The sequence below is a fragment of the Capra hircus genome (genome assembly GCF_001704415.2).
Source record: "Capra hircus breed San Clemente chromosome X unlocalized genomic scaffold, ASM170441v1, whole genome shotgun sequence".
NCBI lineage: Eukaryota > Metazoa > Chordata > Mammalia > Artiodactyla > Bovidae > Capra > Capra hircus.
Genome location: NW_017189517.1, coordinates 18,255,459 through 18,327,547, shown reverse-complemented (window position 1 = coordinate 18,327,547; position 72,089 = coordinate 18,255,459).

The following is a 72,089-nucleotide window of genomic DNA, read 5'->3' as shown; positions in this document are numbered from 1 at the left end:
GTACATCACCAAGTTTATGGGCTATTTGTAAGTTACCTTTTCACTTCCTGCATATCATTACTTCCCCACACATATGTCCTATTTTCTCAAACTAGATGACCAGCTCCTTAAGGGCAGAAATTGCATGGTAAACGTTTGTTTTTAATCCAGAGCCTAGTAAATTGTCATTAAGTGCATGCTATTTCATTGATCACCTTCTCAGAATATTATAAGGCACAAATGGACATGCTATGAGCATCTAACTGGTCTAAACCCATTCCTAAAACTGGGTGAGTGACTAAACCATAATTCACGCAAACTGGCAACCCTCAAGTTGAGTCTAATTTGCATCTAATAATTGTCACTAAATTTTTTAAAGAAACAACTTCAATAGTCTCACATCCACACCTTTCTGACATTTGCTATCTGCCTATCATGTCAGTCACTAATGCCATCCTCTTCATGAAAATTTCTAGAGATAAAGAATTTAAATATATAAATCATCAGCCAGATGATCAAGAAAGTTTGCTCAGTAACCAACTGAAACTTCCCCACTCATAATTTTTTTTCTTTTTCCATGTCATAGTAATCAGACACTAGACAAAAACCTTTCACACTATAAATCTTATATGGGAAAACTGGTGACCAAGTCATCCCTTAGCCATCCATTCTCCAGAAGTATGCTTAATTCACTTCACTAATCTCCATAAATCTATTTTCTGTATCTTTCATTCTATCTCCCTGCCTCTAATCTTGCCCTTTTTAATCCCTACCACCACCAATGATTTGAACTAAATGTAAATAGAATCATGTTCATTCTCTACCTTAAACCCTTGCCCGGTTCCCCACTGACACTGAGAATCCAACTTCTATCAAATTCTTTCACATAAACTCTAGCTACTTCCTTTTTTTACGTTCTATTCTCCAGTAACTCTATTCTTGTGTTTTCCCACTGTTCAAGATGTCCTCCCTACATATAATATCCTCCCAAGCTGTTTCCACTACTTTCTTATTCATCCTTTAAGGTTCCAGGTTTCCACTGTTATTTTCATTCTCTGTTGATTTCCACAGTGAGGTGTGCATACTTGAGGGAGTACAAAAGATGATGCTTTGGAGTATGGAAAATATTAGAATGCTCAGTATTAGGATACACGTATATATTCTTAACTCATCTTTCTAATATTGACATTTTGGTGGTATCTGTAATAAATGTATTTATAAAATATACACATATACAGCTAAACTGATATACCCATATATTCCATGATACACATGCATAGAAGCCAAACTTTTATTGATGAAATACATTGCCAATAAAATTTGGAATGTATTGTTTTTCTCTTTTCACTTTTCATGATTTCTCTAAATGGTAGTATTCACTTCTGTAGCATCAGTTAACATATAAATACAGATGACTCTAAATTTTGAGCCCAAACTACCGTCCTGAACTTCCCATTTAAAGTTCCAACCAGTTTGTTCTGGAGTTATCTCAAAGGCTATCTAAGTTTGAACCAATTCTTTGTTCCTATTTATTTCTAATGCTGAAGCTGAAACTCCAGTATTTTGGCCACCTAATTCAAAGAGCCAACTCATCAGAAAAGACCCTGATGCTGGGAAAGATTGAGGGCAAGAGGAGGAGAAGGGGGCAACAGAGGATGAAATGGTTGGATGGCATCACCCACTCAATGGATATGAGTTTGAGCAAACTCCAAGGGATAAGTGAAGGACAGGGAAGCCTGGCGTGCTGCATTCCAAGGGGTTATAGTCAGACACGACTTAGCGACTGAATAGCAATTTCCTCAAACTGTTTTTCCACATAGGTTTCCTACTTTTGTTAAATACAGTTTTCTAAAATAGAATGCCGTCTATTTCCTAGAAGCCTTTTTCACGCTTTATTTCTTCCAAATGCATTTCTTATTCTATATTCCTATAGCCATGTCTTTATTTGAAGCCCTCAGATGATTACAACTGAAATGTTGCAAATCTCCTAATAATAGTTTCCCTACCTCCTTTTTCATTTCCCTTCAATTCTTTCTTCAGTCTACTGTCTGTCAAAGGATTCATATAAATTGCAAATGAGACTATGTCACTTTTCTGGGCTTCCCAGGTGGTCTGGTGGTTAAGACTCTACACTTCCCCTGCAGGGGGTATGGGTGCCCTCCCTGATCACAGAAGTAAGATCACGTATGGTATATGGATGGTAAAAAAAAAAAAAAAAAAAAAAGAAAAGAAAAGAAAAAGAAAGAGATTGTGTCACTTTTCCTTTTTAAAACTTTGTCAGTCTCACTACCAATGTCAGGATATAATGCATGATCTCTTAGCATAGCCTGGTAGACACAGAAGGGCCTTAATGTTGTCCAGAGTCATTTTCTGAACCTCCCACAAAATACAGGCAGTGACTTGCTGTTTTCCAAGTGCACCATGCTCTTATTGCTCAGTGCTCTGGCAAGACTCATTTCCAATGGTCAATTCAATTCAAATCCAAATTCCTCCTCTAGGCATCCTTCGCCGATAACAATTTGTTCCAAGATTGATTATGTCCATCTGTTGTTCACAAAAAAATAGCTATTTAATCCTTAATTAACAGTTAATCTTGTTGATCTCAAAGAGTAAATAATCTGCCTGTTCTGGTTCGATCCCTGGGTTGGGAAGATCCCCTGGAGGAGGAAATGGCAACCCACTCCAGTATTCGTGCCTGGAGAATCCCATGGACAGAAGAATTTGTCAGGCTACAATCCATGGGGTTGCAAAGAGTCGGACAAGTGAACAATTAACACTTTCACTTTCTTGTTAATCTTGTTGATCTTCTTAGGTGCTTCCAAACTTCAAATGCACAGTTTTACTGTGTGTAGAGTGAGTTTTTCTTGTTGTTCAGTCACTAAGGTGTCTCTGACTCTTTGCAACTCCATGGACTGTATCGTGCCAGGCTTCCCCGTCCTTCGCTATCTCCTGAAGTTTGCTCAAACTCATGTCCATTATGTGGGTGATGCCATCCAACCATCTCATCCTCTGTCATCCCCTTCTCCTCCTGCATTCAATCTCTCCCAGCATCAGGTTCTTTTCCAATGAGTCAGCTCTTTGCATCAGGTGGCCAAAGTATTGGAGCATCAGCTTTAGCATCAGTCTTTCCAATGAATATTCAGGGTTGATTTCCTTCAGGATCGACTGGTTTGATCTCCTTGAAGTCCAAGGGACTCTCTAGAGTCTTCTCTAGCACCACTCCAGTTGAAAAATATCAGCTGTTTGGCGCTCACCCTTTTTTATGGACCAACTTTCACATCCATACATGGCTACTGGAAAAACCATAGCTTTGACTAGGACCTTTGTCAGCAAAGTGATGTCTCCACTTTTTAACCCACTATCTAGGTTTGTCATAGCCTTCCTTCCAAAGAACAAGTGTCTTTTAATTTCATGGCTGCAGTCACTGTCCACAGTAATTTTGGAGTCCAAGAAAATAAAATCTGTCACTGTTTCTACTTCCTCCCCACCTATTTGCCATGAAGTGATATTTTTGAATAAGTGAATGGTCTCAAGCTATTTTCTGAAAAATCTCCAAGTTATCCATGTATCATTAGACATTCAAAGGAAAAAGTTTATAAGATCTGAACCAGTTCAGAAAAATGATGGAAAGATTATTTACTTCCTTTTGTGTAAATAGATTTTGTGAGATTTAGAGCTATAAGGAAACAAAGCAATCTATTAGACTCATTTTAATTGTACTGGTTCGGGATACTAAGGCTCTGTATTTATATACTTGTCTAAGGTATGTAGGTAATAAGCAGCAGAGCTGGAAATGAAAACAACTACTTCTGTCTCTCTTTTCAGTGTGTTTTTTCTCCCAACAAGAGAAGTTCTTAACCCTTTTTGTGCCATAGTCCTCTTTGACAATCTGGTGAAGTTTATGAGCCTCCTCTCGAAATAATACTTTTAAATAAATGAAATGCATAGGATCACAAAGAAACTAAATATACTGAAATAAAACTATCAAACTATTTAAAAATTTCTATATAGTAAAATAAATGTTCATTAAAGCATTGTAAGTAACAAGATCTATTGGCAGGTTTAATAGCTTTCCTAACTGTGAAGTCATGATAAACATGAGTGATATTTTGAGATAGCTACAGAAACCATTGATGAAAAAGTCACATGCACAGCTAATATGATTTTTTTTAACCTATGTTGATAATTGAAGAAAATTTTAGATTTAAGTAACACAGTAGTGGAAATAAAGAAATAATAATTTCCCCATAAAAATTCATGAACACCAGATACTTTAACCTACACAGGTAATAAAATTTGTATAAAAGTAGACACGTACACTCACACATGCATGCACATGCACATGACTATAAGACTGAGGAAATCTGAATAAGGTCAGTAGATTGTATAAATGTTAGTATCCTGGCTATGATATTATCCAATAGCTTTGTAAGATATTTTCATTGGGAGAAATTGGATAAAGGGTACACAGGACCTCTCTATATCTTAAAATTGCATGTGAATCTATACCTTAATAAAAATTCCAGTTAAAAAATCTATACTCCAGGTTAAGAATCTATGAGGGAGCAAAATTTGCCACCTAAGAATACTTGGCATATTAATTATTTTAAGCTGGTTATTTTCTATGAAAAAGCAGACAAAGGAAAAGCTCTGAAAACCAAGTAGGAGTTACCTTTTTGTAAGAAATATTTACATTTATAAGGGTAAGGGAAACCTCCATTTGTAAGAGTGTCTCCCTCCCTGTACCAGGAAGAGAAGGATAAATAAATCTCTAGAAACTCATCAATGAAGTAAAGGCAATGACTTAGATCTGTTAACAACTTTACCCTTATTTTCTGTGATGATCCTAGTAACCTCTCATAATCGACTCTCACCATCCTCAATATCCTCTTTTTCTTTAGCTAAATATGGTATTTAAGTGAGGGCTTAAGTCATTTTGCACTCAGTTTTCCTGGGTCTCTCTCATGTATACATGTTATTAAACATTTTTTTGAAGATATATCTTTATTTTTTTAATATAAATTTATTTATTTTAATTGGAGGTTAATTACTTTAACAAACACATGAAAAGATGCTCAACATCACTCATTATCAGAGAAATGTTATTAAACTTTTGTTTGTTAATCCGTCTGATGTCAATTTAATTCTTAGACCAGTCATAAGAACCTAGAAGGATAAAGGAAAATTTCTTCCTCCCCAACAAACATTCCTAATATCAAAATCTTGATGTAGTGTTTTCCAAAGTGTTCTTGAAGATGTGTTCCAAAGCATTTGAAAGGTACTGAGAAGTCAGAAATATTTTTTTAAAAAGCTCTAACTCAGACTTGTCCAAGACTACTTGCCCCACAAAGCCTTATTTTTGTGGACTACTTACTAGTGTCTCAAACAGACTTGCATTCCGGACTTCACTTTGAAAGTGCTGCCTTGTTCATCGCAGGATCATGTCAGCTTTTATCACAAGAGCCTGAGAAAAGCATTCAAGAAAGCATTTGAATAAGGATATTGCATCAGACTGTTACTGCTTTCCTTTCATCACTGTTTTTGAGCAACACAGTTTGCTTTGGGGTGGTGTCTGTTTAGAACGATAAGGCAACCAGGTGGAAGGGCTATGTGGGTGTACTGTAATACTTTCACACTCATTATTTTCCTTTGCAATTCAGTGAGCTGTTCTGAATTGAAAATAAATCTGTCAACAACCAAAGCAAAAGAAAAACTAAAAATGTTCTGAGGAAAAGAAGAATCAATTTAAGGGAACATAGCGTGCTATATATATATATTTATTTATTTATTTATTTATAGAGAGAGAGATACACTCACAATGGTCACCATGAGATATGTACAGAAAACTCTTCACAAATTTATGCACATAAACTCACATTTAAAGAAATTTAGGTGTTTACCTGCTCTTTTTAATATTCTCAGAGAAGGAACTTCTAGGCTGAGTTTTGTTCAGCATATCAGCCCTTTTGAATCTTTTATTTTCAAGATTTCTGAGGCAATACTACTGATTGTAAGTTGCATTCAACTTACTGTACTACAGTGTGGTGAAAAGAGCTTGGAAACATGTAAGGGGGATTCCAATCACAACTATGCTACTCATTATGTGACCATAAACAAGTCATTTTACCTCCCTTGGACTTCTATATGTGGTTTGTTGCTTATATTTATACTGAAAGAGAGTAAAGTTTAGGCCAACTGCTCTCAAAGGAATCTTAGATATACACAATTGTATAACTAAAGGAATTGTTATCCTTGAGCTGCTCAAATTGAAAGTATAACTGCTAGCATTTAATAAAATTTTTGTGTGTTTTACTTATGTTATTTATTTGGATCTTCACTAAAGCCCTAAGGGTAACTATTACTATTATCCATGATTTATAGATGAAAAAAACTGAGGCACAAAGAGGCCAAGTAACTTAACTTGCCCAGTTATACAGCTAATGAATGGAAAAGCAGGGATTTGAACCTAGGTAGTCTGACCTCAGAAACTCTGAGAGTAACCGAGGTGTTGAAGTGGGGCAGAATTTGCCACCCTCAAAAATACCTCTTTGGTATAACGGGTATTTGACACAAAGGGAAATCTCCATTTGTAAGTGTGTCTCCCTCTCTGTAATAGGATGAGTGAAGTGAAAGTGAAGTGAAGTCGCTCAGTCGTGTCTGACTCTTTGCGACCCTTGGACTGTAGCCCACCAAGCTCCTCCGTCCATGGGATTCTCCAGGCAAGAATACTGGAATGGGTTGCCATTTCCTTCTCCATACAGGATGAGAGGGATGACTAAATCTCTAGAAACTCTTATCGATGGAGAAGACAAAGACCTAAATCTGCATAAAAATGATACCCTTGTTACTGTGCTTTTCCTGATAGCCTCCCGTAACTGGTTCCCCTACATTCAACATCTTCTTTTGTCTTTAGCTGGAATTGATATTTAAGCGACTTGGGTCATTTTGGAGTTACTCAGTTTTCCTAGGTATTTCCCATGTGTACAGGAAGTTTACATGCTAATAAACTTAGGTTTATTTTTCTCCTGTTAATCTGTTTTTACAGAGGTAAGGGTGGGAGTATGAGCCAAGAACATAGAAGGGTAGAAGAAAAAAAAAATTTTTCTCTCCTACAGTATAAAAGAAACTGAAGAAATAAATACTCCTGCAAAGAGAGAAGATGGAAACCAAAAAAAAAAAAAAAAGAAAAGAAAACAGAACACTCTAACGGATCAATTTCAGTAGCTGCATATTCCATATGTATGTCAAGAACCTGAGTGGTATTACACAGAACAATATGAAGCACTTAGGAAGCTGTTTTGCTGTTTGAAAGCTATCCAGTGAAAGAAAGACACTAGTAAAGAATAAAGCTTCAGTGGCCTTAAATACTTTTTCCCTGGCCTGCACTTAAGAAAATAAATCAATGTGTTGTTGCAACAGCTTATGGATAAAATGTTTTTCTTTTTATGTATTATATTTGGAACATATATAAAGTGTGTGTTCTCCATAGATAAGCAATGCCAGCCTGTATGTACATAAAAAATCTTCAGTTCAGTTCAGTCGCTCAGTCATGTCCGACTCTTTGCGACCCCATTAATCGCAGCACGCCAGGCCTCCCTGTCCATCACCAACTCCCGGAGTTCACTCAGACTCATGTCCATCGAGTTTGTGATGCCATCCAGCCATCTCATCCTCTGTCATCCCCTTTTCCTCCTGCCCCCAATCCCTCCCAGTATCAGAGTCTTTTCCAATGAGTCAACTCTTCACATGAGGTGGCCAAAGTACTGGAGTTTCAGCTTTAGCATCATTCCTTCCAAATCCCAGGGCTGATCTCCTTCAGAATGGACTGGTTGGATCTCCTTGCAGTCCAAAGGACTCTCAAGAGTCTTCTCCAACACCACGCTTCAAAAGCATCAATTCTTCGGTGCTCAGCCTTCTTCAGAGTCCAACTCTCACATCCATACATGACCACTGGAAAAACCATAGCCTTGACTAGACGGACCTTAGTCGGCAAAGTAATGTCTCTGCTTTTGAATATACTATCTAGGTTGGTCATAACTTTTCTTCCAAGGAGTAAGCATCTTTTAACTTCATGGCTGCAGTCACCATCTGCAGTGATTTTGGAGCACCAAAATATAAAGTCTGACACTGTTTCCACTGTTTCCCCATCTATTTCCCATGAAGTGATGGGACCAGATGCCATGATCTTTGTTTTCTGAATGTTGAGCTTTAAGCCAAGCTTTTCACTCTCCTCTTTCACTTTCATCAAGAGGCTTTTTAGTTCCTCTTCACTTTCTGCCATAAGGGTGGTGTTATCTGCATATCTGAGGTTATTGATATTTCTCCCAGCAGTCTTGATTCCAGCTTGTGTTTCTTCCAGTCCAGCATTTCTCATGATGTACTTTGCATATAAGTTAAATAAGCAGGGTGACTATATACAACCTTGACATACTCCTTTTCTTATTTGGAACCAGTCTGTTTTTCCATGTCCAGTTCTAACTGTTGCTTCCTGACCTGCATACAGATTTCTCATGAGGCAGGTCAGGTGGTCTGGTATTCCCATCTCTTGAAGAATTTTCCACAGTTGATTGTGATCCACACAGTCAAAGGCTTTGGCATAGTCAATAAAGCAGAAATAGATGTTTTTCTGGAACTCTCTTGGTTTTTCCATAATCCAGTGGATGTTGGCAATTTGATCTCTGGTTCCTCTGCCTTTAGTTTCCAATTTATCAATGAACAGTTGTATTAACAAAGAGTTTGGTTGGCCTTGGTCCTCAGTTCCTAGGAAATAACTTCTAAATTCTTAGAATTTCCTGAGTGATGAAAGTTTCTTTGCTACTCATGGTAGGTGCTGATAGTTTATGCTAATGAGGAGATACTTGGGTTTCTATATAAGCTAGCTAAAATGACTTAGGGTAGGAAAGCTGGCCATTCCAGAAAGACCAACTATATGATTAGATATTTAAGGCTTTAAGCCATGTGACCTTCAAGGAGGAGAGAGGAGCTAGAGATTAAGTTCCATCACATGGCTAGAGAGTCAATCAATCACATCTATTTAATGAAACTCTTTTAAAATATCTAGACACTGAGGCTCAGGTGAATTTCCCGGGTTAACAATGCTCTGTGCATATTGCTACACATTGATGTGCCAGGAAGATGACACATCCTGACTCAACGGGAAAAGTCACTGGAAGTCTCCACTTGATACCCTCCTGGATCTTGCCACATACATCTTTTCCTTTGACTGATCTTTTAAAGATTTTTTTGTTTGTTGTTTTGTTTTTTGGTGTGGACCATTTTTAAAGTCTTTATTTAACTTTTTAACAAATATTGCTTCTGTTGTCCGTGTTCTGGCTTTTTTGGCCACGAGGCACATGGGATTACAGCTCCATGACCAGGGATTGAACCCACATCCCCTGCATTGGAAGGCAAAGTCTTAACCACTGGACTTCAAGGGAAGTCCCCTGATTAATATTGATTTCTATTCTTTTTACTATTATAAAACTGTAATCCTAAGAATAGCACTTTCCTGAGTTTTATGAGTCATTCTAGTGAATTATTGAACCTAATGGGGTAGTGGGAAATCTTGATTTTATAGCCAGTAGATCAGAAATGTGCATGGTTTGAGACCACTCTTCATCAAGGCTGGTGGCTGATGTCTGAAGTAAGGACAGTCTAGGGAGGACTGTGCCTTTAACCTGTGAAGTTTGGTCTAGATCCAATGGCTTTCCAGTAATCCAGTAAGAATGAAACAGAAATGAAGGGAGCAGGGCAAAGTCTTTAAAAGAATGACATAGCCATAGAACACGTCATAAACTGATTAGAAACAAGTCCAGGATGGCAGATAAGTTGACTTCCTCTAGAACTTGAGCTCATTGTAACACATCAGCAAGCTAAATGACACATCCACAGGTGCCATGACAGTTTCAAAGCCTACCATAAAGGTCAAAGTGGGTAGTGGCCCAATTCCTGGAAATGCCCACCCCTTCCCCAAAATAGTTATAATACTCCTCCCACTCATTAGCCTATGAAATTACCCACCCCTATAGAAACTGACAACCCCATACCCTGGTGTTCTCTTGCTTTTTGAGATGGCCCACACTCTGTGGAGTGTGTTTCTGTCTAAATAAATCCACTTCTTACCTAACACTTTGTCCATCACTGAATTCTTTCTGCAACGAGATATCAAGAACCTGAGCTTCATTAAGTCCTGAAATCAGATGTGATCTCAGTTAAAAGACTGAGTTCAAGTCCTAATCTGAGATAGACAGTGTCAAGAACTGGCTTAAAGTATAATAACAGAAATATTTAATAGAATTGACCACTTCAGATTTCCATAATATATCAGGCTTATACAAACAACTTTTCAAATACATTTTGATAAATTTTTTCAATACCAGAAATCATAATAGAGTTGCCAAAATTACTTTTCTAGTCAGTCATTAAACCAAACTAATCATGTATGGAATCATATATTTCAATGTATAAAACTGAATTTCCTGGTGTAAAACAAAACATTCAGTTTCTTTTTTTTTTCACTAAAAATAAAGCTTTTTTACCAAGATAGTCTGCATCACACTAAATAGACTAATATATTCATTAGTTTTATGTCAGCACTAGAAAGGTAACTTTCAAACAAAACTTTCTTCCTCACTGAGTCCAAACTTTAATCTTATATCTGTGTTCTTCAAATTGAGCTTATAGTGACATCAACATGGTTGGGAAAAACTTAACATGTAATATGCAGATAATAGTGTTGACTTTTCAGTAACACGACAGTTCTACAACTATGTCCAGTGAGACTGAAACTTGTTTTCAGAACAAAAGAAAGCCATTTTCTTTGCCAGCTGTATTAGATTTCCTATATCAAGTTTAAAGAAAACACATGCCATTAAGTAGAGGAAGGCTAGGGTTAAATAAGGAACCTCGTAAATAAGGAATTAATTAAATTCACCCCCAACATTTAGAGGGTGGGTCGATTTGTTTAATGTTTCTGAAGAAAGCTGAGAGTATCCAATATGATTTTTTAACAAAGTAAAGGACTATTGACCATGAGTGCTTATGATAAAGAGCAGTTTCAGATCCAGTGCTTCATTCATCTTTCCAATACATTTTTATGGTTATCCCCCACTTTTCAAAAGTTCATTTCATGCCACTTCTCTTTTCACTAACATTTGTTTTCACTAACAGAAAGAAATTTTATAGGATTTTTACTTTTATGGGAAAAAAAAGCAAAAATAGGATGTTGGTGTTTGTTTTGCAGTGAATCCTTACAGAAGCAGTGAGCACCCCAAACAGTGAGAACAGAAGCTCTTTTCCCACGAACTAAACTCAGCATTTCACCATCAAGCCACCATAGCTTTGAAATGGATCTGTGGGTATCTGTGCTTGATCTCAATTTATTTTGTGCATCTGTTAGCAAGATGTGTCTTAAGGTAATTCCTTCTTCACTTTTTGCCATTTTGACTTATGAAAGATTTCATAGGAATGTTCTAGACATCACTTTGCTGACAAAGATCTGTATAGTCAACGCTATGGTTTTTCTAATAGTCATGTATGGATATGAGAGTTGGACAATAAAGAAGGCTAAGCACTGAAGAATCGATGCTTTTGAATTGAGATGATAGAGAAGACTCTTAAGAATCCCTTGCACAGCAGGGAGATCAAACCAGGCATTCCTAAAGGAAATCAACCTTGAGTATTCACTGGAAGAAGCTAAACTCCAATACTTTGGCCACCTGATGTGAATAGCTAACTCATTGGAAAAGATCCTGATACTGGGAAAGACTGAGGGCAGGGAGAGAAGGGGGCAACGGAGGAGGAGATGGTTGGATGGTATCACCAACTCAATGGGCATGAGTTGACTCCAGGAGATAGTGAAGGACAGGGAAGTTTGGCATGCTGCAGTCCATGGGATCGCAAAGAGTCAGACACAGTTTAGTGACTGAACAACAGCAACTTTCGGATAGAGGATGAAACATGTATTGATTATTTTTTATGTGAGACACCAGCACTATGTTAGGCACCAAAAAAAAAAAAAAAAAAAAACAGAGATGAGAAAAACTCACTTCCTGTCCTAAGGAACTCTTGTCTAATGGGAGAAACAACAAAGGAAGCAACGTGATAAATCCTATAAAAGTGATATCCAGTGTTCTGTGAGAGAAGAGACAAAAGAGCACTTACCTCAACCAGGAAGTATCAGAAAATTTCATGGAGGAGATGGACTCCTTAGGTCAAGCCTTCAAGCTGTTGTTTGAAAACAAGTCAAGGCAAAGACAGACAGTTGTAGGTGTAGAATAAAGACATGGAGAATGACCACTCATCCTGTTTTTCCCAGAACTGAGGAGGTTCCTGAGACATAGGACTTATAATGCTAGAAGGAAAGTCCCAGGCAAACCAGGATAATTTTGTCAAATTTCAAGGAAATTGTATGCGTTTAGTGAGTCAGGACGAGCATTTTTAAAAAGAATGCATCTCACATAGTAAGATTCATTATATTTTTATAACATTTTTGTTTCAGAAATGAGATGTGAGTGGGTGGATGTGCATGTGTATAAGTAAAATCCTAGAAGACAACTTTTTTCATGTCTTTTTTTCTTAAGTACTTTTGCGCAACTACCTATTCAGAGAATAAACAGGGCCCTTGTTTTCTCAAGTGAGCACATCTTGTAAGACAGGCTTTACGTGGAAAACTAGCCCTGATTTCATAATGAGTCCCACATTTGATTTAATGTTCTACTATTACCATCATGAAATCCTTAATAGTTTTGCCTTTGAACTTGTGTTTTGTAAATCACATCCAAAGGTACAATGGTGTATGGGCATGGACAGAGGAAATATGCATGGCACCAGCGTACATACCAAAAGCTAAGGCTCAGGAGAACAATGAGCACTGTACTTGGTTGTCTGAAACCTACTTGCTACCTTAGGGCAGTCTAGGGCTTTGCGAACCCTAAGGAATGATTGGGGCCAAGATTCAGACCCATATATGCAACTACAATGATGGCAGCAGCAGTAGAATTAGCTGCTGTGGTAGCAGTGGCTGTGGCCTGGGGTAAAGGAAGGATTCCTCATGTGGGCAATGTTGAGAACTGCAGTCAGTGGAGGGTCAGTTTGCCTGTCCATCCTGGCTTCCCACCCCAGCATCTCCACAAATATTAACTGTCTGAGCAGGAACTTCCATATCTCAGGAACAGGCAGTAAATGTTTTCCAATAACTTTTACAAAGTAAAAGCATATACATGGACATTGCTATAAAACAGATCAAAGAATTATTAGAATTCTTTTAAGAATTTAGAATTTGTGGATTTGAAAATTGCTGCAACATTAAAAAGCAAATATCTATGGGCATAGAAATTAACACTATTTTCCTTTTTTTAAAAAATTTAATCCATTTATGTTTGGCTTGCTGGGTCTTTGTTGCTGTGCGAGCTTTCTCTGGTTCTGACGAATAGGAGCTACTCTCTAGTCGTGGTGTGTGGACTTCTTACTGCAGTGTTTTTTTCTTGTGGAACATGGGCTCTAGGGCACACAGGCTTCAGTAGTTGTGGCTCCTGGGCTCTAGAGCACAGACTCAGTAGTTGTGGTACACGAGCTTAGTTGCTCTGAGATATGTGAGACCTTCCTGGATCAGGGATGGAACCCATGTCTCCTGCATTGACAGGTGGATTCTTTACCACTGAGCCACCTTAAGAACATTCATTTCATTTTTATTAGAGTTTCACATGAATTAATTACCAGAGAATAAAATTTTTAAATTAATTTTCCTTATAATTGAAGATAAAGTAATAGAATGTATAAGCAGGTATTTTGAGTTATGAACATACTTTCAGTTTCTTCTACAAGTTTAACTTGCCTGGAAAATCCTATGGACAGAGGACCCTGGCTGGCTACTCCCATGGAGTCGAAAGAGTTGGACAAAACTTAGTAACTAAACCATCACCACTACAACCTTAACAAGTTACAGAAGATATCTAAGGACATATTAAAATGCCATTACATGAATTCACATTTAAAATTAAATTCAGACTTACATGAAACTGATTTGTATGAAAAGTTAAGTCTTTTTAGAAACATTGTTCTGAAAAAACATCAGCTTTAGATGCACTCAATTTTTTAAAATTTATTTTAATTGGAAGTTAATTACTTTACAATATTATATTGGTTTTGCCGTACATCAACATGAATCCACTAATTTCTCAGAAATAATCTCAATGTTGTCATGGCCTCTAAAATACTCTTAACAGGTTCATCACCAGAAAGATCTTTATCAAACAAAAATTATCAATAATTATTTACAATCTTGCGTTTACCAAGAGCAACTGATGTTACTTTCAGTTCAAGCAATTGAAAATGAAATGGCTAAGAAACAGAGAACCAGTTAGTCATCACCATAGGGGAGAGGAGTAGGAGGAAGGGCAAAATATGTGAAAGGGATTTGTACTAAGTATAAAATAAATAAGTTACAAACTGGTAATATACAAAACAGGGAACACAGTTAATATTTTATAAAAACAAAGGTATGAGGCATATTATATAAAAATAGAAAATTGCTGTTATCACCTGAAACTAATAAGTTCATTGTACCTCAATTTTTTAAAAAAGGAAAAGAAAATAAAGTGGCTAAAAGTACACACTTTTTAAATTTTATTTTTATTTAGAAGATAGTTACTTTACAATATTGTAATGGTTTCTGCCATACACAGCATGAATCGACCATAGGTATACATATGTCCCCACCCTCTTGAACACCCCTCCCACCTCCCTCCCCATCCCACCCTTTTAGGTTGTCACAGAGCACCGGGTTTGTGCTCCCTGCATGATACAGCAAACTCCCACAGATAGTACTGATAATCTTACTCGCAGGGAAGCAAAGGAGACGCAGACATAGAGAACAGACATTTGGACACAGTGGGGGAAGGAGAGGGTAGGATGATTTGAGAGACCAGCATGAAACATATACATTACCATATGTAAAAAGTACACATTTTTATGGCCTAATAAATTAATTTACAGAACACTGAGCCAGGAAAAGCCTTTGATGGATCAAGATATCACATTACTAAAGTATTATCATTTGTTTGAAAAAGCCTTCCTCAGCAATCAATGCAAAGAAATAGAGGAAAACAATAGAATGGGAAAGGCTAGAGATCTCTTCAAGAAAATTAGAGATACCAAGGGAACATTTCATGCAGAGATGGGCTCAATAAAGGACAGAAATGGTATGCACCTAACAGAAGTAGAAGATATTAAGAAGAGGTGGCTAGAATACACAGAAGAACTATACAAAAAAGATCTTCATGATCACGATGGTGTGATCACTCACCTACAGCTGAACATCCTGGACTGCAAAGTCAATTGGACCTTAGGAACCATGACTATGAACAAAGCTAGTGGAGGTGATGGAATTCCAGTTGAGCTATTTCAAATCCTTAAAGCTGATACTATTAAAGGGCTGCACTCAACATGCCAGCACATTTGGGAAATTCAGCAGTGGCCACAGGACTGGACAAGGTCAGTTTTCATTCCAGTCCCAATGAAAGGTGATGCTCAAGAATATTCAAACTACCATACAATTGCATTCATTTCACATGTTAGCAAGGTTATACTCAAAATCCTTCAAACTTGGCTTCAGCAGGACATGAACTGAGAACTTTCAGATGTACAAGCTGGGTTTAGAAAGGGCAGAGGAACCAGAGATTGAATTGCCAAAATTTGTTGGATAATGGAGAAAGCAAGGGAATTTCAGAAAAAACATCTACTTCTGCTTCATTGACTATGCTAATTGCTTCATTGACTAGCCTTTGACTGTGTGGATCACAACAAACTAGAAAATTCTTAAAGAGATGGGAATATCAGACCATCTTACCTGCCTCCTGAGAAATCTGTATGCAGGTCAGGAAGCAACAGTTAGAACACTGTGTGGAACAACTGACTGGTTCAAAATTGGGCAAGGAGTATGACAAGGTTGTATATTGTCACTCTGCTTATTTAACTTATATGCAGAGTACATCATGTGAAATGCCAAGCTGGATGAACTACAAGCTGCGATCAGGGTTGCTGGGAGAAATATCAACAACCTCAGATACGCAGATGATACCACTCTAGTGGCAGAAAGTGAAGAGGAACTAAAAAGCCTCTTGATGAGGGTAAAAGAGGAGAGTGAAAAAGCTGTCTTGAAAGTCAACATTCAAAAAGCTAAGATCGTGTTATCTGGCCCCATCACTTCATGGAAAATAGAAGAGGAAGAAGTGTAAGTGGTGGCAGATTTTATTTTCTTGGGCTCCAAAATCACTATGGATGGTGGCTACAGCCACGAAATTAAAAGGCACTTCTCCTTGGAAGAAAAATTATGACAAACCTAGACAGTGTATTAAAGAGCAAAAACATCATTTTGCCGACAAAGGTCTGTATAGTCAAAGTTATGGTTTTTTCAGTAGTCACGTATGTATGTGATAGTTGAACCATAAAGAAGGCTGGGTGTAGACAAATTGATGCTATCAAATTATAATGCTGGAGAAGACTCTTGAATGTCCCTTGGACTGCAAGGAGATCAAATCAGTCAATCCTGAATATTCATTGGAAGGACTGATGCCGAAGCTAATGCTCCAATACTTTCACCACCTGATGTGAAAAGCCGACTCACTGGAAAAGCCCCTGATGCTGGGAAAGATTGAGGGCAGGAGGAGAAAGGGGTGACAGAGGATGAGATGGTTGGAGGGCATCACTAAGTCAATGGACATGAGTTTGAGCAGACTGTAGGAGATAGTGAAGGTCAGAGGAGCCTGCCGTGCTGCTGTCCATGGGGTTGCAAAGAGTCAGACAAGATTGAGCAACTGAATAACAACAAGAGAAATAGAGAGAATCTAAGATATTCTTCACCCTTATGGCAGAAAGGGAAGAGGAACTAAAAAGCCTCTTGATGAAAGTGAAAGAGGAGAGTGAAAAGGTTGGCTTAAAGCTCAACATTCAGAAAACAAAGATCATGGCATCTGGTCCCATCACTTCATGGGAAATAGATGGGGAAACAGTGGAAACAGTATCAGACTTTATTTTGGGGGGCTCCAAAATCACTGCAGATGGTGACTGCAGCCATGAAATTAAAAGATGCTTACTCCTTGGAAGGAAAGTTCTGACCAAACTAGATAGCATGTGCAAAAGCAGAGACATTACTTTGCCAACAAAGGTCCATCTAGTCAAGGCTATGGTTTTTCCAGTGGTCATGTATGGATGTGAGAGTTGGACTGTGAAGAAGGCTGAGCACCGAAGAACTGATGCTTTTGAAGTGTGGTGTTGGAGAAGACTCTTGACAGTCCCTTGGACTGCAAGGAGATCCAACCAGTCCATTCTGAAGGAGATCAGCCCTGGCATTTCTTTGGAAGGAATGATGCTAAAGCTGAAACTCCAGTACTTTGGCCACCTCATGTGAAGAGTTGACTCATTGGAAAAGACTCTGATGCTGGGAGGGATTAGGGGCAGGAGAAGAAGGGGATGACAGAGGATGAGATGGCTGGATGGCATCACTGACTTGATGGATGTGAGTCTGAGTGAACTCTGGGAGTTGGTGATGGACAGGGAGGCCTGGTGGGCTGCGATTCATGGGGTCGCAAAGAGTTTGACACGACTAAGTGACTGAACTGAAGACATTCTACATGGGTTTCTGTTTTTTTGTTTTTTTTTTTAATCTAAGTTCTGCAACCGGGGTCAAACCTGAGTCATGGCAGTGAAAGCCTGAATTCTAACCACTAGGTCACAAGGGAACTCCCTTGTATTTTTGGTAGATAAGGCATTAAGCAAATATTGTAGTAATTATTATCTTTGCTCAGGATATTTTTCCTAGCTCCATTTTTTAATAAAAATGAATGAATATGTGACCCAGGCTGAGACCATCATAGAAACCCAGTTGTATGACCTTGGTGATTAGCAATGGGAAGAGTATGCCATCCTTGCAAGCAATCAGAGTCCTTCTTCAGGAGTTTCAGGATTTTTCAGAAGTGTGTATCCTAACTCTAGTAAGGATATCAAAGAACTATAGAGATATGATTCTAGGATACAATTATAAGGATATGACTCTATGGGTAACATAGGCTATTTTTTCCACTAAGTGGAGAAGCCTGAGAAGAAGAAGCTAATGCAATGGTCCCCCCTCCCTTATCTGTGGTTATGCCTTCTGCAGTTTCAGTTACCCAAGGTCAAGCATGGTCCAAAAATATTAAATAGAAAATTTCAGAAATAAACCATTCATAAGTTTTAAATTGTGCACAATTCTGAGTAGCATGTTCAAATCTCACACTATCCTGTTCCATTCCACTTGGGACATGAATCATCCCCTTGTCCAGCATATCACACTCATATCATGCCCAGCTACACTCAGTAGCAGTCTTGGTTATCAGATCAACTGTCCAGGTATCTCAGTTCTTATGTTCAAGTGATCCTTATTTTACTTAACAGTGGCCCCAATATATAAGAGTAGTGATGCTGGCATTTGGAATATTCTCTGTGCTTAGTTTATAAATTAAACTTTATCAGATATGCACGTATAGAAAAAAAAAAACAGTATATGTAGGGTGTGGTACTTTTTGTGGTGGAGGCATCCACTGAGGAGTCTTAGAACCCTCATGGATAAAGGGGGACTACTCTACTCTCCAGATGGAGAGAGAAGCAGGAGAAAAAAAAAACTGATAGAAAAAGAAATTCATGGCACCGAGACCTTAATTGACATACCTGAGATTCCTAGAGTTACCCTGCCCTTGCAGTTTATTTTTTCTTTCTTCTTTCTTGATTCAGAGTGCTACGCTACCCTATGCACTTTCAATACATTCATTTTTCCCCCTTAGGTCAGTTGGAGTTGAATTTCTATCTCTCACAACCAAAATAAATCAGACTATTAGACAGATGACAGCAACTTTATATGATCAAATTCAAATGCTAACTTTTGTATAGTTGACCCTTGAACAATGCTAGTTGGAATTGCACAGATCCACTTATACATGAATTTTTTTCAATAGTAACTCCTACAGTACTATACAATCAGAGGTTTACTTGAATCTAGGGAAATATATATATATATATATGGTCAACTATAAATTATACACAGATTTTTTACTTCCTGAAGGGTCAGTACCCCTAAACTTGACATTGTTCAAGGGTCAATTGTATTTTATAATGTGTAAAATATATACAGTATCTCATTTGACCTTCACATCAATTCTGTGAACAAGGTATGAGTATGAGTGGTAGTTGCTCAGTTGTGTCCAACTCTTTGTAAGTCCATGGCCTATAGCCTGCCAGGCTCCTTTGGATATGTCAGATGTCCCATGAAGGGTGGAGGGTTATCCAGGAAATTATTTTATCATTTGATAAAAAATTAAAATATGATGAAATATATGCACTTTGAGACCCTTATATAAGGATAGTTAATAAAAACCTACCACCAGACCAGTGATTTCAACAGGATGGAATGGGATATATCAGAATACAGGAGTGTATCTTTGTGAACCATTGCACTAGACTCTGAATTCTTTGAGAGCATCTTGTTTACCTTTGTATCTCCAATGCCAAACACAAAGCCTATCATAAAATACAAAATATAGAATATAAAGGGGAACCAGTTTCTGAAAGAAAGGCCTATAACACTTTCTATGAATTTACTACTAAATATCTCTACCTTTTCTTTGACATTACTTTTGATACCACAACCACATTATTTGCAAGCATCTAGTTTATGAAACTTGCATGGTTCATAGACTATCAAAGTTAAAATACATTTCAAAGTAAGTTGTTAGTTGTCTAGTTGAGCTTGACAAGACACAGCCATTGCAATCTCCTTTTTCCCTCATTTACTTCCCTTTTGAGGAGAGTACTATCTAAACTTCTTTTGGGTACTAATATTAAGTCTGAATGTGAATTTATATGTATTCAAGAGATTAATTTAACTATCTTGTTAATTTGTAGTAATTATCTTACCTTTTTTCTAGTCTAATTTTCAAGAGATTTAAAAAGCAAAGTAGCATGCACCGATTAAAATTCTAAATTGACAAAGGCTATTAATTTGGGAAGCATGAATTTTATGCAAAATATGGTATCACACAAAGACTTATTTATTTCAGTGTAGGATGACCCAGTATGGCTATTAAGACACATGCAGATCAGATACCAGCATCATCCATATGATAGTTTTCTTTGGGGAGAAATAAAGAGCTGCCTTCAGATGCTGCAGTTTTAGGCTCTCTTAAAAAACACTTTGAATAGTTGCTCCATTCTGGTGAATCTATTTAATGTCAACAAAACAATTTCTTTTGTTCTATAACATTTCCTTAGTATAAATCAGGGGTCTACAAACTGCAGAGATGGGCCAAATGCAGCCTGCAATCCAATTTTGTAAATAGAGGTTTTTGGAACACATCCACCCAGGCCCAGTTGGTTATGTCTTGGCTGCTTCCCTGGCTTTACCATGACAGAGCTGTCAAAGAGACAAGAGTGTCGCTTGCAGAAAAGTTTTGCCGCTCTCTCATCTAAATTATGGTTTCTCTGATGGCTCAGTGGGTAAAGGATGTGCCTGGAATGCAGGAGACACAGGAGACACAGGTTTGATCCCTGGATCAGGAAAAGCCCCTGCAGAAGGAAATGGCAACCCATTCCAGTATTCTTGCCTGGAGAATTCCATGGACAGAGGAGCCTGACAGGCTAGAGTCCATGGGGTAGCAAAGAGTTCAACATGGCTGAGGGATTAAGCAAGCAATTCTAAATTATTCAAACCTTTACATCATTTCTCTATTATCTTGAATCTGCCCCCAATTCACCAGAAACTTCACCAAGTCAAATTTGTGAACAGTGATAATATATTTTCACTTTTTCTCAAATTTCTTCAGAGTTTGAGTAGATCTGTTGGTCACATCTAATAATCATATATCCACTCTGTGCCTAACTGCTGAGTGTTCTTAAACTTCCTATAAACAATTTTAGCAGTTTCCTTTTGATCCTTATTATTCTAAACCTTTGATACATGACACTTATGACTCCCCCCACCAAGATAGAAGCCCTCTCTCATTTCTTGGCTCTGATATATGATAAAATCCGTTTCTCCTAACTTTTCTATAGTTGTCTCTAGTTCATCTTCTTCTTATGCTGTCTGTGAATGTTGTCCCTGGACATATTCCAGTTTCATGCTGTGTATATTTATTAAAAACTTATTTATTCTCATTACTTTAACTCTCACATCTATGACTGCTGACTTCAAAAAAGACCACCAACAAAAATTTGTTGATCAAATGTTACTAAATAGAAGTTTGTGTGCCTAATGCAGATTGAGGCCAAACAAACTGAAATCTCAGAGTTTGGAGCAGAGAAAGGTGTACTGCAGAGCCAAGCAAGGAGAACAGATGGCTTACACTCAAAAACTCAAAACACTCCAATGGTTTTCAGGGAGTAAAGGCTACAAGGTGTGTGATTTTTCTTCTGATGGGTTGGTAGTAAGGTAACAGGGCTGTGCTCCAGGAATTTCTTACTCAGCCTGAAGTTACCATCCTCCACCTGGGTGGGGGGGTCTTTGTTCCTGCAGAAGAACTCAAAGATATGGTTATGTATATCTCTTCCATTTCTTATTTGCAGGAAGAATGCTTCAGCCACCAAGACCTTCATGAATACCAAAGTGCAGATTCAAACAGCTGCTAATCAGGGAAGCTAGGGAATGCAGAAAACAAAGGAGTAGCAGTCAAGAAACAATAGTGCAGCAAGGGGCAGGGTCATGGCATCCTGTACCATCACTTCAAGGCAAATAGATGGGGAAACAATGGAAACAGTAACACACTTTATTTTGTTGGGCTCCAAAATCACTGCAGATGGTGACTGCAGCCATGAAATTAAAAGACGCTTGCTCCTTGCAAGAAAAGCTATAACCAACCCAGGAAGCATATTAAAAAGCAGAGACATTCCTTTGCCAACAAAGGTCCATCTAGTCAAGTCTATGGTTTTTCCAGCAGTCATGTATGGATGTGAGAGTTGAACCATTAAGAAAAGGCTGAGTGCCAAAGAATTGATGCTTTTGAACTGTGGTGTTGGAGAAGACTCTTGACAGTCCCTTGGACAGCAAGGAGATCCAACCAGTCCATCCTAAAGGAAATCAGTCCTGAATGTTCATTGGAAGGACTGATGCTGAAGCTGAAGCTCCAATACTTTGGCCACCTGATGCAAAGAAATTATTCAGTGGAAAAGACCCTGATGATGGGAAAGATTGAAGGTGGAAGGAGAAGGGGACAACAGAGGATGAGATGGTTGGATGGCATCATCGACCAACCACATGAGTCTGAGCAAGCTTCAGGAGTTGGTGATGGACATAGAAGCCTGGCGTGCAGCAGTCCATGGGATTGCAAAAAGTCAGACAAGAAAGACTGAGTGACTGGACTGAACTGTACTGAACTGATATCCCTTCCAAAAGAACCAGGATCCTGCCCCTTGCTGCACTATTGTTTCTTGATTGCTCCTCCTTTGTTTTCTGCATTCCCTAGCTTCCCAGTTTGAATCTGCACTTTGGTATTCAGGAAGCTCTTGGAAGCTGAAGCATTTTTCCTGCAAATAAGAAATGGAGGACACAGAAAGGCTTTTGTGCCCAGGAGGGCCCCATGGGGTCCTGCTTGGTTTCACAAACAAGGCTTAATGTATTACTTGTTTTAGTTAGGAAAGATATCAACTTAATAGTGTATTAGAAGGGGAAAATCAAAGGGATATATTTATAAAGTTTAGGTGTTTGGTTTAAGGAACCTCTTTCAATGTAGGGGTCTGATTGGAATGGGACAACATTTTTGATATAAATTCTTAGATTGGGGAATATAGCAAGGCAAGAGTTTTGAAGCATGTCTTGTTGAGTAATCATTTGATGAGTGAGCAATTTGTCCATCTGAGAATGGCGATATTTATTCTGACTCGTAACCACTTGCTTTGAGAAGGGCAGCTAATTAAACCAGCTTATTATTCTAATAAATAACTTTTCAGAAAATTCCTGAAACAAACAATAAAGTTACTTACAACTTTATTTTCCTAGGCAAAAATTTGCTAGAATACTAATGTTAATATTGACAACTTTAGTTCTTGATCTTATTAAGTAGATGCTTATAGGAAACTTGTTCTCACTTCTTTTTAAATTTATTTATAAAAGTTATTTATATATTTTTAAATGAAATATCTAGGACTTTATTAGATGACTTTAGATACTGTTCTAAGATTTCCACATGAGTTTTTTTACAGTTCTACCGTTTTCATGATCCCCTGGAGAAGGAAATGGCAACCCACTCCAGTATTTCTGCCTGGAAAATTCCATGGACAGAGGAGCCTGGTGGGGTACAGTCCATGGGGCTACAAAGAGTTGCATATGATTGAGTGACTTCACTTCAGAGTTTTCATGTATCTCTTCATATTCTCTTTTATTATTTTATTTTAAACTTTTTGTTTTGTATTGGGTTACAGCTGATTAACAATGTTGTGTTTCAGGTAAACAGTGAAAGGACTCAGTCACACATACACATGTATCCATTCTTCCCCAAACTCCCCTCCCATCCAGGCTGCCACATAACATTGAGCAGAGTTCCATGTGCTATACAGTAAATCCTCATGGTTATCTATTTTAAAAAGCAGTATGCACATACCTATTCCAAACTCCCTAAGTATCCCTGCCTCCCATTTTTCTCCACCGCAAACCTTTTGTAAGGAACATTTATATTTGTAAAGGAAATCTCCAGCTCTGCAATAGGAAGAGGAACATGACTAAATCTTTAGAAACTCCTGGAGAAGGGAATGACCTAAATTTGCATAACAACCATATCCTCCTTTACTATGCTTTTCCTGGTCACCTCCCATAACTGCAAACTAAAATGGACTGGAATGGGTGAATTTAACTCAGATAACCATTATATCTACTACTGTGGGCAAGAATCCCATAAAAGAAATGGATTAGCCATCATAGTCAACAAAAGAGTCCGAAATGCAGTACTTGGATGCAATCTCAAAAACAACAGAATGATCTCTGTTCATTTCCAAGGCAAACCATTCAGTATCAAAGTAATCCAAGTCTATGCCACAACCAGTAATGCTGAAGAAGCCCAAGTTGAACAGTTCTATGAAAACCTACAAGACTTTCTAGAACTAACACCCCCAAAAGATGCCTTTTTCATTATAGGTGACTGGAAAGCAAAAGGAGTAAGTCAAGAAATCTGGAGTAACAGGCAAATTAGGCCTTGGAGTACAGAATGAAGCAGGGCTAAGTCTAATAGAGTCTGGTCCAGAGAACACACTAGTCATGGCAAACACCCTCTTCCAACAACATAAGAGAAGACTCTACACATGGACATCACCAGATGGTCAATACTAAAATCAGATTGATTATATTTTTTGTAGCCAAAGATGAAGAAACCTTATAGATTCAGCAAAACCTTATAGATTCAGCAAATCCAAGACCAGGAGCTGACTGTGGCTCAGATCATGAGCATCTTATTGCAAAATTTAGAGTTAAACTGAAGAAAGTAGGGGAAACCACTAGATCATTCAGGTATGACTTAAATCATATCACTTACAATTATATAGTGGAAGTGACAAATAGATTCAAGGGATTAGATATGATAGACAGAGTGCCTGAAGAACCAAGGACAAAGGTTCGTGAAATTGTACAGGAGGCAGTGATCAAGACCATCCCAGAGAAAAAGAACTGCAAAAAGGCAAAATGGTTGTCTGAGGAGGCCTTGCAAATAGCTAAGAAAAGAAGGGAAGCGAAATGCAAAGGAGAAAACGAAAGATATACCCATTTGAATGCAGAGTTCCAAAGAATAGCAAGGAGAGATAAGAAAGCCTTCCCCAGTGATCAGTGCAAAGAAATAGAGGAAAACAATGGAATGGGAAAGACTAGAAATCTCTTCAAGGAAATTAGAGACACCAAGGGAACATTTCATGCAAAGATGGGCACAATAAAGGATAGAAATGGTATGCACCTAACAGAAGCAGAAGATATTAAGAAGAGGTGGCAGGAATACACAGTGGAACTTTACAAAAAAGATATTCATGACCCAGATAATCATGATGGTATGATCACTCAAATAGAGTCAGACATTCTGGACTGCGAAGTCAAGTGAGCCTTAGGAAGCATCACTACAAAACAAAGCTAGTGGAGGTGATGGAATTCCAGTTGAGCTATTTCAAATCCTAAGAAATGATGCTGTGAAAGTGCTGCACTCAATATGCTAGCAAATTTGGAAAATGCAGTAGTGGACGCAGGACTGGAAAATGTCAGTTTCCATTCCAATCCCAAAGAAAGGCAATGCCAAAGAACACGCCAACTACCACACAATTGCAGTCATCTCACATGCTAGCAAACTAATGCTCAAAATTCTCCAAGCCAGGCTTCAACAATATGTGAACCATGAGCTTCCAGATGTTCAAGCTGGATTTAGAATAGGCAGAGGAATGAGAGATCAAATTGCCAACATCCATTGGATCATTGGAAAAGCAAGAGAGTTCCAGAAAAACATCTACTTCTGCTTTATTGACTATACCAAATCCTTTGAGGGTTTCCCTAGTAGCTCAGATGGTAAAGCATCTGCCTGCAATGCAACAGACCTGGGTTCAATCCCTGGATCAGGAAGATCCTCTGGAGAAAGAAATGGCAATCCACTACAGTATTCTTGCCTGGAGAATTTCATGGGCAAAGGAGCCTGGCAGGCTATAGTCCATGGGGTTGCAGAGAGTCAGATACTATTAAGTGACCTACATGCAAGCCTTTGACTGTGTGGATCACAACAAGCTGTGGAAAATACTTAAAAAGCTGGGAATACCAGACCACCTGACCTGCCTCTTGAGAAATCTGTACATAGGTCAAGAAGCAACAGTTAGAAGAACTGGACATGGAACAACACACTGGTTCCAAATTGGGAAAGGAGTATGTCAAGGCTGTATATTGCCACTCTGCTTATGTACTTTATATGCAGAGTACATCATGAGAAACACTGGACTGGATGAAGCACAAGATGGAATCAAGAATGGCAGGAGAAATATCAATAACCTCAGATATGCAGATGACACCACCTTTATGGAAGAAAGCAAAGAAGAACTAAGGAGCCTCTTGATAAAAGTGAAAGAGGAGAGTGAAAAAGTTGGCTTACAGCTCAACATTCAGAAAACTAAGATCTTGGCATCTGGTCCCATCACTTCATGGCAAATAAATGGGGAAACAATGGAAACAGCGAAGCACTTTTTTTCTGGGGGCTCCAAAATCACAGCAGATGGTAACTGCAGCCATGAAATTAAAAGACGCTTACTCCTTGGAAGAAAAGTTATGACCAACCTAGGCAGCATATTACAAAGCAGAGACATTGCTCTGCCAACAAGGGTCCATCTAGTCAAAGCTATTGTTTTTCCAATAGTCATGGATGGGTGTGAGAGTTGGACTATAAAGAAAGCTGAGTACCAAAGAATTGATGCTTCTGAACTGTGGTGTTGGAGAAGATTCTTGAGAGTCCCTTGGATTGCAAGGAGATCAGTCCATCCTAAAGGAAATCATTCCTGAATATTCATTGGAAGGACTGATGTTGAAGCTGAAACTCCAATACTGTGGCCACCTGATGTGAAGAACCGACTCATTTGAAAAGACCCTGATGCTGTGAAAGATTGAGGGAGGGAGGAGAAGGGGACGACAGAGGATGAGATGGTTGGATGCATCACCAACTCAATGGACATGAGCTTGAGTAAGCTCCGGGGGTTGGTGATGAATCGGGAAGCCTGGCATGCTGCAGTCCATGGGGTTGCAAAGAGTCAAACAGGACAGAGCAACCGAACTGAACTGAACTCTCATAACTGACTCCCCATGCCCCACATCTTCTTCTGTCTGTAGCTAGAGATGATATTAAGGATGATGAGTTAGGCCATTTCCAGGAGTTTCCTGGGCATCTCCTATGTATTCAGAAGGAATGCATGCTATTAAACTTTGGTTTTGGTGATGGACAGGGAGGTCTGGCATGCCACAGTCCATGGGGTCGCAGAGTTGGACATGACTGAGTGAACTGAACTGAACTGAAATATTGGTTTGATTTTCTCCCCCTTTTAATCTATCTTTTATTATGGGTGGTGGGGAGGGAGTGTCTCAGCAAAAAACATAGAAGTGTAGAAGGAAATTTTCCTCCCCTATATCTCCCAGTATTCACCTGGTCACCATGTGCTACCTGTATTTTCTTTGACAAAATCTGCAACAATTGATGAGACTGGCCTAATGAGGCAGTAGTTGAACAGTCATATGGCATGAGACTAGAAGATGGCCAAGGAGAACACTCACAGAGAGTAAGAAGAAAAATGGGAGAAATATTACTGTGTCTCAGAGCCAACAAATGAGAGGGGACTTCTTTTTGAATCAGTTCAGTTCAGTCACAGAGTCGTGTCCGACTCTTTGCGACCACATGGACTGCAGCACATCAGGCCTCCCAGTCCATCACCAACTCCCAGAGTTTACTCAGACTTAATCTCCATTGAATCGGTGATGTCATCCAACCATCTCATCCTCTGTCATCCCCTTCTCCTCCCTCCTTCAGTCTTTCACAGCATCAGGGTCTTTTGTTCTGTGATGACCCTGTGATGTTCTTCACATCAGGTGGCCACAGTATTGGAGTTTCAGCTTCAGCATCAGTCTTTCCAATGAATATTCAGGAATGATTTCCTTTAGGATGGATTGGTTGGATCTCCTTGCAGTCCAAGGGACTCTCAAGAGTCTTCTCCAACTCCACACTTCAAAAGCATCATTTCTTCTGTGCTCAGTTTTCTTTATAGTCCAACTTTTACATCCATACATGACTACAGGAAAAACCTTAGCCTTGACTTTGTTGGCAGAGCAATGTCTCTGCTTTGTAATATGCTGTCTACGTTGGCCATAACTTTTCTTCCAAGGAGTAAGTGTCTTTTAATTTCATGGCTACAGTCACCATCTACTGTGATTTTGGAGCCCCAGAAAATAAAGTGTGTCACTGTTTCATTGTTTCCCCATCTATTTGCCGTGAAGTGATGGGACCAGATGCCATGATCTTAGTTTTTTGAATGTTGAGCTTTAAGCCAACATTTTTACTCTCCTCTTTCACTTTTTATCAAGAGGCTTTTTAGTTCTTCTTCACTTTCTTCCATAAGAGTGGTGTCATCTGTAAATCTAGGGTTATTGATATTTCTCCTGCCAATCTTGATTTCAGCTTGTGCTTCATCCAGCCTGGCATTTCACATGATGTACTCTGTATATAAGTTAAATAAGCAAGGTGACAATATATAGCCTTGACGTACTCCTTTTCCTATTTGGAAACAGTCTGTTGTTCCATGCCTGGTTCTAACTGTTGCTTCCTGACCTGCATACAGATTTCTCAAGAGGCAGACCAGGTGGTCTGGTATTCCATCTCTTTCAGAATTTTCCACAGTTTGTGGTGATCCACACAGTCAGAGGCTTTGGCCTAATCAATAAAGCAGAACTAGAAGTTTTTCTGGAACTCTCTTGCTTTTTTGATAATCCAATGGATGTTGGCAATTTGATCTCTCATTCTAAATCCTTTTCTAAATGCCTTTTCTAAATCCAGCTTGAACATCTGGAATTTCACAGTTCACGTACTGTTGAAGCCTGGCTTGGAGATTTTTGAGCATTACTTTACTAGCTTGTGAGATGAGTGCAATTGTGTGGTAGTTGGCACGTTCTTTGGCATTGCCTTTCTTTGGGATTGGAATGGAAACTGACTGTTTTCCAGTCCTGTGGCCACTGCTGAGTTTTCCAAATTTGATGGCATATTGAGTGCAGCACTTTCACAGCATCATCTTTTAGGATTTGAAATAGCTCAATGGCCGAGAGGAGCCACCCCATGTCCGAGGTCAGGGGCGGCGGCCGGGAGGAGCCACCCCGTGTCCGAGGTCAGGGGCAACGATCTGGAGGAGCCACCTCGCATACAAGGCCAGGGTCGGGGACTGGGAGGAGCCACCCCAAGTCCGAGCCCAGGGACGGCAACCAGGAGGAGCCACCCTGCGCCCGAGGCCAGGGGCGGAGGCTGGGAAGATCAACCCACGTCCAAGGAGTGGTGGCTGCGCTAGCGCAGGAGGACCTAGAGGAGCTATCCCATGTTGAAGGTCAGGAAGGGCAGTGGTGAGGAGATACCTTTCGTCCAGGGTAAGGAGCAGCAGCTGTGCTTTGCTGGAGCAGCCGTGAGAGATACCCCACACCCAAGGGAAGAGATACCCCACACCCAAGGTAAGAGAAACCCAAGTAAGATGGTAGGTGTTGTAAGAGGGCATCAGAGGGCAGACACACTGAAACCATACTCACAGAAATCTAGTCAATCTAATCACACTAGGACCACAGCCTTGTCTAACTCAATGAAACCAAGCCATGCCCACGGGGCAACCCAAGATGGGCGGGTCATGGTGGAGAGGTCTGAAAGAATGTGGTCCACTGGAGAAGGGAATGGCAAACCGCTTCAGTATTCTTGCCTTGAGAATCCCATGAACAGTATGAAAAGGCAAAATAATAGGATACTGAATGACGAACTCCCCAGGTCAGTAGGTGCCCAATATGCTACTGGAGATCAGTGGAGAAATAACTCCAGAAAGAATGAAGGGATGGAGCCAAAGCAAAAACGACACCCAGCTGTGGATGTGACTGGTGATAGAAACAAAACCAATGCTGTAAAGAGCAATATTGCATAGGAACCTGGAATGTCCATGAATCAAGGCAAATTGGAAGTGGTCAAACAAGAGATGGCAAGAGTGAATGTCAATATTCTAGGAATCGGCGAACTAAGATGGACTGGAATGGGTGAATTTAACCCAGATGACCATTATATCTACTACTGTGGGCAGGAATCCCTTAGAAGGAATGGAGTAGCCATCATGGTTAACTAAAGAGTACGAAATGCAGTACTTGAATGCAGTCTCAAAAACGACAGAATGATCTCTGTTCGTTTCCAAGGCAAACCATTCCTTATCACCGTAATCCAAGTCTATGCCCCAACCAGTAATGCTGAAGAAGCTGAAGTTGAACGGTTCTATGAAGACCTACAAGACCTTGTAGAACTAACACCCAAAAAAGATGTCCTTTTCATTATAGGGGACTGGAATGCAAAAATAGGAAGAAACAGCTGGAGTAACAGGCAAATTTGGCCCAGGAATATGGAATGAAGCAGGGCAAAGGCTAATAGAGTTTTGCCAAGAAAATGCACTGGTCATAGCAAGCACCCTCTTCCAACAACACAAGAGAAGACTCTACACATGGACATCACCAGATGGTCAACATCGAAATCAGACTGATTATATTCTTTGCAGCCAAAGATGGAGAAGCTCTATACAGTCAGCAAAAACAAGACCGGGAACTGACTGTGGCTCAGATCATGAACTCCTTATTGCCAAATTCAGACTTAAATTGAGGAAAGTAGGGAAAACCACTAGACCATTCAGGTATGACCTAAATCAAATCCCTTATGATTATACAGTGGAAGTGAGAAATAGATTTAAGGGCCTAGATCTGATAGACAGAGTGCCTGATGAACTATGGAATGAGGTTCGTGACATTGTACAGGAAACAGGGGTCAAGATCATCCCCATGGAAGAGAAATGCACAAAGCAAAATGACTGTCTGGGGAGGCCTTACAAATAGCTGTGAAAAGAAGATAAGCAAAAAGCAAGGGAGAAAAGGAAAGATATAAGCATCTGAATGCAGAGTTCCAAAGAATAGCAAGCAGAGATAAGAAAGCCTTCTTCAGCGATCAATGCAAAGAAATAGAGGAAAACAACAGAATGGGAAAGACTAGAGATCTCTTCAAGAAAATGAGAGATACCAAGGGAACATTTCATGCAAAGATGGGCTTGATAAAGGACAGAAATGGTATGGACCTAACAGAAGCAGAAGATATTAAGAAGAGGTGGCAAGAATACACAGAAGAACTGTGCAAAAAAGATCTTCATGACCCAGATAATAACGATGGTGTGATCACTCATCTAGAGCCAGACATCCTGGAATGTGAAGTCAAGTGGGCCTTAGAAAGCATCACTACGAACAAAGCTACTGGAGGTAACGGAATTCCAGTGGAGCTATTTCAAATCCTGAAAGATGATGCTGTAAAAGTGCTGCACTCGATATGCCAGCAAATTTGGAAAACTCAGCAGTAGCCACAGGACTGGAAAAGGTCAGTTTTCATTCCAATCCCAAAGAAAGGCAATGCCAAAGAATGCTCAAACTCCCACACAATTGCACTCATCTCACACGCTAGTAAAGTAATGCTCAAAATTCTCCAGCCAGGCTTCAATAATATGTGAACCATGAACTTCCTGATGTTCAAGCTGGTTTTAGAAAAGGCAGAGGAACCAGAGATCAAATTGCCAACATCCGCTGGATCATCGAAAAAGCAAGAGCGTTCCAGAAAAACATCTATTTCTGCTTTATTGACTATGCCAAAGCCTTTGACTGTGTGGATCACAATAAACTGTGGAAAATCCTGAAAGAGATGGGAATACTAGACCACCTGACCTCCCTCTTGAGAAATCTGTATGCAGGTCAAGAAGCAACAGTTAGAACTGGACATGGAACAACAGATTGGTTCCAAATAGGAAAAGGAGTACGTCAAGGCTGTTTATTGTCACCCTGCTTATTTAACTTATATGCAGAGTACATCATGAGAAACGCTGGACTGGATGAAACACAAGCTGGAATCAAGATTGCCGGGAGAATTATCAATAACCTCAGATATGCAGATGACACCACCCTTATGGCAGAAAGTGAAGAGGAGCTAAAAAGCCTCTTGATGAAAGTGAAAGAGGAGAGTGAAAAAGTTGGTTTAAAGCTCAACATTCAGAAAACGAAGATCATGGCCTCTGGTCCCATCACTTCATTGGAAATAGATGGGGAAACAGTGGAAACAGTGTCAGACTTTATTATTTTGGGCTCCAAAATCACTGCAGATGATGACTGCAGCCATGAAATTAAAAGACGTTTACTCTTTGGAAGAAAAGTTATGACCAACCTAGATAGCATATTCAAAAGCAGAGACATTACTTTGCCGACTAATGTCCGTCCTGTCAAGGCTATGGTTTTCCCTGTGGTCATGTATGGATGTGAGAGTTGGACTGTGAAGAAGGCTGAGTGCCAAAGAATTGATGCTTTTGAACTGTGGTGTTGGAGAAGACTCTTGAGAGTCCCTTGGACTGCAAGGAGATCCAACCAGTCCATTCTGAAGGAGATCAACCCTGGGATTTCTTTGGAAGGAATGATGCCAAAGCTGAAACTCCAGTACTTTGGCCACCTCATGCGAAGACTTGACTCATTGGAAAAGACTCTGATGCTGGGAGGGTTTGGGGGCAGGAGGAGAAGGGGACGACAGAGGATGAGACGGCTTTATGGCATCACTGACTCGATGGACGTGAATCTGAGTGAACTCCAGGAGTTGGTGATGGACAGGGAGGCCTGGCATGCTACAATTCATGGGGTTGCAAAGGGTTGGACACGACTGAGCGACTGAACTGAACTGAACTCAACTGAACTGGAATTCAATCACCTCCACTAGGTTTGTTTTGTAGTGATGCTTCCTAAGGCCAACTTGACTTCGCAGTCCAGAATATCTGGCTCGAAGATCTTTTTTGTAAATTCTTCTGTGTATTCCTGCCACCTCATCTTAGTATCTTCTGCTTCTGTTAGGTGCATACCAGTTCTGTCCTTTATTGTGCCCATCTTTGCATGAAATGTTCCCTTGGTATCTCTAATTTCCTTGAAGAGATTTCTCGTCTTTCCCATTATATCGTTTTCCTCTATTTCTTTGCACTGATCACTGAGGAAGGCTTTCTTATCTCTACTTGCTATTCTTTGGAACTGTGCATTCAAATGGATATATCTTTGTGAATGGAGTGATCATAATTGTTATATGTGAGGTTAGGATAGCAGGAATTAAAAGGAGAGTGCTAGAGCCCTCTCTGTAAGGGCTATTTCTCCCATAGACCTAGAATACCTATGGCTGGAGGTAAACTGAAACTTTATAACAAAATGTCTCTGGACAATGAGAGTTAGAGGAACAAAAAGACACTAATTCATCTACAATTTGCTGTTTATAAGCCTAGCAGTAAAGAGACATTTTTTAGTTGCTTTGACCCTACAGATCTATTCTGACGTTTCCAGGTAGTTTCCTAGATGACCGAAAAAATCTGTAGGTTAAACAATTTTAATAGTTAATCGTTAGTTTGAGGTTTAAGATTATACAGCTTCCAGAATGACAATGTGGAAAGAAAAAGTTAAATTGCAAGACAAATGTTGGCAGAGAGATTCAGATACTATTGGTAAAAATAAAATTTATAATGCTATGAAATGTCTTAATTAACATCTACAAGCAATTAAAAGTTAGGGGTCCATAAGAATTCAATATCAGTATGCAGTCAGGGTTGAAATAACATTTACCTTAGTGACCAAATACCCTAATCAGGAAAAAAAGCACAAGCATTAATTGAATGGAAACGATGAACCCTCACTACCTTTGGAAAGCAGTCAGGAGTAATGCCAATGTATCGCTGGTCTGTTCTAACCTATGGCTGGTTGTAACCCCAGGGGATGGAACATACAGAAATCAGCAAACCAACTAAGCTTCCCTCAACAAAGCAATTTCTTCCTTTCATTGACCCCCAACATTCTGGTCATGGATAACTTGATGTTTGGGGAAATGTTGATTCTGGTTCCCCTCTGGCAATCAATTCCCCACTGTGGCAAGTGGATCAAAGCTATTTTAGCAATTCTGTGAATGTGAGGTTCTTCTGGTAAATATCAGCAGCCTCCAGTGATGAGAAAATAAATGGAGGCTATCTATCTTTAACCCTGAAGTTTACTACTAGGAGAAATAAATTATCAAGCTAAATTCCACCAAAGGTACTATCATTTCTTGGCAACTCATTTATAAGTAAAAGAAGTCTTTTTCTCTGCTTGCATGAAAGGTTCACACTAAAACAAATATAATTATATTCTTCCACCCTAAATGGCAGAATGTGGAAGCCTTGTAGCCATACCAACTGGCAATATTTTCAATGAATAGGAGGTGCAGGGTTAATAAGCTTCAGACATAAGGCATTGTGCCTAGGACATAGACTTCTGGGCTTTCTGATTTCCAGCATCTCACAGTGTTGGGGCCAGTGTGAGGAAAGCAGGAGAGACTCCATCTTGAAGCCTGTCATCCATCTTAAAGACAGGATGCGAACAAGACCTGAACCCTGCCCAAGAGTGAGGAAACTTTTGCTAGTGAAAACCAGTCTCCTGGAGTCTTCCCTCCCTACAGATGGCAAATGGAGACTGTAGTTGAGGTCAGGCCCTGTTAGATTAACCATGGAGACATTCCCCTTGATGTATAATTATTGTTCTCCCCCTTTAACCTTAATTGCTTGTTCTAGCACCTATTTGTTGTAAAACCCAATCATATACAACAAGGAGGTTGCTAACATGTAACCAGTCACGTAGTGGGGAGTATAAAACGGCCTCTCAGAAACATCAGGGTCCTTGTTGAGAACTGATTCCTCTTGGACCCATTGGTGTAATAAACTGTACTCCACTCTCTTGAGTATCCTCCAAGGTGTGTTTTGCAACTCCGGATTCCACAACATTTCATATGAAGGAGTTTGGTCCTCTTGCACTGTTCCTAACCAATCACATGTCTTAACACTGCTATTGATTTAAGATGGTTCATCAGCTAATTAGCTAGCCCCCAAATGTTGCTACATATAAAGATACTTTATTTGGTAATTAGTGGGCCCTAGGATTTTAATTAGAATTAACTCCTTTTCTTTACTCATCACTACTAATACACTCCTGAAGTATTTTAAAGTAAATTCCCACCCAAACAATGTAACTCAGTAACTCCTGCAGGCCCACATATGTGTTAATATCAGTAAAGCCCTCCCCACTCTAAAACCTGGCTGCCAGGATGTGGGTGAGCTACCATTCACAGATAACTGGGATGAACCCAGCTTGACTCTCAGCTCTGCCCTTTAATATATAATTGAGTATTTATGTCCATTAACCCTCCTAGAATTTCAAATACACTATTATTATCTCTTTCTCTGAATTATCACAGCACTTCTGAATCTCTTATAAGATCCTTAAGGCAGGGTCAGTCTGTCTTGATCACTGCTCTATTCATAGCTCCCAGAACGGTTTCTGATGAATAAATGTGTCAATGAATGAACACATTAATGAATAAACTGAGTGATATCAGGCTATTACTGAATCTCTCTAACCCTCTGAAATTTCCTTATGTTCAGAATAAGAATAGTAATAGGACCTACTTTATACTCCTAATTTGATATCCTTAGCTCAAGTGCACTTTACATAGTGCTACCATATTAATTTTCTTGAAGCAGTGTTTTATACAACCCTGCCACTGACTATACTTATATTGTTGCATAATTATCTCTTTACTCATCTGATTTCCCCGCTGGATTGTGAATTTGTTGAAGGCTGAGACTTGACATTTTAAATTGTATCCCCAGATCTAACACTGTGAAAAGCACACAGGAAGACTCAGTGAACATTTGTTGAATGACTAAATCTGCCCAAGTCATTGAAATTATTAAAATGAACCTAATATAATTGCCCTCAAAAATCTGAGTACCAAATTTAATGTTACCTTTACTTTCAAAGTTTGCCCACTCTGAAGATTTGTAGTCTATTATTAAACTGTATCAAGTTAAAATTGAGCTTTTCATAGGAAATGAATTCCTCAGAGTAAGTTAACAGAGCCAGTTGATTTGTGGCTATGTGTACAAAGGCAAATGAAATAGAAGGTTGAGTAATTGTCCTGTCAATTTAGTCAATATTGACATCCACTCTGGAGCACCTACACAGTTTACTTTTTACTTAAATAGTTCAGATAATTGTCTCACATCTAAAAAGAATGGCCCTGAGTTTGTTCCCCACATGACATAAATGCTGTGAAATGGAAAATTAAAACTCATACAAAGATATAAAAAATTAAAAAAAAAAGATACTAATACAAAGGTGCTATAAGTATCAGAAAGAAATAGTTCTAAAGAATTTTTCTATATAAACCAGTACATGAAATGAACCTTAAGGAGAACACAAGTGGGGACTATAGCTTTCAAGGAAGGGTGCCAAAGAGTTGACATTGTTGTTTCCACCATGCTGCTGCTGCTGCTGCTAGTACTAAGTCGCATCAGTCGTGTCCAACTCTGTGCGACCCCATAGACGGCAGCCTAACAGGCTCCTCTGTCCCTGGGATTCTCCAGGCAAGAGCACTGGAGTGGGTTGCCATTTCCTTCTCCAATGCATGAAAGTGAAAAGTGAAAGTGAAGTCGCTCAGTCGTGTCTGACCCTTAGCGACCCCATGGACTGCAGCCCACCAGGCTCCTCCGTCCATTGGATTTTCCGGGCAAGAGTCCTGGAGTGCGTTGCCAAACTCATTACAATTTCACACCAGTAAAGAAGCTTAACCTTTCTTTAGAAACATCTGTCCTACCACCAGTGAACCAGTGAAGTTGCTCAGTCGTGTCTGACTCTTTGAGACCCCATGAAATGTAGCTTACCAGGCTCCTCCGTCCATGGAATTTTTCAGGCAAGAGTACTGGAGTGGGTTGCCATTTCCGTCTCCAGGAAGATCTTCCTGATCAAGGGATGGAACCCAGGTCTCCTGCATTACAGGCAGATATCTTACCGTCTGGGCCACCAGGGAAGCAAAGTCCTACAAGTTAGTTAAAAGATAAATTTACTAGTCACAACATTCCCAACTGTTCTGGCATAACTCTAAAATAAACAGAAACTTTTAAATTCCTAGTTTTGAAATTTTTAAAATAAAAAGCATTTGAAAAGAAACATTTATGTTTCTATTTCTGGTTCTTCCAAGTTCAAATCATTTTCTCTTCATTCTTATCTTCATATTGTTTTGCTCAAAATCTGAAAATTATTCCAATGGGTATAATATATTTTATCTTATTTTAAATTGATTTCTGATGTTAATCAGTGCTATCATCCATTAAAATTACTAAATTGACTTAAATATTAATGTATAGGGAATTCCCTGGTAGTCCAGTGGTTTGGACTGCACCCTTCCACAGCAGGGGACATAGGTTCAGTTCCTACTCAAGGAACTAAGATCCCACAAGCAATGCAGTACAGCAACAAGAAAAAGTAAAAAAAGAAAAAGAAAAAATATATGTGACAATCAAATGCCATTTGTTAGTAAAAAATGAATTTTGCTGGGAGTTTAGGCTTGATCTAGCTGTAGTTGAGCCTTAAATATAGTGTTAATGTTCCTGGACTCAAAAATAAAATGGGAAACATAATGAGGTTATATAGTTCTTATTTTCTGTAGAAGGAGACAAACGTATTTTTTTGCAGAGATAAACATTACTGGCATTAAATTATTACATGAATGTTTAAGGAACATGACATGGATATGGAGAACATGGCAGGCATTGACCTCTATTTTGATTTGACAGAAGGAACAGAAATACTTTCCATGTGGCCATTTCTTGTACAGACTCAAAAATATAATGTAAGGTCATGATGGAAAGTTATGATCCCATAAAGATATTATTGCTAGAAAAGAAATAGAATTTAAATTCCACTGGGAGAATCTCAAGTTCCTTCTGCAACATTTCTGTCCATCTCTCAGAGTCTCACAAATATAGTCCTTCCACCTCTTCAGCCATTCCAGGACAGCCAAGAGGATAAGAAGGATAACTTCTTTAAAGTTCTCTTTATCAGATGATCTTTGAATTAAAACACTTGAAATAAATTTTATCTGGAGTGGCAGTAAACTATTAGAGTAGAATTTGCAAGAAGTGCCCTTTGTGTTTTAGGCAATCTTGCTGAAGATATACACCTTGTGTCTAAAAAGCAAATGCCAGATAGACACGAAAATTATGTCTCAAGGACTTCTGATTTCCAGTCCTTCATGTAAAGAGCTTAGAAATCTTCACTCCATTATAAGAACAAATAAAAAGCTGATCAAAAGGAAAATTGCCAACACTTTTCAGATCCATCAGAGAAGGAAAGCCACAGGGTGAACCGATGTCCTTAGACTTAGAGAGACAGACAGGTGGATACAGAGAAGCACAATTTACAGGGGCAGAAATCTATAAGCAAAAACCTCTATGGAAATCAGTGCTGGTGTAGGAAAGCCTAAGCTGTAATTGATGAATTGCTAGAGGCTCAGTTAGACAAGTCTAACAAATCCACAAGGACCTCGTCTTGGGGATGTCCTCACACCTCTGTGGGTTTTACCTCCAGGAGCCCCTACCAAGTCCTCAGAGTGAATATCAGAGAAAAATCTTCTCATGCTTTGAGCAGGAGGAATGGAAAAGGAAACATTTTTAAATATGACAGAAAATTATTTGGAGGGGGGGAGGGGGCCACAGTGCAGCATGTAAGATCTTAATAATAATTCCTGAGCAGGGATCTAACCTGTGCCTACTGCACAGGAATCCTAACCACTGGACCACCAGGGAAGTCCCAGAGGAATTCTATTTCTCTTAATAAGGCCTGCTGTAGGAAAAACAATTTTACTGGAGCCTAATCTGCTGGTTACATCAGAGCTTAACCTACCTAGAGCGGGGTGGGGGAGGGTGGTGGGTGGCATATACAACACCAGGCCCTTCTAACCTTCTGTGTGGGAGAAGGAAATGCATAAGCCCTTTCCAGCCATCCTGTCCCACCTAAGCAGGTGTCAGGGATAAGGCACTGGGGAAAGGGCCATAGAGAAGCACTGCTGAGGTTCACAGTCCAGCGACACAGGCTCACCAAAAGACTGAGACATAATCACAAGACTATGGAATGCTTCGCCTCCCCCACTAAAGGCCTATTTACAGCAATTCCTTTTATCCTGTATATCATGTCTACATTTCAGCAAAAAAAATACAAGTCCTACTAAAAGGCCAAAAGCACAATTTGAAGAGACTGAACAAGCATTAGATATGGCAGGAGTGTTGGAATTACCAGACCAGGAATTTTAAAAGGATTAAGATTATTATGCTAAGGACTTTAAATGCAAAAAGTAGACAACACGAAACAACAGATGCATAATGTAAGCAGAGAGGTGGAAATTCTAAGAAAGAATTAGAGATAAATGCTAGACACCCAGCATACATAATAGAAATAAAGAATGCCTTTGATTGGCTTTGTTAGTCAACTAGGCACAGCTCAGGAAAGAATTTGACTTTAAGAATATGACAATAGAAACTTCTAAAACTGAAAAGCAAACAGAAAAAAGACTGGAAAAAATAGAGGAAAGGAAATCTAAGAACTGGAGGACAACTACAAGAGATGTAACATATGTGTAAAGGGAATGCCAGGAGTAGAAGAAAGGAAGAGGAACAGAAGCAATAATTGAAACAAAAATGAATGAGAATTTCCCTAAAGTAATGTCAGAGAAACACAGACCCAGGAAATTCAGAGAGTACTAAGCAAGGTGAATGACAGCAAATATATAACATACTGAAACTTCAGAAAATAAACATTAAAACAAAAATCTTGAGAGAAGCTAAAGGGAAAAATAAAATCTTACCTATAGTGGTGCAAATATAAGAATTACCTCCAGGACTTTCCTGGCAGTCCAGTGGTCAGGACTCCACACTTCACTGTCAGGGGTGGGGTTTGATCCTGCGTCAGGGAACTAATGACCTACATGCTGCACAACGTGGCCAAAATATTAATTAATTAATTTTAAAAAAGAATTACATCCAGCCATGAAAGCAGTAGGAAATGGAATGAAATATTTAAAGTACTGAGAGAAATAATCACCAATCTACTATCCTGTTCCTGTGAAATTATCCTTCAAAATTAAAGGAGAAATAAAAACAGTCTTGGGCGCACAAAATTTGAGGGAATTTATTGCCAGTGAAGCCAACCTTGAAAAAAAAAACGTTAAAAGAAGTTCTTTGGAGAGAAGGAAAATGATATGGATCAGAAACTTAGATTGACATAAAGAAAGGGAGAACATCGAAAAATGGAAACAGGAAGTAAAATAAAAACATTCATTTTTAAAATCCTGAATTGAACCAACAGATAAGTTTGTTCAAAATAATAAAAGAAACAACATATTTAATTTTATGTGTGTATATACACATATGTATATATGCTTATGTATGTTTATGTATGAGTGAAATAAATGACAGCAAAGGATGGAAGGCAGGAATTAGGAATATTTTATTATAAGGTACTTAACACTACTCATGGGGCTTCCAGGTGGCTCAGTGGTAAAGAACCCGCCTGCCAATGCAGGAGATGTAAGTTCGATCCCTGGGTCAGGAAGAGCCCCTGGAGAAGGAAATGGCAACCCACCCCAGTATTGTTTCCTGGAGAATCCCATGGACAAAGGAGACTGGCAGGCTATGGGGTTGCAAAGAGTTGGACACAACCGAGTGACTGAGCATGCAAACACACTACCCATGAAATAGTATAGTGTCATTCGAAACTCATCTTAAATTAATTGCAAATATATATTGCAAACTCTAGGGCAAGAACTAAAAAAAGAAGTAAAAGTGGTATAATTGATAGTCTAAGAAAGAGAGAAAATAAAGTCATATACAGTGTTCAATTAAAACCAAAAAAGGCAGAAAAAAGTGTGAAACAAAAAAGAGGAACAAGAAACAAAGGCAGCAAATAGAAAACAGTAACAAATATGGTAGATATAAGTCCAACTATATGAATAATCACTTTCAATGTCAATCGTCTAAATACACCAATGAAAAGACAGACTGTCATATTGAATCAAAAACAAAACCCAGCTTGGAGTTCCTGGCAGTACAGTGGTTAAGACTTCATGCTTCCCCTGTAGGAGGCTCAGGTTTGATCCTTGGTCAGAGAACTAAGATCTCACATGCAATAAATAAATAAATGAACAGAAGTTCTATATAAGATTAAAAACAAACAGAGACCCAACTATATGTTGTCTATAAGAAACCAACATTAAATATAAAGACAAACATAGATTAAAAGTAAATGGAGAGAGAAAGATAGACCATGCTAACACTAATGAAAAGAAAACATAAGTAGATACATTAATTTCAGAAAGAGCAGAATTAAGATCAAGGAAAGTTATCAGAGAGAAATAGGTACATAACATAATGATAAAGGGTTTAGAGAAGCCTGACTGAAGTTTTGTTAATGAGTCTGTCAAGGCTTATTTCATATAAAAATATTTCAGTATACTCTTTCATTAACCTGGGCTCTGGAAAAAGACTTAGATTCACATCTATGTTCTGACACTTGTTAGCTTTGAGAACTTAAAAAGGAATAATAAATAGTGCCTCTCTTGTGGGGTTATTATGAGAATTAAGTGGGAATATATTATAGGCAGTAAGTATGAGGGAATGAAACAATGAAATGCAGTGTCTACCACATAGTAAGCATCTGAATGTTAACTGGTGTTAAAAATAAAGTAATAATTATAATGTAAGACTGAAGACACTGTATGACCAAGGAAGAATTTACTCCACATAAAATCCATATGATACTATTGAGCAATTCACAATGTTTCCTTATGACTAGAATTGTAATACACTCTTTAAGAAATGTTGATTAAAATGGAATTTTATGTTACACAGGTTTTGACAACATTGCTAGGGAAATTTTTAACCTTTTTAGTATTGGGATAACTAAGAATTTTAAGGTTACATTTTTCCAGAGAGTATTACTTTATAAAAATCTGTTTATTCACATCAGATAATATTTCTTTGATATGCATGCTAGTTATCTACCATTGCCTAACTGATTACTATGAAACCTAAGAGTTTTAAAACAACAAATATTTATTATCTCATGATTTCTGTTCATCAGGGATCCAAGAGCAGGTTAGTTAGGTGGCCTTGACTCAGTTCTCTCATAAGATTATAGTCAAGCTGTCAGCTAGGGCTGTAGTATTTGAATACTATCTAACAGAAGGCTGAAAGATCAACTTCCAAGCTCAAACCTGAAGCTTTTAGCAAGAGATTTTAGTTCATCAGCACATGGACCCCTTCATTAGCCTTCTCTCACATGGCTTTCTCAAGAGAAAGTGATCCAAGAAAGAGAGAAAGAGAGCAAGTGAGAGTGAGCGTATCCAAGAAAGAAGCCACCGCCATTTACATTGCTTCTGCCCTACTCTATGGGTCACACAGGCCAATTCAGGTATCATGTGATATGGAACTACACGGTATGAGAATACCAGGAGATGGGTATCACTGGGGGTCATATTGGAGACTGGTCACCACAGTCAGTGACTGTGGGACTTAGATGCATCTGCCCATAGAGTCTTCCATCATTTATTGTCATTTTCTCCTAATACTTTACTCACATTACAATAGTGTCTAGATTAATATGTATCTCATATATCTGCATTTTTGTTTCTGTAAGATCTTAATTATATTGCAAACCACAGCATGCTCAGAGGTTGAAAATATGTACAACTGTATATAAATTTCTTTCTCAAATATGATAAATTGTGACTGCAGCCATGAAATTAAAAGACGCTTACCCCTTGGAAGGAAAGTTATGACCAACCTAGACAGCATAATAAAAAGCAGACATTACTTTGTCAGCAAAGGTCCGTCTAGTCAAGGCTATGGTTTTTCCTGCGGTCATGTATGGATGTGAGAGTTGGACTGTGAAGAAGGCAGAGCGCCAAAGAATTGATGCTTTTGAACTCTGGTGTTGGAGAAGACTCTTGAGAGTCCCTTGGACTGCAAGGAGATCCAACCAGTCCATCCTAAAGGAGATCAGTCCTGGGTGTTCATTGGAAGGACTGATGCTGAAGCTGAAACTCCAATACTTTGGCCACCTGATGCAAAGAGTTGACTCATTTGAAAAGATCCTGATGCTGGGAAAGATTGAGGGCAGGAGGAGAAGGGGACGACAGAGGATGAGATGGTTGAAAGGCATCACTGACTCAATGGACATGGGTTTGAGTGGACTCCGGCAGTTGGTGATGGATAGGGAGGCCTGGCGTGCTGCGGTTCATAGGGTTGCAAAGAGTCGGACGTGACTGGGTGACTGAATTGAGCTGAAGACATAAACTCCTCATGGAGAGTTCACAGCTTATTATAGTGCTCCTATTCTTGTATTGACCAAAATACGTAAAAATTTCAAATGTTATTCTGATTAAATGAAAACTGATACCTAGCCTCCCATAATGAGATTCTGCGGAATCATAAATAAATCAACACAGTTTGCTTTGAAATGACAATTTTGCACATAATGTATCTGCCTGTGTCAGGTATTTATGAATACTTGTATGTACCACAATAATGATCACATTTAAATATTCTTAGAAAATTTGCTTTGTAGGATATCTTTAGTGCCTAGCACAGTGCCTGGCACAAAGTAAGAGCACATTTTATACTGTTGCATTAAATCTGCTAGAAGTTGACAGTGATGCTGACAGTTATCAGAAATAAAGAAATTTGCATTTAATGCTTACTGGAGGACACATGACATAGTTCAGTGGTTCTTAAACTTCCATACACAGCAAAATCCGTTTAAGAATTTGTTTAAAATTCATATTCCTGGTCCCTAAGCCCAGGGATTTGTTTTGATATGTCGGAAGGAGCCATGTGATCTCTATTTTTATTAAGCATTTTTAGGTTATTCTGAAATAGGTAGTCAGTATTTAATATTGTACTCTGGACATGTACTAAAATATAGCTTAGATGTTACCAGGTCCCTTTTAATATCTAAACGAAATGCTTCAAGCTCCTATCTTCTCTACTATGAAAATTTGTCACCATATCTCAGCCTGCAGTATTTCCAATAGTTCCTTAAACGTGATACCAAAAGCACAAACAACCAAAGAAAAATTAGATAAATTTAACTTCACCAGATATTAAACTGTGCTTCGAAGAACACCATCAAAAATTGAAAAGATAATCCACAGAAGGGGACAAAATATTTGCAAATCATATACTTGATAAGGGTCTAGAATCCAGAATATATAAAAAATTCAAACAATTCAAGAAAAGAAAGACAATTATCTCAATTAAAAATGGGCAGAAGATCACAACACATTTCTGCAAAGAAGATATGTAAATGGCTAATAATTACATGAAATAATGCGGGAAATGCAAGTCAAACCCACAAAGAAATACTACTTTACATTCACTAAGGTGGTTGCAACAAAAAAGACACACAAAAACAAGTGTTGATAAGGATGTGGAGAAATTGAAATCCCCATATACTCCTAGTAGTACTGTAAAATGTGCACCCACTTTGGAAAAGTCTTGCGGTTCCCCAATATATGAAACACAGAATTACTATATGACTCAGAAATTCCACTCCTAGTGGCACACCTAAAATAATTGAAAACAGATGTTCAAAGAAAAGCTTGTAAACCAGTGTTCACAGCAGCACTCACAATAGCCAAAAGATTGGAACAACCCAAATGTCTATCAAGAGATGAGTGGATAAATACAATGTGGTACATCTATACAATGGATATTATTCAGCCATGACAAGAAATGAAGTACTAATTCATGATACAACATGGATGAACCTTGAGAAAATTATACTAAGTGAAAAAAGCCAGACACAGAAGGCCACCTATAGTGTGATTCCATGTATATGAAATGTCTGGAGTGGACCAATCCATAGTGGCAGAAGATAGATAAGTGGCTGCCAGGGGCTGAGGGATGGGGCAATGGGGAATGACTACTAACAGATATTGTGTTCCTCTTAAGAGTGATGAAGATGTTCTAGAATTAGATATTGATGATCAATGCCCACATTTATGAATATACTATACAGTCGATGGAATTCTCCAGGCCAGAATACTAGAGTGGGTAGCCTTTCCCTCTCCAGGAGATCTTCTCAACCCAGGGATTGAACCCTATGAATACACTAAAAACCACTAAATCATACATTTTAAATGGTATTTTTGTGGTATGTAAGCTATATTGCAATAAAGCTATTACTTAATTTTTTTCATTTAACAAGTTTCCATCTTAGTTTGGCATGCTACATGAAAATTAATAAAACATTTCAAATATTAAAGTAAGTATTTCATACTTATAAGGCACATCTTCATAGTTATGTTTTGAAGGAAAACATTTGTTAATATGAAAACTAATTCAAAACTTTTCCCTTCTTCATCCCATATTTTACCCATCATCATTTAATTGGAAATGTTTTCAGCTTTACCTAACAACAACAACAAAAAAATCTCAGGCAACAGTGTTTAGATAGTATTTAATTATATTTCATAACTAGATGTCTGGAACCAGGCTGTCTTAGAGTTGCTTTTGGATTTCAGTGACAGGAGATTAAGGAGATGTGGGTTCCATCTCTGGGTTGGGAAGATGTCCTGGAGAAGGAAATCGCAGCCCACTCCAGTATTCTTGCCTGGGAAATCCCATGGACAGAGGAGCCTGACAGACTATAATCCATGGGGTTGCAAAGAATCAGACACGACTGAGTGACTGAACATGCACACATGATATCACAGTACTACTGTTGAGTTGGTATCACTGTAATCCCTTTGATTCTGTTGTGATCAAAAAGATCATTGCTACAGCTCCAAATATTACACCCTTATACCAATATCTGAAAAAGTGGGAGGCAAAAAGAAATTTCTTCTTACTCAGCTCATGCCATTTTTATTAGAGAAAAAAATCTTCCCCAGAAAGCCCCATCAGACTTTTATTTGCAAGAATTAGGTAACATGCCTAGACATAGACCATTTACTAACAAAGCAAAGGATAACAGTACAATCATGAATCATTCACTGGAGCTGAGAATGAAATTAGGAGGTCTGTGCTGTCAATTAATTGGAAAATGCCTGCCACAAGGCAGCCAAAATGATTTGCCACAATGTGACTGGTCCTGGAAAGACTTAATAGTTCTTAACAACTCTGAACATAGTACTGACTTCCTGCCCTGTTATAAGAAACTCCATGTTGTTTGAGGAAACAAAATTTCTCTACATAGAGGACCCAAATATTTGAAAAATAAAACTGATTTCTTTCCATTAAAATGACTGGTAATTTTCCCTGATTATTCCAATTTTTATTGGTCTCTCCTATGATATATTTTAACATGCATGCATGTGTGCCAAGTTGCTTCAGTTGTGTCTGACCCTTTGTGACCCTATAGACTGTAGCCCTCCAGGCTCCTCTGTCCATGGGATTCTCCAGGCAAGAATGCTGGAATAGGTTGCAATGCCCTCCTCCAGGAGATCTTGCCAACCCAGGGATCGAACCCGAGGTTCTTACATCTCCTGCATTGGCAGGCAGGTTCTTTACCACTAGCACCATCTGGGAAACCTATATCTGGGGACAGATCAAAAGTTTGCAGAGACTGAAATTATATACAATTTGGGAACACTCTTTAAGTAAAATAGTGTACAGTTAGGTTCAAAAGTGAAAATTTGTTTAAAATTAGGAAATAAATCAAAACAAATTACTCACTTCAATGCTGACAGATACCACAAACAACACAAAAATCAATGAAATATAACCTGCCTGACATTCATTGACTTCTTTGAATGCATACTCTTGATCACCTTTTAATATGACCATTATTTTGTACATTTCATTGTCTATAGAGAGAATAGAAAGATAACTTAGTCTTTCACAAGATCAAAATTAGTGCCTTTTCTACTATTGCTAATAAATATGCATGTAACTTCATATAGACATGTTCATTTTTTATAATACTGCTATAGATAAGTGACCTACAAACAGAAATTTTGATAAATTATATTTCATATAATTTCCATGAAAAGTAAAAAGAGCCATATGGTCCTTTTATAGTCACATTATCAAGAATATTGCTGATAGAAGGCAATATTTGACTAGGGTCTAGTGAGAACCAATCTTTGCCTATAACTTTATACATTTAATATTTGGAAGACTTTTGCATAGATAGGCTTCTGACTTTATATATTTCAAATCTTGCTTATCTTTCATTGCCTTCATATTTTGGGTGCCAGCAGCTATAGATCATATTTGTATCACTACACAGCTTTAACTTTGCATATTCATGTTGTAGGCACAGAGGTAACAGGAGTATTCCTGGAAGCCACTCCTACCCTGGGGCAGCTAGTAATAACTATACAGAAAAGTGACTATGTACCACACAGATAAATCCTACTAATGCCAAACTATATGATTTTTCCCTTAGCCAGATCTCTATTGTACCTATGGCTATATCAATCCCAATCTACACAAGGCAAAGGGGTGGGAAGAAAAAAGTGAAATGTAGAAATGAAACTGGGTAATGGATAGAGACTGGAAGAGTTTTGAGTTGCATATTAGAAAAAGCCTCAATTGCCTTACACAGAGTGTTGATAGAAACATGGACATTAAAGACAACTCTGATGATGACTTAGGAAGAAAAGAGGAGAGCTGTGAATAAAGTTTCTATAATCTGAGAGATACACATATATCATCATGAACAAAATGTTGGTAGAAATATGAATGTTAAAGGTACTTCTGTTGAGGTGTTAAATATGAGAAACATATTACTGGAAACTGGAGGAAATACAATCTATGTTATATTGGCAAAAATTTGGCCAAACTGTGTTCCAGTGTTTTGTTGAAAATAGAGGTTGCAAGTGATCAATGTGGATATTTAGCTGGGGTGATTGGTAAACAAAGTGTTGAAAGCACAGCTTGGTTTCTCCTTGCTGCTTACAGTAAAATGTAAGAAGAGAGAGAGAAAATTTGAAGAAGAAATTGTTAAGCAAAGGGAACCTGAACTTGAAGATTTGGAAAATTCTATCCTATGCCTACCCAACTATTGTATTTTGGAAGCAGACAACTTGCCGTTTACATAGGTTCACAGCTGGAGAGAAACTTTGCCTCAGGATGAATCAAACCTGGAATATTTTCCATTTCTGATTTAGATGAGACTTTGAACTTAGAGTTCATGCTGGAATGAGTTAAGACTTTTGTGGTTGTTGAGAGGGAATGAATGTAACATATATGTGGAAAAGACATGAATTTGAGGGGTCCAGGGCATAGAGTATTATGGGCTGTATTTTCTCCCCTGCAAATTCATATGTTGAATTCCTAACCTCCAGTAACTGAGAATGTGACTGTATTTGAATATAAGGCTTTTAAAGAAGTAATTAAGTAAAAATGAGGTTATATAGGTGGACCCTAATCCAATATGATTGATATACTTATTAAAAGAGGATATTAGGACACAGATACAGACTATATGAAGACACAGGGAGAAGGTGGCCATATACAAGCCAAGGAGAGAGGCCTCAGAAACGACCAAACCAGGGACTTCCATGGTGGTCTGCCATGCTTTGATTATCATCATCAATATATAAAAGGGTAGGTAACAAATGTTTTTTCTAATTCAAGTTCCATGATGTGAAGTGCTGAAATAATACATTATATTTTCATAGAGTCATGAAAAAAAAAATAGATAGGTGTTGTCACTGTTCTCTTCTATTTGTGGTTATTGACTAGGGTCCTGTTTGGGCTTCCCAGGTGGCACAGTGATAAAGAATCCACCTGCCAATGCAGGATATGCAAGATACAAGGGTTCAATCCCTGTTATCAGGAAGATCGCCTGGAGTAGGAAATGACAACCCATTCCAGTATTCTTGACTGGAAAATTCCATGCACAGAGGAGTCTGGCAGGCTGCAGTCTATGAGGTCACAAAGAGTTGGACATGCCTGAGAGACTGAGCATGCGCACACAGGCACCCATTAAACAAATGTGTTTCCTGGCTATTAAAATAATATATGCTTATCATAGAAAATTGGGAAAACAAGAAAGTTTCAAGCTGATACCCTATATACAACTGTATCCCACTTTCTTTTTTTTCTCATACATTGCATGTCTTATGCATTTTCCAAGTACTTTATAATTCTTTGTAAACATCATTTTCAGAGTTTCTTTTTAATAGTAACTTACAATAATGTGCTAAATAAAAGGTTACACTTCACAGTATATTAGACATATATAAAATGATGTTACTATTTTGAGAAAAAATATATGTAACCAGAGACTATTATTTGTTGTTTGTTGGACAATAATACATTTTAAAACACTTATACTTTCTACTGTCGTTCATTTAATTGAATTTTCATTTATGGAAATGAATAAATGTGTCTAAAGCATATAAACAGAAGCATGTCATTAATACTTCTTCAGAAATATTTTAGCTGTGGTGGAAGTGGGAGTAGACTTTTAATTCGGACTTCTTATAACTCATAATTATAGCTTCTAGCTAAATTGATGTAAACATACAATAACTCAAATATTCAGCCACATGACTTTTTAGGACTTTAATTATATCTTCCCTAATTAAGGAACTCATTAAGCTAAAGTTTCAGATAACATATTCTCAGCACTTCACTGAACTTAGGTCACTTCCTAGGTTTTATTTTAGGCAGTGTCTATTCTGAGATTTTCCAGACCATTCTTTCAAATGTTATGGCAAGGACCATAACAAATTAGTGAACTGTCTGTCCATGAACCTTTCCAAAGTCTTACTAATAATTAAGAAGAATATCTTGCTTTCCTCTTGATGTGGTTTCCTTAGAATAGAGAATAATCAGAATCTTGAGATTATATTTAACAAAACCATTCTTAGAGAGAACAGGTGGCTTAAAGAGGAAAGAATTTTAACTTTTGAAAGTGACTAAATCTTTCTAAATCTATAAATAGTATTCCAGTCCTCTAGTTGTTCAATTCTTAAAATTTAAGTGCTTTTGGCTATAAAAATATTACATCTAATAATTTTGAAGTATGCTTTCAGTAATGCATTTTTATTTAAAAATGTCTTAACATTGAGAATGTCATTGTGAATTATGAAACTTTTCTATATTTAATTTTATTTAGTGCCATGGGCTATGAGGAAAAGATTTTAGAGAAATAGAGGCTAATAATAACTTAAATTTAACCTTAATTATTTTTATTTATTTATTTTTTTCTTTTTTTTATTAGCTAATCATAATTGAGTTCCCTTTAAATCAGGACACCAATGATACTTTGTTTCCAATTAACAGTAAAAACCTCCTTTGATCCTTTGACTTTTTATGAGATGAATTTATATTTCCCAGACTAACATGCATGACAACATAATTCTCTAGACTTATTAATATTCAACTTTACTGCTTTAATGAGAGAAACCAGGAGAAATGTAATGTCATCTGCTTATCTAAGGCATTAGTATCTTTTGCTAATATGTATGTGCTCAGTCGCTCAGTCGTGTCAGATTCTTTGTGACCCTGCGGACTGACTGTAGCCTGCCAGGCTCTGTCCATGAGATTCTCCAGGCAAGAATACTGAAGTGGGTTGCCATTTCCTTCTCCAAGGGATCTTCCTGACCCAGGGATCAAACCCACATCTCCTGTGTCTCATAAATTGGCAGGAAGATTCTTTACCACTGAGCCACCTAGGAAAAGAGACCAAAAAAATGCTTTTAAATAATAGTGAAAGTGAAGTCTCTCAGTCGTGTCCGACATAAACTGTAGCCTACCAGGATCCTCCGTCCAAGGGATTTTCCAGGCAAGAGTACTGGAGTGGGTTGGCATTTCCTTCTCCAGTGGATCTTCCTGACCCAGGGATCAAACCCTGGTCTCCCGCATTGTAGGCAGACGCTTTACCTTCTGAGCCACCAGGGGCACTTGCTATATGCTAGACACTGTTCTAAGTGCTTAATATGCATTAATCCATTTAACATTCAAAACACCCTTATGAGTTAGAAACAATTGAAAAATGAGCATAAATAAACATGCCTAACCTACTTTTAAGTGTAATATTTTATTGATTCCATGGTTCTATATTAACATTAAGATGAAACTCCTCTGAAAATGATGTTTAAAATACATATTGAATGACATGAAAAAGTGCATATGATTTCCTGCTTAAACTCTATATACAGTGTTATATTAGCTCTGTTTTATACAGGTGCAGATACAGGTGCACATATATATATAGAAAGAGGAAGTTAACCCAATATTCATAGTGTTCTCTCCAGATAATGGAATTTTAGGTGATTTTCTTTTTACACACTCCATGTTTTGAACCCAAGCAGCATCCACAAATTTAGCATGACAATGGACTATTAACAAAAATCACATGTACAATGTGCACTGGATTGATAGAAAAATTGTTGTGTTAGTTATTACTACTCCAAAATAGAAGGACTAGACTATAAAAATTGTTGATCCAGTTTCAACTGATGATCTAGGAGCTGTATTTAATTCATAATAACATGTGTAGGAGACAGTCAAAGCATTTTCCTTTAGTCATATATGTAATCCTTACTGATCCATTACTACTTTCTTAAAATTAGATTGAAGTAGCCAATGCTAAGGATACAAAAATAGAATTCAACAGCACTTTTCAAATTTGTAGTATGTAAATTCAAAGAGGCCCATTTAATTCTGATCCATATTTAACAGGAGGGATTTGAATAAACTGTAATGAATTTGAAAGAGGTTGTTTGTTGAGAATGTGTATATTCACCAAAAATATTAGTTTCAGAATAAGGTCTTCTACTCCAGTAAAGAAAACATATTTAAGTTGATATAGAAAGCTATCTAAACCATTGTTTCTCAAAGTGTGATTCTCTAGATCTCATGTATCAGAATCAACTGTTACAGAATCCTGGGTCCCCTCCTAAACTCCCAAACTAACTGAATCAAAATATCTGGGAGTGGGGACCATGTTATGTGAATTTTTAACAAGCTCCTTATATGATGTTAAATGCAGTAAAGTTTGATGACTGCTGTCTTAGAGGTAAGATTTAAGTCTGTGACCATGAGATATGGTTAATATAGATCTATAAAGGAGGATCAGTTGGACTAGAAAACTAAAATTAAGGACTCAATTGTGTCTCTCAGTTGTCACTGTCTTTAACACAGTGTTAAGGACAAACCCCTCTCATTATGCCTCTTGTGGTAATTTAGACTGCTGTTGCTAAGTCGCTTCAGTCATGTCCGACTCTTAGCAACCCCATGGACTGCAGCCTACCAGGCTCCTCCATCCATGGGATTCTCCAGGCAAGAGTACTGGAGTGGGTTGCCATTGTGCATCTCAAATCTGATTGAATCTCAGAACTTCCCGGGAAGATTTTTAAAGCACAAAGTCTCAGACTCCACACCATACCTACTGAATCAGGATGTGGGAATTTGTCTGATTTTTTAACCATTTTGGGGTTATTTTACTATTTGCCAGTTATTCTTGGAGACCTCTGGTCTAGACGACACAGTAGACCAAGGGTTTCACCCTGAACTAGTTTTCCTTTCTGCCTAGAAATTCAGTTTTCTAGCCCCCTGAGTCTGCTGTAGAATGAACTGGATGTTTTTTGTTTTGTTTCATGTTTTAGGAAATTGATCAAAATGCTGGTTGCTATGACATCTTATAGAAACTTGCTCATGGGTGCAACAATGCATCATTAGCTCCACTAACATTGATTTCTGTTAACTGCATTGTGCAAATAAACTGTGGCAGATTGGTTTGTCTGAATACTAACAGCAAATATGAGTTATATACTGTGAGTAGGCTGTACGTATATAAAACCAAAAGGTTGAAATTGTAAGACTGATTTGACTAAATTTATTTAACACTCCATTGAGAAGTAGAATTGAGGCTCATGAACCTTGATTATAATAAAATGTTCTATGATTCTTTTATTGGTAAATGCAATTATGTGGAAACTGGCAGTTCCTTCAAATTAGGCAAAACAAAAATAATTACACAAGAAACTTTTTAAATAAATATACCTAACCTCGTTCTGGTGTTTTGTGTGTTCTTTGTCCCTCAGTCGACTCTTTGCAACCTCATGGACTGTAGCCCGCCAAGCTCCTCTGTCCATGGGGATTCTCCCTGCAAGAATACTGGAGTGGGTTGCCATGCCCTCCTCCAGGGGATCGTCCCAACCCAGGCATTGAACCCAGATATCCTGCATTGCAGGTGAAGTCTTTCACATAAATTTTCTTATTTTATTTGTCCCTCGGAAAAATGTGTGAGATAGGAATGTCTAATATAAATTTTTCCATTTTATAGACGTTCAAGTTAAGGTCTAGATATTGAGTAATTTGTGTGTAAGTTTGTCTAGAGCGTATACAATTATAGAACCTAAACCAGAAACCAACCCTTTTAAGTCCTAGTGTCCCCCAACCCCGCCCAACTGCATTATGCCACCTCTTTCACTGAAACCCACTCAAGATGACGAACACTAGACAAACTGATTTTCTTTCTTCTTTAGAGGAAAGAAAAGGGGAAGAAAGACATCTTTAACTGGAGATTTTTCTGAATTCTACCCTCACTGAATGCTGCCTTATTAAAATCTCATTTTCAGAAGCGTTTGTTTAGTTCAACCTTCTTACAGATAAGTCAGTCACCTAAGCTACAAATCCAAGTACACAGTAGATCCACACTGGTGGATTCATTGTATAAAAAAAAAAGACCGTAATCTTTATTGATAAACAGAGTTTCAGACCATTAATGTATGACTTCATAAAATCATGAAAATAAAGAACACTGTTCAAAACTGCTCCAGATATTTTTATTAATGGGCAGTTAATAAAAAGAAACCAAACTGTCATTACTGTATTAAGCACATGAATATAAGGAGAAAAAATATCAGCAGTCAGATGGAAACTTTAAGGATAAAAGAAGCTTCTAGGAGATGTTATTAAATAAGGAATTGAAAAGTTAGGTCATAACTGGCTTCATCAAGGTATACTAGGTTACTAACAAAAACAAAAGACAAAATAAAACTAGACAAAATGGGGGCAGACAGGGAAGCCTGGCGTGCTGAGGTCCATAGGGTCTCAAAGAGTCAGACACGACTGAGCGACTGAACTGAACTGAACAACCTATGTCAGAACAGTGATGCAGAATGAAGGCAATTATTTATACTTTAGAGGATAACCCTTTAGATGCTGCCTACCTTGTTTTCAGTGACATGGAATGCTCAAATACAGACCAACCACAGACCAACCTTTCCAACCCAACAGGAAACTTACTGATATCATGTGAAGCACATTGGTAGAAACTAGAGAATTTTCTTCAGTTCAAATCAAGGATTTATACTGGACCTTAAAAAAGCATTTTTGTTGCTGAAGAATAAGCCTTTTATCTCATTCTGTAACTGTCATCTCAGCTGACAATTGTGTGGCAGAGGTTTCAAAATAGAGAAGCCAGATTGAACAAAAAAGTATAAGCAGCTTTTTAAACCTTATCAGCAAAACTTTTCTTGATCAAAACTGACTTTATCCAAACCAGATTTTTGTATAGTGTTTATGGGTGCCTAGAAGGTGATAAGCACAATAAACCCAATGAATAAAATAAATAGATTTGGCCATTTTCTCTCCTGTGCCAAAGTCTCTCTCTCTGGAAAGTGAGTGAGGTGGTTAAGGAGGTGCATTAATATTTTTAGGCTACTTACTCCATAACAGCTAAAGGGGTTAGTACCTTAGTGGGCTCCCTAAGCCTCTAACTTATTCCTGAGGAGAGACTTACTGGGAATATTAACCTCCAAATTACATAAAAAGCTTGATCAAGTGTTAAAGGTACAAGGGAAGTATTATTACAGTGCAGTCAGCCTTCCATATCTGCAGGTTCTGCATCCTCAGATTCAACCAACCACAGATCAGAAATAGTAAAAGAAAAAATTTCTAGAAACCTCCCAAAAGCAAAACTTAAATTTGTTATGCTTCTGGCAACTATTTACATCACCTTTACATTGTATTTATACCTACTTAGATAGCATTTATATTATATTTAGTTATTATAAGTAATCTATAAATGGTTTAAAGTATAGGGGAGGATGTGCATAGGCTATATGCAATTACTATGCCATTTTATATAAGGAATGCTGCAAATACCTAAGGGTTCTGGAACCAGTTTTTAGCATTTGAATATCGAGAAATAACTGTATTCTAGATATACAAGGGAGATAGTCAGCATGACATAACTTTTGGCCTAGCTGAAAAAATGCTCCAGAAACTGTAGTGGGCCATGGTTCCAAATTGGGAAAGGAGTATTGTCACCCTGCTTATTTAATTTATATGCAGAATACATCATGTGAAATGCTGGGCTGGATGAAGCACAAGTGGGAATCAAGACTGCCAAGAGAAATATCAATAACCTCAGATATGCACCCTTATGGCAGAAAGTGAAGAGGAACTAAAAAGCTTCTTGATGAAAATGAAAGAGGAGAATGAAAAAGCTGGCTTAAAATTCAGCATTCAAAAAACTAAGATCGTGCATCTGGTCCCATCATTTCATGGCAAATAGATGGGTAAACAATGGAAACAGTGTCAGACTTTATTTTTTGGGGCTCCAAAATCACTGCAGGTGGTGACTGCAGCCATGACATTAAAAGACACTTGCTCCTTGAAAGAAAAGTCAGGATGATTAACCCATACAGCATCTTAAAAAGCAGAGATATTACTTTGCTAACAAAGGTCCATCTAGTCAAAGCTACGGTTTCTCCAGTAGTCATGCATGGATGTGAGAGTTGGACCATGAAGAAAGCTGAGTGCCGAAGAATTGATGCTTTTGAACTGTGATGTTGAAGAATACTTGTGAGGGTACCTTGGACTGCAAGGAGATCCAACCAGTCAATCCTAAAGGAAATCAGTCCTGAATATTCATTGGAAGGACTGATGCTAAAGCTGAAGCTCCAATACTTTGCCCACCTAATGCAAAGAAATGACTCACTGGAAAAGACCCTGATGCTGGGAAAGATTGAAGGCAGGAAGAAAAGGGGACGACAGAGGATGAGATGGTTGGATGGCATCACCGACTCAATGGACATGAGTTTGAGCAAGCTCTAGGACTTGGTGATGGACAGGGAAGCCTGGAGTGCTGCAGTCCCTAGGGTCGCGAAGAATTAGATATGATTGAGCAACTGAACTGAATTGATGTTTCCCAAAGGAAGAAACAGGAGCTAATCTACCTGGAATTTTCTCTTACATGGAGAATTATTTAAAAGCCCAGCAAGGGGGTGGTTCTCCATTGCTTCGTCATATGATCATATGAAGAAAAATCAATTATTACAAGGATACTAAACGCTGACCTGGGAAGAAGATGGACATATATGTGATTACGACTAAGGGAGAGCCAGTTTAGCAGGGAGATATATATATCTCCCAGGTCAGTATTTGATAGTTTTATTATATTTCTTTTTTTCTTACATTTTTAATATTTATAGCATTGTCATCTAATTGTTTTAAAATAGAAGTATTATGTTTTTAAGTAAATTTTGTTGTGTTCTTGGCTTTTTAATTTTCTTATTGAAATAGCAATCTTTCTCCTCTTTAGAAAACTAAGCAAGGAAAAAGAAAAATAATAACTCTTCAAATCCTGCTGCCTAGTAGCAACTACTATTAACACTCAGTGTTCTTAACATTCACTCATCAGTATAGAAATATTTCATGTTAAAAATGCAAGTTTTATTGATTGAATCACTTCCTTCTACCTTGGTAAATCAAATGGCTTTACATGTTATCCCTCACTTACAGACAAAAGTCATATTCTTCTTTGACATATATGGAGACTTGTTCATATAAATGTTTAAGTGGATATTAAAGTACATTTATCATCCTGTTATTTTAAATCTGGAATATGTATTGAATCTTGTATTCAAAGATTTTTAAAATTCTATCAGTTAATAGGTGGGTGATTTCTAAGACAAATCCATCTTAAGAAGTAGAACAATGATTATAATAGTTTCTTTCAGAAAAGTCATAATTTAGTGTTCATCCTGGATTAACGTTTGAATTAGAATTGTATCATGGATGTTTAAAGAATTGAGTCTTTTGATTAAAGAAAGATCAGTATTTTTACCTCTAACATGAGGAAATTCTTATTCTTTAGAATTTATAGCACTATATCTTTGGCAAAATATAACATGACTGATTTACTATTTAAAAAGATTGTGAGAACTAAGCATGACATAGCAAAGCAGTGGGGCATTTGACTAAAATTTGAAAAAGATACATTTGGATGGAAATAACTGAATATTTTTAATTAAAAGTAGAAAAATAACTAAGGCATTGGTGCTCAATGGAAAAAGTACACCTAAAGCTTTGTGTTCTATAAAGTGAATTTTCAGTATGCACCAAAATACGTACATTAATATTTTTTTTTACTAGGTAAGAAATTAAACACTATGGAACCAATTCTTCTACTGAGGCATGAAGAAATTATATAGGAAAGCAATTCTCAAATGAATCAATGAAAGAGTAAGCTATTTAGCATTTACAATTCTTTTTTCATTCATTCCATTTCCCAGAGGAATATGCCCCAAACCTCAGAACCAGAATCTATAAAATTATAACCTACAGTAACATACACTTTCCAGGAAGGTGCTATGTGTTAGCACTTTGTGTATCTAGATATGTTTATCTTTGATGTTTTGGAATATTTAAAATGCATTATGCTTATAAGTATCCTTTTTGAGATACCCACATTGAAATCATTTTTTAAAACAATACTTACACTGCACTCTACTTTCTTCAGTTATAGGCCACACTCTTCCCCAAAGTATTTTGCAGGGCTTTTACTGGCAAAGAATTTCTCACTGCTTTCATATTTCAGATATTGGTTTACAGGAAATGCATACACCCTTGGAAAGTTCTGGGAAAGGGTAGTACACATTTGTTCAAACCTTTTTCTTTTTTTTTAATATGTGTGCATGATATAGAGGAAGTTAATCTTATTGCATACAAAACCCTGCTACAAGTCACAAGGTGTTTCAGGGATATGGGAACGCAGCTAATAAAAACATTTATAAAATTTAAAATGTCAGGTGAACTCTCAGGAGTTCTATTATAGATCCTTGCAAAGCAGAGCAAATGGAAACATTTAGATAACATATAGCTACATCAATGATCAAAACTTCTAACACTTTTCACTGTGTGTCGGTTGCACAAAATGAGATGCTTAGGAATTCCTGATGCAGATGAAAATCAGCAACAACTAATCAGGGAATGGGAAGTGATATGAAGAGGTTAGGGAGCCTAGTCTCAGGGTCCTAAAAGAAACTGTACTGACCTGAGATAGAACTTTTGCACCATCATCATTATCAGAAGCATTAAAACCTTATTTATCTTGAAATTCCAAATCAAAATTTCTGATGATAAAAATGGATTTGGGTTTGAAGCTTGCCTTTGTAATAACTGTGAAAGACAGATTTTCCATGTAATTAAGGGTTTGACACAGATAACTGGAGGAAATGTTCAATTTGATAGGAAATTACACTTTTCAAGCCCTCTTTAAAAATCACTTTGATGATTTTTATTTCCCTGATCATAAAATCACTATGGAAAACTTGAGGAAAATATAAAAGCAGAAAGAGAAAAATCAAAAACAAAAGTTCCAATAATGCAATAACTTAGAGATACCCACAATTAATATTTTAGGTAGCAAGGGGTTGAAATCTTTTCTGTGAAGAGCTAGATAATAAGTATTATAGTCTTTGTGAGATGTTTTGTTTTATTTGTAACAAACCCTTCAAAATGTAAAAAAACATCCTTAGCTCTAAAGTCACACAAAAACAGATCTTGAACTAGACTTGACCCATGAGCTGAACTTTGCCAATCCTTTTTTTGTGTGTATCCCTGACAGTCATTTTTCCTTTAAGATTATTGTCTTCAATGTAAAATATCTTAAACAGTTAAAAACAATATTTAAAATATTAATAGTTTACATTACCAATTTTCAGTATTAAACTTTGCTGAATTTTAACTCTTCCTTCTAAAAGAATTCCATATTACAGATGTCCCTGAAGTCTCATGCCCCTTTCCAGGAACCAAATACTAGAGATTTCATTTTCCTAAACTTCAGTTCAGTTCAGTCGCTCAGTCGTGTTCAACTCTTTGCGACCCCATGAATCGCAGCACGCCAGGCCTCCCTGTCCATCACCATCTCCCAGAGTTCACTCAGACTCACGTCCATCGAGTCCGTGATGTCATCCAGCAATCTCATCCTGGGTCATCCCCTTCTCCTCCTGCCCCCAATCTCTCCCAGCATCAGAGTCTTGGCAATGAGTCAAGTCTTCGCATGAGGTGGCCAAAGTACTGGAGCTTCAGCTTTAGCATCATTCCTTCCAAAGAAATCCCAGGTTGATCTCCTTCAGAATGGACTGGATGGATCTCCTTGTAGTCCAAGGGACCCTCAAGAGTCTTCTCCAACACCACAGTTCAAACGCATCAATTCTTCAGCACTCAGCCTTCTTCACAGTCCAACTCTCACATCCATACACGACCACAGGAAAAACCATAGCCTTGACTAGACGGACCTTAGTCGGCTAAGTAATGTCTCTGCTTTTGAATATACTATCTAGGTTCCTAAACTTATGTATATATTATTCCTGCACATAATTTTTAGACTTTTACTATTTCAATATGTACCCATAATGATATTTTTCATGTGATTTTTAAATTTACATTGTTCAGTCGCCTACTCATGTCTGACTCTTTGCGATCCCATAGACTGCAGTACACCAGGCTTCACTATTCTTCACCATTTTCCAGAGCGTGTTCAGACTGAGTTGGTGATGCCATCCAATCATCTCATCCTCTGTTATCCCCTTCTCCTCCTGCCTTCAATCTTTGCCAGCATCAGAGTCTTTTCTAATGAGTCAGCTCCTCCCATCCGGTGGCCAAAGTATTGGAGCTTCAGCTTCAAAATCAGTCCTTCCAATTAATATTCAGAACTGATTTCCTTCAGGATTAACTGATTGGATCTCCTTGCAGTCCAAGGGTCTCTCAAGAGTCTTCTCCAACACCACAGTTCAAAAGCATTGATTCTTCACTGGTCAGCCTTCTTTATGGTCCAAATCTCACATCTATACACGGCTACTGGATAAACTATAGCATTGACAAGATGGACCTTTGTCGGCAAAGCAATGTCTCTGCTTTTTAATATGCTGTCTAGAGTTGGCATAGCTTTCTTTCTTCCAAGGAGTAAGTGTCTTTTAATTTCATGGTTGCAGTCACCATCAGCAGTGATTTTGTAGCCAAAGAAAATAAAGTCTGTCACTGTTTCCTTTGTTTCCCCAATTATTTTCCATGAAGTGACAGAACTGGATGCCATGATCTTTCTTTTTTGAATGTTGAATTTTAAGCCAGCTGTTTCACTCTCCTCTTTCACTTTCATCAAGAGGCTCTTTAGTTCCTCTTTGCTTTCTGCCATAAGGGTAGTGTCATCTGCATATCTGAGGTTATTGATATTCCTCCTGACAATCTTGATTCCAATTGTGCTTCATCCAGCCTGGCATTTCACATGATGTACTCTGCTTAGAAGTTAAATAAGTAGGGTGACAATATACAACCTTGACGTATTCCTTTCCCAATTTTGAACCAGACCATTGTTCCATGTCTGGTTCTAACTGTTGCTTCTTGACATGCACGCAGGTTTCTCAGGAGGCAAGTAAGATGGTCTGGTATTTCCATCTCTTTAAGAATTTTCTACAGCTTGTGATCCACACAGTCAAAGGTTTTGGCATAGTCAATGAAGCAGAAGTAGATGTTTTTCTGGGCTTTTTCGATGATCCTACAGATGCTGGCAATTTGACCTCAGGTTCCTCTGCCTTTTTTAAGTCCAGCTTGAACATCTGGAAGTTCTCAGTTCATGCACTGCTGAAGCCTAGCTTGGAGAATTTTGAGCATTACTTTGATAGACTGTGAAATGAGTGCAATTTTGTGGAAGCTTGAACATTCTTTGGCATTGCCCTTTTTTTAGGTTGGAATGAAAACTGACCTTTTCCAGTTCTGTGGCCACAGCTGAGTTTTCCAAATTTCCTGGCATTTTTGAGTGCAGCACTTTCAAAGCATCATCTTTTAGGATTTGAAAGAGCTCAGCTGGAATTCCATCACCTCCACTAGCTTTGTTCATAGTAATGCTTCTAAGGTTCACTTGACTTCACACTCAAGGATGTTTGGCTCTAGGTGAATGACTGCACCATCATGGTTATCTGAGTCATTACGATCATTTTTGTATAGTTCTTCCATGTATTCTTGCCACTTCTTCTTATTATCTTCTGCTTCTGTTAGATCCTTGCTGTTTCTGTCTTTTATTGTGCCCATCTTTGTATGAAATGTTCTCTTGGTATCTCTAATTTTCTTGACAAGATGTCTAGTCTTTCCCATTCTATTGTTTTCCTCTATTCTTTTGCACTCAAGAAGGCTTTCTCTCTGCTATTCTTTGGAACTTGTATTAAGATGGGTATATCTTTCCATTTTTCCTTTGCCTTTAGCTTCTCTTCTTTTCTTAGCTATTTGTAAGGCCTCCTCAGACAACCATTTTGCCTTTCTTTTTCCTGGGGGTGGTTTTGATCACTGCCTCCAATACAATGTTATGAACCTCCATCTATAGTTCTTCAGGTACTCTATCAGTTCTAATCCCTTGAATCTATGAGTCACTTCCACTGTATAATCCATTGTTTCCCCATCTATTTGCCATGAAATGATGGGGATGAATGCCATGATCTTAGTTTTCTGAATGCTGAGTTTTAAGCCAACTTTTTCACTCTCCTCTTTCACTTTCATCAAGAGGCTCTTTAGTTCTTCACTTTCTGCCATAAGGGTGGTGTCATTTGCATATCTGTTGTTGAATTTGTCCCAGCAATCTTGATTCCAGCTTGTGTTTTATCCAGTCTGACATTTCATGTGATGTACTCTGCACATAAGTTAAATAAACAGGGTGACAATATACAACCTTGACATACTCCTTTCGCTATTTGGAACCATCTGTTGTTTCATGTCCAGTTCTAACTGCTGCTTCTTGACCTGCATACAGATTTCTCAGGCAGCAGGTCAGGTGGTCTGGTATTCTCATCTCTTGAAGAATTTTCCACAGATTGTTGTGATCCACACAATCAAAGACTTTGGTGTAATCAATAAAGCCAAAGTAATTGTTTTTCTGGAACTCTCTTGCTTTTTTGATGATCCATAGTATGTTGGCAAATTGATCTCTGGTTCCTCTGCCTTTTCTGAATCCAGCTTGAACATCTGGAAGTTCATGGTTCACATAATTTTGAAGCCTGGCTTGGAGAACTTTGAGCATTACTTTGCTAGCATGTGAGATGAGTGAAATTGTGTGGTACTTTGAACATTCTTTGGCATTGCCTTTCTTTGGGATTGGAATGAAAACTGACCTTTCCAGTCCTGTGGCCATTGCTGGGTTTTCCAAATTTGCTGGCATATTGAGTGCAGCACTTTCACAGCATCATCTTTAAGGATTTGAAATAGCTCAACTGGAATGAAATTGAAAGATGCTTACTCCTTGGAAGAAAAGCCATGGCCAACCTAGAGAGCCTATTAAAAAGTAGAGATTTTACTTTGCCAGCAAAGGTCCATGTAGTTAAAGCTATGGTTTTTCTGGTAGTCATGTATGGATGTGAGAGTTGGACTATAAAGAAAGCTGAGTGCCAAAGAATTGATGCTTTTGAATTGTAGTGTTGGAGAAGACTCCTGAGAGTCCGTTGGACAGCAAGGAGATCCAAACAGTCAATCGTAAAGGAAATCAGTCCTGAATATTCATTGGAAGGACTGATGCTGAAGCTGAAATTCCAATACTTTGGCCACCTGATGCAAAGAACTGACTCTTTGGAAAAGACCCTGATGCTGGGAAAGATTGAAGGCAGGAGGAAAAGGGGACAACAGAGGATGAGATGGTTGGATGGCATCACCGACTCAATGGACATAAGTTTGAGCAAGCTTCAGGAGTTGGTGATGGACAGGGAGGCCTGGCGTCCTGCAGTCCATGGGGTCGCAAAGAGTCGGACACAACTAGTGACTGAACTGAACTGAACTGTATAATCGTAAGGGATTTGATTTAGGTCATACGTGAATGGCCTAGTGGTTTCCCCTACTTTCTTCAATTTAAGTCTGAATTTGGCAATAAGGAGTTCAAGTTCATGATCTGAGCCATGGTCAACACCTGGTCTTGTCTTTTCTGACTGTATAGAGCTTCTCCATCTTAGGCTGCAAAGTACGTAGTCAATCTGATTTCAGTATTGGCCATCTGTCTCTTGTACTGTTGAAAGAGGGTGTTTGCTATGACCTATGCGTCCTCTTGACAAAACTCTGTTAGTCTTTGCCCTGCTTCATTTTGTACTCCAAGGCCAAACTTGCCTGTTACTCCAGGTATCTCTTGACTTCCTACTTTTGCATTCCAATCCCCTATGATGAAAAAGACATCTTTTGGTGTTAGTTCTAGAAGGTCTTGTAGGTCTTCATAAACCATGAATTTGTATAAGTTTACGGAAAATAATCATTTACCTTGTATTTTACATTCAATGGTTTGTTTTTAGATGTCTCCAAGTATTTCTGTCTATTTAACTCCCCTTGATAATGCTATATGCACATGTATAAACTGCTATAAGTCATTCTAACCTATTTTAGAGAGCTTGTATTTAGCAGTACCCTGTTGATGATATGTCTGTGTTATTGAATACATTATCCTCTCATCTTGTACATCATAGTTTAGACTTGAGGGTACTCAGAGACTATCTAATCCAAATCCCTCAGACGACAAATAAGTAAATAGGCCCAACAATATTAACTGGCATTGTCCAAGATCACATAGCAAGTTAGTATCATATTCAGAACTAAGATCTAGTTTTTATGTTTATACTAATAAAGTTTATACAATCCTTGCACTCTTAATTGGGGACAATAACAATGGCAATGGACTTCCCAGGTGGCTCAGTAGGTAAAGAAGCTGCCTGCAATGCAGGAGACCTGGGTTTGATCCCTGCGTCAGGAAGATTCCCTGGAAAAGGGAATGACTATCCACTCCAGTGTTCTTGCCTGGAGAATTCCATGGACAAAGGGGCCTGGCAGGCTACAGTCCATGGGGTCTCAAAGAGGTCAACACAACTTAGCAACTAAACAACAACAGCAAGGCAACTCACAAATATTACCTTTGGCTCTTTCAAAACTGGCAGAGCTAGCTGGGGAATAAATTCTGCTCTTTTAGTAGACCTAGTTTCTTTCCATAGCTAGATTCCTTTCTTCTCCAAGGAATAGAATTTCTTTCTCCCTGTATACTTTTGAAAGTAGAAAATTCAATGTAGTACAGGTATAACAGATTCTTAGTAGAGGAAAAAAAAAGATGAATCAACACTAAAGAAACATTAGCTACTTATAATTCATTGAGAAAATGCCTTTTAAGTCAGAAGAATCACAATGTGACTTCATTTAGTCACACGACTATCTCTTAAATCTTCCTGGTAAAATAGTGATAATAACAGATTGGCCTCAACCAGAATTCAGAAAGATCTTGTGATCTTATTTCATGCATTACATCCCATCTGAAGACAAGGATTCTTTTTTTTAATTGAAGTGTAGTTGATTTATAATGTGTTAATTTGTGCTGCATAGCAAGGTGATTCAGTTATATATATATACACACATTCTTTTTTCAATGTTATCATAGGATACTGAACAGAGTTCTCTGTGCTATACAGTAGTACCTTGTTTTTTAGCCATTGCATTTATAATAGCTTGCATCTACTAACTTCAACCTCCCACTCCAACACTCCCCCAACCCTCTCCCCCTTGGCAACCACAAGTCTGTTCTTTATGAAGACATACCTCCTTTTTAAAACAGCAAGAGCTTAATATACAGTAGAGAGAAATGAAAGAGCAACAAAAAAATTTTAAGTGTTGTTATTAATTTGTATAGTGGTTGTCATGCCTTTATTTTGATTGTAGTATTTAATGGATGAAAACTCATTGTTTTTTATTGAATATTTAGATCCTTGTACTTCATGTATTTAAATATGGCAAATCATTAAGATAGTTAAATGCTGGAAATTGATAAATGAAAGTTAGGAATGTTGTTATATTTTAAAATATGGATCAGCATTTTCATACTTAGGGAGTTTCTATTCTCTCTGAGTAAAACAATATGTTCCATTGTTTAACATTCTAGAATCAGAAATATTGCATCAGCCATGCAGATGGAGAAATCACTAGACTTCACAATGAAATTTTCAAAGAAACAGTAGTTACCAAAAAGCCATGGGGATGAATGCACACAGAACGGGCAGAATATGCCAATTTAGAACTGACAGAGTTCTAACAATAAAGCTGAGTAATAGCAGTAAGACAATAGTGTTTTTCAATAGTTTCTTCAATCATATTTTTATGTATAGACTTTAACATGTTATATATATTTCTAATCAAACAACATAAAAACTAGAGTCATTTTTATAGTGAAATGATTGCTACAAAGCATGTTAAATCAGTCCTTGGAATGGTGGGACACTTGGAAAAGCTTACAGATACCCCAGGGACACTTGGAAAAGCTTACAGTGCATTTTTCAGATTAGGGGAAAAAACATGTGGATTCTCTCTAGTCACCTAGCCAACAAAAACAGTTAACTCTCTGGGGATATCCTACCTTGTTTCCTATCAGACAACTAATGTGCTCTTCTTTTGTTTTTTTTTTTTTTGTTCGTTTTTTTTTTTTTTTCTGCCAATAGTTCTCAGTCCTGAGCTGGATGACCCACCTCCTTTTTGTTTCCTTGGTTCATTAAGGAACTGTGAATGGGATTTGTGGATCCTATAGAGGTATATAGATGGCTTCAGAGGTGTAATTCTTATACTCTCTGAACCTGTCTGCAAATGTATAAGAATGTACATTTCTCTGGGAAAATGGTATATAGCTCTTATCAGATTCCTGAAGGAATATGTTACCCCCAAACTTTAAGCATCATTGTTTGAGTGTCCATATATGTCCAGTGACTCAAACTTGACTTTGAAGATACAAGGGCATAGAATTATGATGATCATAGTGTTTACAATGCCTTACACATCACATATGTTACAAACTACTTGCACACATCTGTCGATGAAGAGCTTATATCTCAGCTAGGGCAAAAACCATACATTTCAATTTTTTAAATAAATATTTAATTTTCTACTAAGTGTCAGGCTCTGTTCTAAGCACTCAAGAAACACTCATCTGTAAAACAAATATCTCTGACCTAGAAGATCATCTTACATTCTGCATTTAACAAAACATGAGAAGAGTTTGAAAGCAGTATATACTCTAAGACAAAGTGAATAGAAAATGATTATAGGCTGCAGAGTAAAGAATTTACATTTAAGGCTCTACTCTTTAAAAAGAGCACTATCATATATCAGAAATACCTTGCCTTTCACACTGCTTCCTATTTTCAAATAATGTTAAGGAGTTAAGTTTGAAACTTGCCTGGCCCTAGACTAGCCTTGTGTGTGTGTGTGTGTGTGTGTGTGTGTGTGTGTGTGTGTGTGTGTGTGTGTGTGTGTGTGTGTCTGGGTGAGTGGGTGTGGGTGTGTGTGTGTTAGTCACTTCGTTGTGACCAACTCTGCGACCCCAAGGACACTTGTAGCCCACCAGGCTCCTCTGTCCATGGGATTCTCCAGGCAGCAATACTGAAGTGGGTAGCCATTCCCTTCTCCAGCGGATGTTCCTGACCCAGGGATCGGACCCAGGTCTTCTGCATTTCAGGCAGGTTCTTTATGGTCTGAGCCACCAGGGAAGCCCAGACTAGTCTTGATAAGCTTCAATATATTTTATTTAGGCTAATTGTAGAAACAGCTGGTATATTTCAACACAAAAGCCAAGAGGTGAAAGTGACAATGATTTTTCTCTTTTTGTCTCTTTACTAGAATAATGCATTATTTCACAGTGGTACAAACTTAGACCTTGTATATTACAAAGTATCTCTTCCTGTTTGGGTTTTATGCCTTGCTGGCACTGCGGCTGGTACAAGTGGTAAACAAAGCAATATGTTTTTTCCTTTCCAAGTAATGAGAAGGTAGCAATTTATTCATAGGAGCATGGAAAATAGAAAATACGCATTTATTTAAGTTGTGAAGAACATCAAGAAAAAAGCATTTGCTGACAAAGCCTAAGAAATTTGGATGGTGATGTATACTAAACCATGCAAATGAAAGAAATTTTAGTCAAACATATTAATTATTCAATATGTAGTTTCTGTGTTCTTAAAAGAAACTCATGACTGAGAGGGAAAAGCTGATATGGTAAAATATTGTAATGTTCAATTATAAATATTATATTACTAAATATTCTGACTAGCAGACTTCCTATCTCTTGGTCTGGACTAGTTAGTCTGCCTAATGTAAGCTAGAATACAGAATTGTCAGTTTGTTCCTTTTAGAGGCTGTTTGGTAATCAGAGAGAAAATCTCTCTTCCCTTGTCACGGTTCCCCCCGCCCTCATCAGTCACTGTGCAAATGCAGGTACTTAGGGGAATGCATGGAGAAGGAAATAGCAACCCATTCCAGTATTCTTGCCTGGAGAATCCCATGGACAGAGGAGCATGGCAGGCTACAGTCTGTGGGGTCACAAGAGTCAGACACAACTTAGTGACTAAACTACTACTACTAAAATTCACATTGGAGAAGGAAATGGCAACCCACTCTGGTATTCTTGCCTGGAGAATTCCATGGACAGAGGAGCATGGCAGGCTGCACTCCATGGGGTCACAGATAGTGGGACACAACTGAGTGACTAACACACACACAAGGGAATGCAGAGGGCTCAGAACAGAGTATCCCTTTGTCTAGGAGAGAAACAACACTTCTCCTACTAAATGAACCACAGATGTCACCTTAATGTACAAAAGATAGTGTGTGTTGTTTTTGCATCTTAATCATGACTCCAAGATTACCAGAACTCTTATCATTTTTATTATTTCCCCCTTGCACTCCCTTCTACACAGTGTATTCATTTAGCCTGAATTCTCGATTCCTAATATCACAGAAGGTGTTAATCTTTTCTCTAAGGGTCAGAATGGGTTCTGGTAAATCATAAAACTGATGTTCTGGGAAGAATTGCTGTAATTGCTATTCTAACAGAGTTCTTTGTGCCTTTGTATCTATGGAAGGAAGGGAAATTTTTCTCTTTACTAATTATTTTTCCTTCTCCTTAGAGTGCCAATTTCATTTAGTAGGACAATTTTAAAACTATTCTTTAGAAGATGATTTCTGTCATTCTTTATAATATCTAATTCTTGTGGGACTCATTATGCAGGTTCTCCAATGCCGCTTTCTATCCAAGTGATATACAAACAATATTTTCTCTTCTCCATTTTTACATCCTTAATACATCTATACTCTCTACTATGAAAACATGTCTACTTTTTCTTTAATCCTCATTTCTTTATCTGTCATTACTTTTAGGTCTATCATAGAATCACTTTAAACCCAATAAATAAAATCTTATTTTTAAAATGCTCAGTTTTCAGAATTGGAAGAATGCTATTACTGAGAAAGTGGCTATCAGAACTCACCCAACATGCCTTTCAGGCACTTCCCAGCCCTGAAAAAAACCAGAAGAGCCAGAAGTGAGAGCCCTCAGCTCAGTGTTTCAGATGAGCTTACCATCAGAATCAGTTAGCTCTTTGGCTCTTCTCCAGCTGCTCAGGTGCATGGAAAAGTCTGCTTGGGCTGCCACAACCAAATACCATCTACTGAGGTGGCTTAAACAAAAGAAATTTATTGTCTCACAGTCTGGAGGCTAAAAGTCCAAGATCAAGGTGCTAGCAAGGTTGATGCCTGCTGAGAGCTCTTCTCCTGACTTGTAGATGCCCATCTTCTTGCTATGTCCTCTCGTGGCCTTTGCTCTGCATGAAGAAATATCTTTAGTGTTTTTTCCCCTTTTTGATTTTATACATTAATTTATTTTTGGCAGCACTGGGTCTTTGCTGCTGTGTGGGCTTTTCTCTAGTTGCAGCGAGCAGGGGATACTCTTTGTTGGAATCTCTATTCTGAGGATTCAGTTTCACCTTCCCTGCTTCCACAGTATAACATACCTTGGCATGTCTCTTGGGTGACCTTATTGTATCTAACTTTTCCCTCTGAAAACTGGAAGCATTAGTCACTCAGTCATGTCTGACTCTTTGAGAGTAGACTGTAACCCTCCATAGACTGCAATCCACCAGGCTCCTCTGTCCATGAGATTCTCCAGGCAAGAATACTGAAGTGGATTGTCATTTCCTTCTCCAGGGGATCATCCAGACCCAGGAATCAAACCCGCATCTCATGTGTTGCAGGCAGATTCTTTACTGACTGAACCACCGGGGAAGCCCACTTTTCGCTCTAGTGTCTATTCCTGGTTCTTGGTTCCTTTGTCTCTATGTTTCAGGTACCACTTCTGTAGATCTATGTATTCAGACTATTCACTGGATTGTCTCCTCAGCTCTTTCCTCAGGAGACAAATTTTTCTAAGAAATGATAGAATGATTTTCATTTGATAGTAACATTTTAGTTGAATTCCCTTAAAGATCAGTGAACTTTACCCATTACCTACCTCCTACACACCTACCTACTCCCGCACAAGCATATGGCCTGCTGCTCTCTCAGTCTGCTCCGCTGTCTCCACTGTCAGCCTGTCAGTTACTGTAACACTAAACTCTAGTCAGGAAGCTCTGCCCTGTCCTGCCTGACTTCTTTGAATTCCATGTAAACATGAAACAAACTGCATACCCTATAGTTTTGTTCATTCGTTTGTTTTCAATAAGAACAAAGTAGCACTGCCATTCAGTGGTAACCCATGATAGCTCAGATTTTTGAAAGATAAGTTATTTTTAACATTGAACCTGAAACTGAAGAGCTGAAGTCACTTACTGACAATGCTATCACGAGATTTGTTTAAATTAAGTTTTTCATGCCTTTTATTAAATTTTAATGTCATTGTTCCCACCCCTCATTAATTACATTTTTTCTAAATTGAGCCATATATATTTAACAATACATCTCTACACTCTAAATGCTAATATAACAAAATAAGTGTTTCCATGGTTTTCTGATATAGTTTCTTCCATAACAGTTTTTGGACTCTTTTCACTATCAAGTTTTATGAAAATTCCAAGTAAATGGCTTAGATTTTTGAGGGATAAGAAGGTGGCATGGGTAAAGGAGAGACTGTATTTCTAGTGAGAAAAAGAATCCTCTGAAGAACTTTGTACACCAGTGAAGCCCAAAGAGAATTGAAATTGATGTCTCTGGGGCAAAACGGCTCATATAGCCATAGGCAAAATTCTACCAACCCATCTGAACACATCTAACTGATGAGAAACTATGTTACTTGAGATTCTTCTGTTTTCCCAAATGTGCTTAGACTCCTATATTCTTTGTGCTTTCAGTGGAAATGCTCCAGGAAGAATTGCAGTGATTTAAAAATAGATACTTGCCACATTTTTCTTTTCATATTTCAGTGGCATCTGACTGCAGATTATTTGAGGAGCTCAAATTCCAAAATATCTTAAACCTGCTTTGAAAACAAACAAAAATCTATGAGTTCTGTGCATTCACTATTAATGTACAGCTTGTGAAAACTAGAATTTCATATGTGCCTGTCACAAAAATCCAGAAAAAAGTTAGTACTTGATGCATCTGTGTCTAAAGGACTCCCTAATGCAGAAGGATGGATAAAATTTGTCTTCAGAATTATTGTTCCTTTAGAGCATATTATTTCTTTAATTGAAAAGATTTTAAAAATAACGTAGATGTTGCAAGAAGATTGCTGTGCCAAACTCTTTTTTAATGGATTTTTTCTTTTTGATGTTTCCACACTGATTATGAAAATAATATATAATCATTCTGTAAATTTTGTAAAACTGTATCAAGAAAAATAAATTACCTTTTCATTAACCTACCAACTTGAAATGATCTACTAACATTTCAGCAAACATCTTTCCAAATATTTCTATACATTTTATAGAGTTGAAATATATAACTTTTACAAAATTTTGCCATAAGTATCTTCTTAGATTACTAAGAGGTTTTCTAAATATAATATTAAATATCTATGTAATATTCTTTCACATGAACATTCCATAGATTTTTAAACATTCTTTTAACATGAGAATTTAGTTTGTTTTAAATTTTTCATTATTATAACTAACACTGTATAAATCTTGTGTGCAATTTCTTCATTATTTTTTCAGGGTAAATTCCCAGGTGAAGAACTATTGGATGAATAAAAAAATATTTGTGAAAATGAGAAAACTTAATGCTGGAGTTTCTAACCTCTTTGAGTGTGCAGATACCTCTAAGATTCTGATATAAGTTCTGCCCTACTTCCAGAAAATGCTAACAATTAGTTTCCTTCACATAAAGATAATATAAAATATTTTTAAGTATGTCTCCCTTACTCAAAACACTTCGAAATTCTGAAAATAACAAAAAACAAATTTAAGTTTTACTCAAAAGTAAATTTCAACCAGAATGTCTTTGTTTCAAATGAGCTTAAATTTTGGATGACAGCACATGCAATTTGAGTCACTAGGTGACTTTTGATGGCCACAAGTGCTGAAAACTCAGAAAATTTTGTAGAATCACCAACTGAATCACAGAGCTTTACCAAATGAGTAAATTGTGTCAATGGGCCTCAGGATGCTCCAGAATTCTTCCAATTGAAATCATGTCCAAACATGTCATTAGTTCACAAATGAATAAAGCTATCTATCTTCTGTCAGAATTTGCTTTGCTGATGCTGTCCATTGTACTAAGGGAGAAATCAATACTTCAGTTTCAACATAATCTGAGCAGGAATTTTAAAAGAATTACATAATGTTTTTAAGTATGAGCAAGTTTCTGCCTGTAGAAAAATTGACCTAGTTTTGCCAGTCTGGCTCCACCCAGCAGAGGAAGTTTGTCCAAGTTTGCAAAGTTTGTAGAGTTACCTGCTTCTAATCCCCCAATAGCAAGCGTGTCAAAACAAAAACAACAAAATTTTTATGTTTTGTTCCAAGGCAACTATAGTTGTGACTGCAGGACTTTGAGTGAAAAGATTTTTCTTAACCCTATAGCCAAAACTCCTCAAATAAACCAAACCATCATCTGGTAAGTAAGCTATACGTTAATCAATCAAACGCTTTAGAATGCTTTTTTGGAAAGCCTATGTGGTTAAAATTTTCAAATTCTGTCCACTTTTCTTTATAAAGCCTCTTGAAAAAAGGGTGATTCCAGATTTAGGCTTTCAGAAAGTTGGCAAATTTTACAATATCATAGATCTAGCAAAAAATGACAAGAGGCATAAGTCTCCTGGTGCCAATCTACAGGTGCACCACTAAGATGGACAATTTAGTCTTGGGTATGACAGCATATGCAGTAGTCTCCCCTTATCTGCAGGGTATATGTTCCAAGAACCCCAGCGGATGCTTGAAATTAAAGATAGTATGATTATATATATA